Source organism: Lepus europaeus, chromosome 10 (genome assembly GCF_033115175.1).
Source record: "Lepus europaeus isolate LE1 chromosome 10, mLepTim1.pri, whole genome shotgun sequence".
Classification (NCBI taxonomy): Eukaryota; Metazoa; Chordata; class Mammalia; order Lagomorpha; family Leporidae; genus Lepus; species Lepus europaeus.
The window spans coordinates 99,508,884-99,578,724 of record NC_084836.1 but is presented as its reverse complement, the minus strand read 5'-3'; the positions used below and the strand labels follow the sequence as shown (position 1 = coordinate 99,578,724).

The window sequence follows — 69,841 nt, the reverse complement described above, 5'->3', positions numbered from 1 at the left end:
GCACCACGCCACCGCCCGTGTGTCAGTTACACCTGCTCCCAGCTTCCCCCAGAGCTGAACGTAGCCGCCATCACCCCTCCTCGCAGGCCTCCCTCCCCCCCATTCTGGAGTTCTCTCCCCATAAAGATGCATTTCTTCTCCTGCATGTGTCTTTCATCCGGAAGCAGCCATCACTGGCCAGGAGAGCTGACACTGGGAGGCTGGGAGCTGGGAAGCCGTGGGGTGCTGTGCAGGATGCTGGGGACGTCGGGAGAAGGGCGGGGCGCTGAGGAGGGAGGAGACTGCCTGTCTGCTCTGCTTGGGGCCCGCTCTGGAGCCTGCAGAGGGAACATGACCCCTGGCTGAGTGTCTGGGTGACCCTGTGGAATGTAGGGATGATCAGTAACTGGGCTCTGTTTGATAACCAGGAGACTAACCTATCTGGTATGATGGGATTCCACAGGAAGAGCCGACACCAGATGGACAGATGGAATTGAGTACGGGGATTTACTGGGCGAAGTCGGGTAGACCCTCGTGAGGGCAGAGCTGTAGGGAAGCGGGCTGAGCAGCGTTGTCCCTGGGTGCTCCTCTAGTCTGGGCTGAAGCTCCGTTTCTGGAGGCAGTGGTGGTCATGGTGCTAGGGCACGGTCCTCCACGGAGGCCAGACACCACCTGATGCCTTGGAGTCGAGGGATCTTTTTGGGCGGATCTTATTTGCCAGACTCAGACTTAGTTCACGACATTTGATCCACTATGAAATTTTCATTGTGTTATGTCCATTTTTTTCCCTAAGGCAAACAGCCCTTTTCCCTCTCCTCTTTGGATCCAAATATGTAATTCGTGTTTCCAGGTGAGTTATCTGAGTTCCAGGTTCTCAATTTCATCTCAGCTAAGAGTGATCTGGCTTTTGTGTTTATCATTCCACTGATACGGCTTTGGAATTTGCCATCCATGCCTTCCTCATTGATAAACAGAAGCTTTCTTTACATTTACCATTCAGTCTGCTTCAGGTTAGCATTTCACAGCTTTTTAAAAAATATTTATTTACTTATTTGAAATTCAGAGTTATACAGAGAAGGAGAGGCAGAGAGAGAGAGAGAGAGAGAGAGAGAGGTCTTCCATCTGCTAGTTCATTCCCCAATTGGCCACAATGGCCGAAGCTGTGCTGATCCGAAGCCAGGAGCCAGGAGCTTTCTTCTAGGTCTCCCATGCAGGTGCAGGGGCCCAAGGACTTGGGCCATCTTCTACTGCTTTCCCAGGCCATAGCAGAGAGCTGGATAGGAAGTGGAGCAGCCGGGTCTCAAACCAGTGCCCATATGGGATGCTGGTACTGCAGGTGGCGGCTTTACCTGCTAGACCACAGCACCAGCCCCATTTCACAGCTTTTATCAGTCCTTCCCTGAAGCCCTTCTGTGCCTCTGAATGTTCTTTCTTCAGTCTGGGAGTCTCGGCTTCCGCCATCTGCCATGACAGTTGTTTGCCAGTTTCACTCCCCCCCCTTCTCAATCCGCCTCCCTGTCTGCCTCCCTCCCTACACTTCATCTGCATTGCTCATTAACAGACAGATGATAATCCCAGTCCAAAGCAGCGGACGGACGGAAGGCCATGCACTAAAAGATCGATTTATGCAGTGGGTGTTCAGTGGGCTCAGAAAGCCCTGACGTTCAGATACGTTTGTCACACGGGGCAAGGACTCGGCAGAAGCCAGCTCTCAAGGAGGGACACGGACATTTGCTAGCATCAGTAGCACGATAAAGAAAAACGTTCGAAGACTTGAAGGAAAGTCTTGGTCCTGCGGCCAGCGCAGTAGTTGAGGCTATTGCTAGGTTTTCTACTTTAGCGCTATTTGGAGAGCAAACGATTGAGAGCACAGTTTCTCTTTTCGTTGGTTTCAAATGCATGGCTGCGCTCCCAGCTGAGCGGTGTCCTCCTGCTATCCTGCTGCCTGGCTGAGCCCAGCGGGGTCCCTCCTCCTCAGTCCACTGCCCACAGCCCTGGCCCACGGGTGAGGCTGATAAAGGCAGAGCACCGGCCCGCTGGGAGCATCGGCCGTAGCCCTCTGTGTGCTCTCAGGACTCGTCCATCACGAAGCCCTGTCTGATGGCCATTGCCGTCTTTCTGATCTCCTCTCACAAGACTTCAGGTAGCTCGGAGCTTCCCGAGGACTCTGGGGCCATGTATGGTGTTACAGTTTTGGTGATGTGGGTCCAGGCAGTTGGGAATTTTGCCCTAAGGCTCAGATGGTGTCTGGATCTCTTACTGGCCTTGTACTGTAAGATCAAACTAAGAACGTGGTGCTCCTGGGTGGAGTGGTGGAGAGGGTTGGCGTGGAGCCATTTAGAGTGCCCATCCTTGAGGTCAGAGCTTGGGCTGCGGGTTAGGTGTGAGGGAGTGAGCACAAGGCGAGGATTTTTCAGATGAATCAAGGAGTTCCTTTGGAGACTGACTGTGGATGGTGGTGCCGAAAGGGTAGGATCTTTGCCCTGGGGTAGCTACAGTAGACAGATAACCTGTGGTAGGCTGGAAGCGAGGCACTCAGAGCATGAGGCTGACCCAGTGTTTTGAGATAGATTTGGTTGAGGAATGGATTTCTGGTTAATTGGATCTGAACGTGAAATCCGTGGAATATTGGAATTGGAGTGGGAGGCTGGTTGTTGGGTTGAAGTTGGGCGTTGGTGTTGGGGAGCCTGACGAGTGTTGTGGTTGTCTTGAGACTGGAGCTTGCGTGGGCGTGGGATTGAGCGGTTCTGATAGGGATCAGGTTTTGACAGGCGTTTTGTTCAAGGAGGGTGAGTGTGGGCTGATACGGGCAGAGCTGAAGTTATTCTGAGGTAAAAACAGCTTAGGCTTGAATACGACACCTGAGTCCATCTAAGCGAAGGTCCTGGTGGGATGGCAGCCGACCAGCTCTGGGTGAAATGTGGAAGCTGTCCCTTTCCATTCTTCAAAAACTCCCAAGTGGGACTGCTTTTGACCATAAATAGCTCTGGGTGCAGAATGTAGTGCAAGTAAATGACGACAGGTGGGTACAGTGTTTCCAGATGCATCCCTTCAAGTCGCCATTTCTAATAAGAACACACAGACAGGCACAGGCACACACAGACACAGGCACGCACACACAGAGAGGCACAGGCACACACAGACACAGGCACACGCGCATACACAGGTACATGCACACGCAGACAGGCAAACGTGCACACACACAGGCACACACAGGCACATGCAGACACAGGCACACGCGCACACAGGCACACACACACAAACACAGGTACATGCACACACAGAGAGGCACACATGCACACACACAGGCACACATACACACAGGCACACACACAGACATACGCACACACAGACACAGGCACGCACACACACAGGCACATGTGCACACACACAGGCACACGCACACACAGGCACAGGCATGCACACACAGACACAGGCACGCGCACACAGACACAGGCACGCACACACATACACACACAGGCACACGCGCACACACAGGCACACGCACACACAGGCACACACACAGACACACGCACGCGCACACAGGCACACGCGCACACAGGCACGCACACACAGACACAGGCACACACAGACACAGGCACGCACACACAAGCACAGGCACACACAGACACAGGCATACACAGACACAGGCACGCACATACACAGACGCACACACACACACAGGCACACGCGCACACAGGCACGCGCACACACAGACACAGGCACCCACACACAGGCACACGCACGCACACACAGGCACACAGGCACTAGAATACAACAGAGAAATGCCGAGGAGCCTTCCCCATCGCCGCAGACAGGCAGCCGCTGCTCCTCCTTTCCGGCAAGTGAGCTCAGTTCCTCTCCGTCAGCTTTCTTCTTCACTCCCTTCTGCTTCGTCAGCCCTCCAGACTCCTCCCTCTTACTTTTCATTCCCCGAGTCCCCTCTTTCTTGGCAACTTTCACCTTTGTTCTTGAGTTACTTGTTTTCCTATTCAGTGTGGACTAGTGATATTCACTGCAAGTGAGTTTACAATAAAATGAAAAGAAAATTTAAAAATTTTTCCTTTTTTTCAAATTTTCTTCTTAATCTTTTAAATGGACAGATGGCATTGCACTTTGTATCAAGTATGTGCACTGGGCAATGGTTGGATCTCCCTAATTGACGAGTGCTGTATCTCCCGTGGTGGCTTCTTTGTGATGAGAGCACCCTTCACTGAGGTCACTGCACAGCAGACCTCTGGGGACTTGCTTCTCCTGTCTGGCTGTGGTTATGCACCTTTGACGAGCATCTCTCCATTAACGACCCCCTCCCAGCCTCGGGTGACCGATACTCTCTGCTTCTATGGCATCAACTTCTTTAGAGTCCATGGATGAGCCAGGTCAGGCAGTATCTGTCTTTCCGTGCCGGGATTGCGTCACCCAGCATGACTTCCTTCAGGGCCACTGGTGTTGTCACAAAGGACAAGATTGTATTGCTGCTGTGGAGAAGAGTCCGCTGTGTATACACGAGTTCATCACAGTTTCTTTATTCACTCATCTGTTGATGGACGCTTCGGTTGATTCCATATCTTGGCTAACGTGAATGGTGCTTCAATCCACATAGGAGTGCAAATATTTTTTGATGTACAGACTTTACTTCCTTTGCATGTATACCGACAGTGGAACTGCTGGATCATATGGTAGTTCTATTCACATTTTTTTGGTAAATCTTCATACTGTTTTCCATTACAACTATATTAATTTACATTTCCACCAAGCCACCCTACCCAGGCTGATGGAATCTCTGAACAAGAAGATTTCATGTGACAATTTTTAAAAATCTTCCCAGATTATTCCAGTATATTATTGCCTCTCTAAGTTCCCTCTGATACTCTCTTGATTGCTAATGCAAACTCTTATAACCTTATTTCTGGGCTAGAAAAACAAGTTTTACAGAGTTAAGACATAAAATCCTTGTGAAAGGCCATGTTGGGCTTTGAAAGCAGACCCCCTGTCTTGCGGTCAGCAGATGGCGAGAGCAGGCGTTGCAGTGCAGCCGGGTGAGCTGCTGCCACAGTGGGAATCGCGGCTGTTGTTTTCCATCTGATTATAGAATTCTGATTGATTTTCATTTTGTCAATGGCTTTGTGTATGAATTATATTAGAACAAGTTTGTAACACAATTCCCAACTTCTGGAGAAGATCTTGCATGTCAAGCAAGGTTTGAGGGTCCCTTTGCAATAACTGGCGAGGAGTTCTGGGGTCTCCGGTCTGATGAAGACACTGATTCAGCAGGTTCGGGAGAAACAGGGGCACCAGTGGAGTGAGGTGTGTGGGTGGAGCCTTGTTTTAAAAGTTATTGTTGGCCGACGCTGCGGCTCACTAGACTAATCCTCCGCCTAGCGGCGCCGGCACACCGGGTTCTAGTCCTGGTCGGGGCACCGGATTCTGTCCCGGTTGCCCCTCTTCCAGGCCAGCTCTCTGCTGTGGCCCGGGAGTGCAGTGGAGGATGGCCCAAGTGCTTGGGCCCTGCATCCCATGGGAGACCAGGAAAAGCACCTGGCTCCTGCCTTTGGAACAGCGCAGTGCGCCGGCCGCAGCAGCCATTGGAGGGTGAACCAATGACAAAAGGAAGACCTTTCTCTCTGTCTCTCTCACTGTCCACTCTGCCTGTCAAAAAGTAAAAAAATAAAAAAATAAAAAATAAATAAATAAAAAAGTTATTGTTTTGAGAATGAATAATCCGTTAGGTTGACTTTCTAACCCCCTAGCAGAGGAGCTGGGTTGTCTGGTTTGTAAGAAGAACCTTCGGCTGGCGCCACAGCTCAATAGGCTAATCCTCCGCCTGTGGCACCGGCACCCCGGGATCTAGTCTGTTCAGGGCACCGAATTCTGTCCCGGTTGCCCCTCTTCCAGTCCAGCTCTCTACTATGGTCTGGGAAGGCAGTGGAGGATGGCCCAGGTTCTTGGGCCCTGCACCCACATGGGAGACCAGGAGAAGCACCTGGCTCCTGGCTTCGGATCGGCGCAGTGCGCTGGCCGCAGCGCGCTTGCTGCAGCGGCCATTATGGGGTGAATCAACAGCAAAGGAAGACCTTTCTCTCTGTCTCTCTCTCTCTCTCACTGTCCACTCTGCCTGTCAAAAAAGAAAAAGAAAGAAAAAAGAAGAAGAAGAAGAAGAACCTTCCAGGGCCGGCGCCATGGCTCACTTGTTTAATCCTCTGCCTGCGGCATTAGCACCCCATATGGGCGCCAGGTTCTAGTCCTAGCTGCTCCTCTTCCAGGCCAGCTCTCTGCTATGGCCCGGGAAGGCAATGGAGGCTGGCCCAAGACCTTGGGCCCTGTACCCACATGGGAGACCAGGAGGAAGCACCTGGTTCCTGGCTTTAGATTGGCACAGCGCTGGCCATAGCAGTCATTTGGGGAGTGAACCAATGGAAGGAAGACCTTTCTCTCTGTCTCTCTCTCTCTCACTGTCTATAACTCTACCTGTCAAGAAGAAGGGGGAGGAGGAGGAGGAGGAGGAGAAGGAGAAGGAGAAGGACCTTCCAGACAGAAGGGGCAGCCTCTAAAAACAAGGGTGAGAAGTTGGATGACTTGTTGTTTGTGAGGGTGACGGAGGGAAGTGGAGGGAGCAGGACCTGTGCATGAGACAGCTGGGGTGGGGGGGAGCTGAGACCTCGTTTCTGCAAGGACTGTACAGCTCTTTCAAAATATTTATTTGGGAGGGAGGGGGAGAGAGTGAGTGGGCAAGAGTGCTCTCCCACTCATTGGTTCATTTCCCAAATTCCCAGTGGCCAATCACCCATGTGGGTGGCAGAGACCTGATGCCTCCCTGGGTGTGCCTTAGCAGGGAGCTGGAGCCAGGGGCCCTCCACGGGGGGACGCGGACGTCCGAACTGGCATCTTAACCATCAGGGCGACCCTTGCCCAGAGATTGTGTAGCCTTTGAAGGGCTTCAGATGAAAGATAAATCTGCAGCTCTGGATGTTGGAGACGTCCGTCTGCCAACTGCGTGGGAAGGCATGGAGGCAAGGACACCCCCAGGATGCACCTTCCAGAGTGCTTGCACCCGTGTGCTGGGGCTGCCATCACGGAGGACCCCAGGCTGCGTGATTTCAACAACAGAAATTTATTGTCTCACAGTTCTGGTGGCTGCAAATCCAAGAACCAGGTGTCGAGAGGGTTGGTTTCTTCTGAGACCTCTGTCCTTGGCTTCTGGTCGACTGCCCCCTCCCGGGCCATAACATACTCTTCTTTCTGTGTGTCATAATCATTAGCAAAATAGTTATGTCCTAATCTCTTACCAGGAAACCGATCACCGCATTAGGGACCTCCCAAATGACCTCAATTTATTTTAATTACTTCTTTAAAGACTCTATCTCCGAACGCAGTCACATTCCGACCTCGACTGGACTTTTGAACTTCAGCATATACATTGGGAGGGTGGCAAAATGTGCTCCACAGCCATGGGCAAGGAGAGATGATGGTTGAATGAGGAAAGCAGAGGTGGGGCTGGAGGGCAGGTGAGTGGAGGTGGACTTGGAAGGCCTCTGTGGCTGACGTGTGTGTGTGTGTGTGTGCGGGAGAGGGGCAACAAGAAGGTATCTTTGGTGGATTTTAGGGTTGTGATTGGAGTTCTTAGATTGAGGGTCACTTGCCTATTTCCCAGTCTCTCTCCTCATCCTCCCCGCCTTTGCTCTGTAAGATGGCAAGTAGGTTTTCTGGGATTTTCATCGTAAAGAATAGGGAAGGCCTTCAGAGTTGAAAAGCCCATGGAGATCTAATAATCCCATCCAGCACTCCCATTATAGAGATGGCTAGACTGAGGCCCAGAATGTTGGGGGGGTGACTCAAACTTAGCCTGTTAGTGCACCTGAATTTCCCGGCACCTTCTCACTTCCTGGGGGCTATGGGCCAGACTCTCTAAGACCACCAGGTCCAACTCTGGGTGTAACTTATCTTGCCAAAAATGCATACAAACTCTTGGTATAGGCACAGCTTCTACGGGCTCCCTGCAGCTGGTGATGTGGTCTGGGCTGAGTGCTGATTGGAACCACTGAGCCTAAGCAATCCAAGTCCCCATCTCTGATTTACTCTCCAGATAGCCCAAGGACATCCCCCAAGGTTCGAGGTGTGAACGTTGTTTTGTCGTGTTCCAGTGGGAAAAGGTGTGACGATGGCTGTACCTTGTGTCAGCAGAGGCTAGGGATGCTTGTCTTTCACTGGACTCTGGACTGAGACTATCTTCCAAGTGGGAACCAGGATAGCCTGTGTGTGTCGCGCAGTTATCAACTAGGACTGGGGTCAATGCACATTGCAACCACAAGGGGGTGCGCAAGGACACGGGCACCATAACTTCCACTTAGATTGGTTTTGGGTGGGAAGAGTCAAGTGCAGCTCTTCTTTACAGCGGCAATCTTTTTCCACTTAGCACTGTTTCTTAGCCCAGGCACTGTGAGTTCAAAGTTCCGCGACTCAACTCGCTGTCTAGGATATTTGGGGCAAGTCACTGACACTAGGCGTGACTCAGTTCCCCTTCCGGCAGAGACGTGGCCATTTCGTGGAGGTGTGGTGAGCACGTAGCGAGGTTATGCGTGGAAATGCTTAGGATGAGACCTTACATGTAATAAGTACACGCTGAGCTTTTTTTTTTTTTTTTTTTGACAGGCAGAGTTAGACAGTGAGATAGAGACAGAGAAAAAGGTCTTCTTAGTTCACCCCTAAATAGCCACTATGGCCGGCGCGCTGCGCTGATATGAAGCCAGGAGCCAGGTGCTTCCTCCTGGTCTCCCATGGGGTGCAGGGCCCAAGCACTTGGGCCATCCTCCACTGCCTTCCCGGGCCACAGCAGAGAGCTGGCCTGGAAGAGGAACAACCAAGACAGAATCCGGCGCCCTAACTGGGACTAGAACCCGGGGTGCCAGCGCTACCGGCAGAGGATTAGCCTAGTGAGCCATGGTGCCGGCCTATGCTGAGCTTTTGAAGTCATTTCCCTCTCCCTCTGGTTGACACAGGAGAGGTTGCCTCCCTATCAGAGGGCATGCCAATCTTCGGTTGGTCAGGTGTGATTAGGGACTCGAGGTGAGAGACAGATTAGAAGAGGGAGACCAACAGACAGAGCCTTGAGCTAAACCTTGAGCTGAAGAATTAAAAGAACACCCTCTGGACCACACTGCATACACAGACTCTCCAGGATGAGACAGGAGATGAGAATCTGTGGCCGATGTACCACTGACATTAACCCAGAAAAGTATTACATTCGGGTTCCCAGCAGCATCCACTTGGGAATCCAAGATCCAGACCTGCACAATGTCTTCCCATGAGAACCAATATTGTCAGTGACCTGCTGGGACAACCTAGGGAGCTGCTGGGCTGCGGCAGGCCAGAGGGGTCTGCTGACCGCTGGGGATGGACTTTAATTCAATGGACCCCGTGAAGACCCCACCGGGAATCTCCAAACCGTGCAGGTGCCCCCGATAAATGTGTCACTGACTTACTACAGTGACTATCAAACACTGAAGTCAAACGTCTTAGCTAGGCACACAGGCTCACTTGTCGTGCCTTTGTTCTTGGAGAAGTGTGACAGCTGCGAGTTTTTGTTCAGGCAGCAGTTCCGTTTTCCCATACAGAGCCCTTTCTTCTTCTCATTTTCTCTGCATGATATCCTGCATCTGCCAAGTCCGTAAGAGCACCTTCTGAGCCATCCATCTAGCAAAACAGACACATGACAGAGAGGTGACATGGGAGCGCATCAGTGCTCGCACCCCAGGGATGCTGGCAATCACAGCAATCCCGGTGAGCGAGAGCATTGACCTTGACACCTAATAGCATTCCCGGAACCCTGTCCATCTGTGCACCTCGAGTGCCTGCTGCCAGTCTCAACGTGACCGCTTACCCCCTCCCCCCACTCAGCGTGGACTGACGTTGATTGCTGTGCTCCTGAGGTTCCTTTTCCATCATGTTCCCTGCCTCACCGTTCTACCTCCTCGCTAAATCTAGTGCCTGCCGGGGTGTGGGCCTCAGCCTTGGATGACGTGTGTTTTCCTTCTGTGTTTGTCATCCATTCACAGGCATCGGTCCAGGACCTGTGGGGTGCCAGGCACCGTTCTGGGTGCTTGTCCCGGAGGGGGTCTGGAGCGGGACTCTGCAGGCTGTTGTTCGGGGGGACGCAGCCCTCTGTGTCTGTGGTCAGCAACTCAGCCCCACCCCCTGCTGACCCACCTCCCTTAGCGCACAGCGTTCAGGCGAGCGTTTCCTTCCACACGTCTTCTCCCCAAACTGCCCTCCAGGGAGCCAGTTTCACATCCTGTTTCTCACCAGTGTGTCACACTGCAAACATCAGAGTCCTACTAACTCTTACTTTTCCTTCCTTTTTTTTTTTTTTTTAAGATTTATTTATCTGAGAGGCAGAGCTACAGATGGAGAGAGACAGAGAGACAGAGAGAGGGAGATCTTTCATCTGCTGGTTCGCTTCCCAAATGGCCACAAAGGTCCGAGCTGCACTGATCTGAAGCCAGGAGCCAGGAGTTTCTTCCTGGTCTCCCACATAGTTGCTAAGGACCCAAGCACTTGGGCCATCTTCCACTGCTTTCCCAGGCCATCAGCAGGGAGCTGGATTGGAAGTGGAACAGCCAGGACAGGAACCGGCTCCCATATGGGATGCCGTGGCCACAGGTGGAGGCTTAGCCCACTACGCCACAGCGACGGCCCCTTAATTTTCCTTTCTAATATTCTATAAGTAATACACTGATTCTGTCTCCAAAATGCCTCTTACATCTGCAACTCACTGGAGTTGAAACCAGGCTAAAACTAACCCAAGGTTTTCCCAGCAGAGGCTCCTTTGACTCTTAGAACAATTGCGCTATTGGCAAAGATGTTCGTCTTGCAATGCTGCAGCAAGATAGGGGCGTGAACGGGGACGATCCAGGGGGAGCTCACGGTATGAGCCACCGCCTGGCTGGGAAGCCAGTCGAATGGTTAGCGAGCTGTGACCACAGTCCCTCTGTAATCCAGAATCTTCTGCCCCAACCCCGGCTCCGCACTTTGAAGCTGTTGTTGCAAATCCGTAGGTATCTGTAGCCACCACACAGCCCAGGGCAGGAGCACGAGCTTCCTTGCATTCCCCCAGCGAGGCCAGCTCCCGCCAGAGGTGGCAGCAGCCGGAAGTGGGGTGGGTGTGCGCCTCTGCTGGCATTTGAGGATGCCAGGGGCGCGGGGGCTGCTTGTGTGTGTGGGAGAGCCCGCACGCACCACACCCTGGCCTCCGCGGGCCCGTCTCCAGCTGCCTGGGAAGACGTCCCCTTGTGGTGAGGCATCTTCGTTTTCAGGCTGTTCACCAGCTCTGAGCCATCGCTGTGCCCCACTCCCACGCGCGTCGAGTTTCCCCATGACTCCACGAGTGAATGAGACTCCATCCCCACTCCCTCTGCCGCCTCTCCACAGCTCTGTTACCTGGGGAAGTCTGGGCCACGGCCACGAGGACGGCTAAGACCAGGAGCAAGAGTTTAAGGTGTCCCGAGCGGTGTGGAGCGCGGTCCGGCAGCATCCTGTGTGTACTGGGGAGGCTGGGCCCGCACCCAGCGTTTTATTGATCCGGGAAGAGATGAGTCACGGGCAATAAATCAGAGACAGGCAGAGGGGTGCGGCACCCAGAAGAGAACGCCAGCCGGGAGGCGAGCCCTGCACGTGCGTCACCCGGTGCTCAGGAGCCTGCGCTAGGTTCCTCTGGGAAGGGGCCACACAAGGCTCCGGTGTGGTGGAAGAACCGAGCCTTTCTCGAAGCAGCCTTTCCTGCCCCTCTCCCCGGGGAGTGTGGTTCCTGGCCTGTGTCCTCCCAACCTCTCCGCTGCTTTCTTTCCTGCCTAATGTGTAGCATGCTGTGTGGGAGCTAAGTGCTCTTCCAGCTCATTCTTCCTGCCAGGCAATGGTCAATAAGCAGCACAGGCCCTGGAGGCAGGGCGCAGGCTGGCGCTGCCCTGTGTGCGGTGAGCACCTGCCGAGAAACTGAATGAATGAACACATCCATGCCATCGCTGTGTTCTGATAGGTTGTACCATCAGCATTTCTTCTTATAAACGTCCTATTGATTTATTTTCACTTTATTTGAAAGGCAGAGAGACTCAGACAGACAGACAGACAGACAGACATCTTCCATCCTCCGCTCACTCCCCCAAATGCCTGCAACAGCCAAGGTGGGCCAAGCTACAACCTGGCACCCAGAATTCAAGGCAGGTCTGCCCCCCGGGTGGGCAGGAGGGCCCCGAGGACTCGCATCACCCCTGCTGCCTCTCAGTGTGCATCTCAGCGGGCAGAGTCTGGCTCGGATCAGGCAGCCTGAGCTGAATGCTGGCCGCCCTTGTGGGGACTTTACTGCTGTGCCAAGTGCCCACCTGCCCCCAGAAGTGGCCTTCCTCCTCTGAGAAAATGCAGGGCCATGCAGTGGCGAGAACCGCCTAGGGTTACAGTGAGAGAGACAGAAGCAGACAGCAGCGGGAGCCCGCACAGCCCGGCTTGCAGTCGGCTTCTTCACCCCAGTTTCCTACTCCGAATCCTTAACATCAGCCCTTCTGGGTCTTTCTGAAACTGCAGCCTCCGACAGCACAGCAGAGACTTCCCCACGTGTTCTCCAGCCAGGAGGGCCGGGGAGAGGGCCTGGCCTGCGCTCCATCAGTGCACGGGCTGAGGGGCCCTGGGTTTCCTTCTGGGGGCTGTGGCCCTATCTCCTGCTCCCCGTTAGCCCTGTGCTCTTCTGTTCTCTACTTTTCCTGCAGGCGGGCAGCAGGGAGACACGGAGGGGCTCAGGAAATGTGTGTTGCGCTCCAGATTGGAGCAGAACCTTCTTGGGAAAGCTGTAGGCTTGGATGCCATCCTCTGACCTCCATGCCCGTCAGCCACCAGCCCCAGCACCAGACATTCGCGATGCCCCGGGATCCTCTCGAGACCACCGAGAGCCACGCAGGATCAGGCTCGGGCGGCGTTTACGGAGAGCGGTCTGGATGCGGCCCTGGTTCACCTGTCCCCAGAGCACATGCTCTCTCTGCAGCCTGAGTGATGAGGCAAGGAGAGACGTCTTGAAGCTGGAAAGCAGCAACGAGGTGAAGAGGGTCAAGGCTGCTACCTCCAGGAACCTGACAGGTATGTCCTGTACAGGGCCAGAGAGCAGAACGAATAGCCCTGTGTGGCAGCTGCAGGGGGCAGGTGTCCCAGCTCATTGGAAAGACCTCTGAGCATTGGAACCTTCTGGAAAAAATGGGTGGACTTGCTGGGGAAGGTGGGGGCTCCTGTGGTCCTCATGCTGCACACTGGATGTGCACGGCCACGCCCCTTACGGAGCCTGCAGGAGGGCTACTGCATCGTCGGCTGAATGTGGGCCTGTGTGTGAGGCACGGTTCTAGGGCCCACGCCTATGAGAAGAAAGCCGAGAGCTGCCATTCTAATCAGGGAGACAGCAAATATATAACGTGAGGTGGCAACAGGTGCCATGAAGAAAACTAGAGCAGGGGGTGAGGGGGTAGAGAATAATGCGGTGCAGGGGGGTGTGTGCGTGAGTGTGCACTTGTCCACACGTGTGTCTTGAGCTGGGAGGTCAGGGAGAGGCCGACCCTGGGGAAGAGACATTAAGTTGAACTGAATGTACCGAAGCACTGAGCACCCAGGTGCCCAGGGTCCCGGATCTTTCATGCTGAAAGAACAGCAAGAGCAAAGCCCGAGGTGTTGACACGGCTGGCGTAGAGGGAGTGTGACGTCATGCCCACCGTGCGGGGCCTCGCTAGGGACTTGGCGAGCCTTTGGAAACGTGGTGAAGAAGTGGGATTTTCGTTTCAAGTGATCTTTCAGACTGGAAACTTCAGAGTCTGTCTCTGGGAGGAACAGCTCTTTCTCCCTCTGAAAAGTGAAGTGTTTGGGCTCCCCGTGTCCCTGGAATCACACGGCTCGTGTCACTGCTCGCATGTGCGCTTACTTAGATGACACAGCAGAGTCTGTGTTTCCTAAAAGCATCACTTGAGATTTGCAATGAAGTGGACTTGAATAAACAAACAATTGGTCTCTATCAAAATATTAAGTATATAATCTGGTATATGTCTTGGCAAAAAAAAACTTAAGGTAATACATACATGGCTAAAATTTGTGCTAGAAAACTGACAAGGGGGCTGGCATGGAGGCTCACTTGGCTAATCCTCCACCTGTGACGCCGGCACCCCTGGTTCTAGTCCCGGTCGGGGTGCCGGATTCTGTCCCGGTTGCTCCTCTTCCAGTCCAGCTCTCTGCTGTGGCCGGGAGGGCAGTGGAGGATGGCCCAAGTGTTTGGGCCCTGCACCCGCATGGGAGACCAGGAGAAGCACCTGGCTCCTGGCTTCGGATTGGCGCAGCACGCCAGCAGTAGTGGCCATTTGGGGGGTGAACCAGCGGAAGGAAGACCTTTCTCTCTTTCTCACTGTCTAACTCTGCCTGTCAAAAAAAGAAAACTGACAAGGGCAGTCTGTGGGAGAGGTCAGCTGGCTTTCTTGTCACAGAGGCAGGAGCCAGCCGTCTGTCCACCACTTCTTGCACCAGGGAACTAACACATAAGTCCTCTGTGTTTTGCTTTACTCTTGTTAACTCTTTAGCTTGAAACAATTACAGATTAACAGGAAGTTACAACGGTAGGTAGAAATCCTGTGTGCTCTTTGCCCAGTGTCCCTGTGTGCGACTTTTGCATAACTGTATTACATTAGCCGGGGCCACAGTGTGTTTGTGTAATTCCACGCCACTCGATCCCAGGTGTGGGTCAGCACTGGCAATCAACGTGCAGGACGATCTGATCACGGCACAGAGCTCCCTTATGCGATCCCTTTATACCCAGCACCCTCTTTCCCCTCCGTCCCTAACCTCCGGACACCGCTCATTGGCTCCGCATCTCTGAAGTTCTGTCATTTTGAGGCTACTATGGAAATAGAATCTTACAGGATGCACTGTGTTAACCTGCTTTCCGTCACCATAACGAAATACCTGAAGCTGGGGGCTGCTGGGGAGATGGGGTATTCAGTCAGGGGTCTGCAGGCTGAGAGTGCAAACCTCATGGCCCTGGCTCAGATCTCACCGTGCCGGGGTCCCGCGGTGAGACAGGAAGCCAGGGCATGGGCACAGGCCAGGCCCGCTCCTCCACGACAACCCTCTCTCAACTAACCACGGTTCCACAGTGGCCTCCCGAGGCTCCACCTCTTAAAGGTACCACAGCAACTCCCAGCGCCACCACCCTGGGGACCAAGTACCCAACAGGTGGACGCTTAGGGGACACACTCAAATGGCACCCAAACCGTGGTGGTGAGATTGTCGCCTCCATCCAGAGTTTGTTCCTCTAACCGCTGAGAACCGTTCCTTGCTATAGATGCACCACAGTTTGTTCAACCACCCACCCCCTGCTGGAACATTCTGGCTGTTCATCCTGGTTGCTACAGACAAACCTGCCCTGGACAGACGTGTGCTGGTTTTCTGTGAACGTAGATGCTCATTTCTTTGCATCAATGCGTGGAAGTCTGATTGCTGTGTCGCCCATTGAGGGTCACTTCTGGTTTTTTTTTTTTTTTTTTTTTTTACAATTTTTTTTCTTTTTTTTTTTTGTTTTTTTTATTTTTTTTTTATTTATTTTTTTTTTTGACAGGCAGAGTGGACAGTGAGAGAGAGAGAGACAGAGAGAAAGGTCTTCCTTTTGCCGTTGGTTCACCCTCCAATGGCCGCCGCGGTAGCGCGCTGCGGCCGGCGCACCGCGCTGATCCGATGGCAGGAGCCAGGTGCTTCTCCTGGTCTCCCATGGGGTGCAGGGCCCAAGGACTTGGGCCATCCTCCACTGCACTCCCTGGCCACAGCAGAGAGCTGGCCTGGAAGAGGGGCAACCGGGACAGGATCGGTGCCCCGACCGGGACTAGAACCCGGTGTGCCGGCGCCGCAAGGCGGAGGATTAGCCTGTTGAGCCGCGGCGCCGGCCGAGGGTCACTTCTAAGGAGCTGCCCAGCTGCTGAGCGTCTGTGCCATGAGGGACTCAGGTTGTCACTGCTCTTAATTTGAGCTGTGCTCATGGATAACGTCTTCATTTGAACTTCCCTGACTGCTGCTGATGCTGAACAGCTTTTACCTGCCTTTGCTTTTAAGAACATCTATCTGGGTTTTATATATATATAAAATTTTGTTTACATTCCGTGAGAGTTTTGTACATTTTGTGATTAACATATAACAGTTGTATGTATTGATGTGGTCTAACGTGACATTTCAAGACACGTATATAGTGTGTACTTACCAAATAGTGGAAATTGACATTTGTATCTCCTTATCGCTTCTTTATATTTTTACTCTTCAAGTGTCTTTCCGTGTTGTTTTTTTTTTTAAGATTTGTTTATTTATTTGAAAGGCAGAGTTAAAGAGAGAGAGAGAGGAGAAAGAGAGAGAGAGAGAGAGAGAGAAAGAGAGAGAGTCCTCCATCTGCTGGTTCACTACCCAAATAGCCGCAATGGCCAGAGCTGGGCTGATCTGAAGCCAGAAGCCAGGAGCTTCTTCCTGGTCTCCCGTGTGGGTGCAGGGGCCCAAGGACTTGGGCCATCTTCCACTGCTTTTCCAGGTGCATTAGCAGAGAGCTGGATCAGAAGTAGAGCAGCCGAGGCTTGAACCAGCGCCCAATATGGGAGGCCTGTACCATTTGCCACATCCAGGCGGCAGCTTTGCTGGCTACATCACAGCGCCGACCCCAGTCTTTCAGTTCCTTATAAAATATGCAGGAGGTTGCCGGCGCCGTGGCTCAACAGGCTAATCCTCCGCCTAGCGGCGCAGGCACACCGGGTTCTAGTCCCAATTGGGGCGCCAGATTCTAGCCTGGTTGCCCCTCTTCCAGGCCAGCTCTCTGCTGTGGCCCAGGAGGGCAGTGGAGAATGGCCCAAGTGCTTGGGCCCTGCACCCACATGGGAGACCAGGATAAGCACCTGGCTCCTGGCTTCGGATCAGCGCGGTGCACTGGCCGCAGCGCAGCAGCCATTGGAGGGTGAACCAACGGCAAAAAGGAAGACCTTTCTCTCTGTCTCTCTCTCTCTCTCTCACTATCCACTCTGCCTGTCAAAAATTTAAAAAAAAAAATATGCAGGAGGTTGTTGTGAACCATGGTCTCCCCACTATCTTCCCTTCTGTCTAACTCTGTTTCGGCAGCCGTTATCCAAACTCCCTCCACCGCCCCACCTCTCCAACTTGTCAACTTCGAGTCACCACCTCTCCACGCTCAGATAACGCTACTTCTTTGTAAAGCTTCCACACACAAGTGAGAACATGTGCTCTTTGTCCTCCTGTGCCTGGCTTACTTAACATAAAGTCCTCGTGTTCCATCCACTTGGCTGCAAAGGACAGGATTTCATTTTTCTTTATGATCGAATGATATTTCATCGTGTGCACGGACGTGTTTTCTTTATCCACTCAGCCGTCCTCGGGCACCAGGTTGATTCCATAGCTTGGCTTTTGCAGTGAGCGCCGCAGTCCACCTGGTGGTGCAGGCCTCTCTTTGGAAAGGCCAATTCCATTTCCTGCAGCCGTACACCCAGAAGTGCGACGGCTGAACAAAGAGGCGGATGATTTCTAGTACTGTTTTCCATAAAGGCTCCAGTAATGTGCGTTCACATCGACAGCGTTTAAAAGCTCCCCTTCCTCTACATTCTTGCCAGCGTTTGTTCATCTTCGTCTTTTCAATAATGGACGTTGGACCCGGGATGAGATGGCTCCTCATTGCCGTTTGCTTTCCATTGCCATGATGGCTAGTGAGAGCTAGTTAACTATGTCTAATTAGGTGTGGAATTATTCAAGTTATACATTTCATTTTCATTCTGTTTGGGTTTCTTTCAAGGAATTGGACCACTTCCTCTAGTTAATAAACACTGTTGGTATAGAGTTTGTTGCATTCAGTGATTTGAATGTCCAGGGGATCGGCAGTGACAGTTTGGCTTTGAGTCCTGAGAGTGGGCATTTGAGTCTCCTTTCTTTTATTATTACCTAGCATTCCTAGCGGTTTATCAATTGTGTTTGTGTTTTCAACAAATATGTCCTTGGTGTAGTTGGAATTTCTCTGTGGTTTTCCCATTTTCAGTATCATGACCTCTGCTCTAACTTTCAACACTGCATTTCTTCTGCCTGCTTCAGGTTTAGTGTGCTTTTATTTCTCTAATTTCCTAGTGTGGGGATTTATAGGGGTTATTTTTTAAATCTTCTAGTTCAGAGTATTTATTTTATTTTAAAGATTTATTTTATTTATTTGAAAGACAGAGTTACAGAAAGAGGCAGAGACACAGAGAGATCTTCCATCCGCTGGTTCACTCCCCAGATGGCTGCAACAGCTGGAGCTGCGCCTATCCAAAGCCAGGAGCCAGGAGCTTCTTCCAGGTCTCCCACGTGGGTGCAGGGGCCCAAGCACTTGGGCCATCTTCTACTGCTTTCCCAGACCATAGCAGAGAGCTGGATCGGAAGAGGAGCAGCCGGGACTAGAACCAGTGCCCATATGGGATGCTGGCACTGCAGGCCAGGGCATTAACCCGCTGCGCCACAGCGCCGGCCCCTAGTTCAGAGTATTTAAACAATTTTCCCTGGTATGTTTTCTTAGATATATGAGTTATTTAGTAGTGTGTTATTTAATTTCAACAAACAGAAATTTCCATGACCTTTTAAAATCAATTTCCAGTTTTATTCTATTGTGTTCTAAAATCAAACTTTCTGGTTTTTTTTTTAATTTATTTTATTTATTATTTGAAAGCAGAGAGCTGGATTGGAAGAGGAGCAGCCAGGACTAGATCCGGCGCCCATATGGGATGCCGGTGCTTCCGGCCAGGGCTTTAACCTGCTGCGCCACAGCGCTGGCCCCAGAAAAATCAAACTTTGTGTGATTCTACTTTCACATTTGTAAAGTTGTATGGCCCATATTGTGGTTTATCTGGCGACTGTTCCATGAACAACTGAGGGGGATGTGTGCGCCGCTGTTTTTGAATAGGAGTATCATAACAACATAATTGTAACAGTGTCAGTCAGATCATCTGGACTGGTTACGCTGTTCCGGTCACCCATGCCCATTCGGAATCTGAGTGTCCTGTTTGATTCACTGCTGACAGAGGGCTGCTGAATCTCCTGCTAACACAATGCATTTATCCTTTTCTCCTTTCGTTGCTCTCACTTGTTCTTTATGAAGTCTGCCTCACTGATGTTCTGTGCGTGCCTGTTTCGGATGCATGGCTTCTTGGAGAATTAGCCCTCTCGGGATTACACAGTGTGACTTTTTATCCCTGAGAGTCTTCCTTATTCTAAAATGTTCTTTGTGTTAAATTAACTCTTGCTTTTCGTTGATTGGTGGTGGTGTGGTAAATCTTTCTCTATTCCTTTACTTTTACCCTGTCAGTTTCCTTATATTTAAGGTACATATCTTGGGCTGGCGCCATGGCTCGCTTGGTTAATCCTCTGCCTGCAGCGCTGGCATCCCATGTGGGTACTGGTTCTAGTCCCGGTTGCCCCTCTTCCAGGCCAGCTCTCTGCTATGGCCCGGGAGTGCAGTGGCGGATGGCCCAAGTGCTTGGGCCCTGTACCCACATGGGAGACCAGGAGAAGCACCTGGCTCCTGGCTTCGGATCAGTTCGGTGTGCCGGCCGCAGCGGCCATTGGGGGGTGAACCAACAGAAAAAGGAAGACCTTTCTCTCTGTCTCTCTCTCTCTCTCACTGTCCACTCTGCCTGTCAAAAAAAGAAAAGAAAAGAAAAAAAAGAAAATTTGGTTGAAGTCTCTCACTGCTGTTGTATTGCTGTCCATGTCTGCCTTCATGTCTATCAATGTTTACTTTATGGATTTAGGTGCTTTGACGTTTGACATATAAATATCTTACAATTCTTACATCTTCCTGATTGCCATCTTATCCTTCTATTTTTTAATATTTATTTTATTTATTTGAAAATCAGAGTTACACAGAGAGAGAAGGAGAGGCAGAGAGAGAGAGAGAGAGGTCTTCCATCCGATGGTTCACTCCCCAATTGGCCACAATGGCAGGGGCTACGCTGATCCGGTGCCAGAAGCCGGGAGCTTCCTCTGGGTCTCCCACGTGAGTGCAGGGGCCCAAGGCCTTGGGCCATCTTCTACTGCTTTCCCAGGCCATAGCAGAGAGCTGGATTGGGAGTGGAGCAGCCAGGACTCGAACTGGCACTCATATGGGATGCCAGCGCTGCAGGCGGCTGCTTTACCCACTATGCCGCCATCTCATCCTTCTAATAATGACTTTCTTTGTCTCTTGTGGCAATTCTGGATGGAAGACTATTTTGTCTAATATAAGTGTAGCCAATACATCTCTCTTTTTATCATTTGCTTAGAATATCTTTCAATATCTCTTCACTTTCAGCCTGTGTATGTCATTGATTCTAAATTAGTCTCTTACAGACTGCGTATAGTTGGATATTGGCTTCTTTAAAAAGCCATTCAGTTACTCGTGTCTTTTGGTGGTAGAGTTCATTCACTTACATCTATCAAAGTTATTGATAGACAAGGATATGCCGTTAGCGTTTTGTGAATTCTGTTTCTCGGATTGTCCCTCTTTTCCTTTCTGCCCTGTGACTTGTTGAGTCTGTGTAGTGATACACTTTGATTCCTTTCTCTGGTGTGTGTGTGAGCACATGCGTATTGCTATGGTTATTTTCTTTGTCGTTATTTACGCAAAACACCCCCTAAGTCTTTTTAAGCTGGTAATTTCAATGTCATCTGAAAACTACACTTCTACTCACCCTACCATACTTTATGTTGTTGATGTCACACTTTACATCTTTTTATATGTGCGTCCATTAGCGACTTTCTGTATTTGTAGTTATTTTAATTCTTTTTTTAAAGATTATTTATTTGAAAGGCAGGGTTACAGAGAGGAAGAAACAGAGGGAGAGATCTTCCATCTGCTGTCTCCCTAAGGGACTGATTTTTATTCTAAAGAAACTGCATAGTTGCTTGGGTCTGTTCTGTGGTGCAGTGGGTAAAGCCACTGCCATAGTGGGTAAAGCTGCCATCTGCAGTGCCGGCTTCCCATATGGGCACTGGTTCAAGTCCTGGCTGCTTTACTTCTGATCAAACTCTCTTCTATGGCTGGGAAAGCAGTAGAAGATGGCCCAAGGCCTTGGGCCCCTGCACCCACGTGGGAGACCTGGAAGAAGCTCCTGGATCCTGGCTTTGGATTGGCGCAGCTCCGGCTGCTGTGGCCATCTGGGAAGTGAACCAGCAGATGGAAGACCTCTCTCTCTGCCTCTGCCTCTCTGTAATTCTTTCAAATAAATAAAGAAATCTCTAAAAAGAAAAAAAAAAAAAAAAGGAACTGCGTAGCACAGATGCTCAATTGCAGTTCCATCAGGCACTGGCCTGCAAGACTGGGGAAATCCAGGTGAGTGAGACGTCTCACTGGTGAGGTGGGGAGAAGGGGTAGGACCCCCAACATCATTAGGACCCTTGGGGGACCGACTTCTTTAAAAATATTTTGTTTTGAGAGAAATAGAGTGAGCGCATTTCCTCTCTCTCCTGGAGAGCTTCAGCCATGACTCCTGGAAAGTCTGCACGGGGCGTACTGAGCCTCCGGCTACTCCGGACCTCCTGACTCTGCCGGTGCCTTCAGGGCTCTTTGTTAAATGAGGCAGAAAAATGCCCCCTTGGGGAGTACGCTGAAATCTGAGAATTTACTCTACTCCCCCTTCCCCATTTCTCCTAGGAAGCAGCAACAATCTCTTCCAGCCCTGAGCCTGGGAGTAGGACCAATGGCTCAATGTGAAATTGCTCGTTTCACCTGTTCCCGTGTGGGTGATCTGTTTTGTGCTCATCTTATACTGCAAGTTCACTTTCTGATGTTATTTAAGGTATACGAAGCCCATGTATTTCCTATCAACAGATTCAACAGCACGGTGATTCTTCCCACCCTCCCACCCTTCCTCCTTCTCCCTCGCCTAGGCCCACTGTTCATTTTTACAAAGATCTACTTTCAGTTTACTTTATACTCATAAGATTAACCCTACACAAAGTAAGGAGTTCAACAAATAGTATGATGGGAAAAAACACTGTTCCTCACACTCTAGGCAAGGGCTGTGAACAATCATGGAATCTCAAAATGTCAGTTTCACTCCGCTACATTACACTTTAGGCACTCTATTAGTGACACTGCAAATTCTTAATTGGATCATTGACTTCTTATAAATAGACTTGTATGTCTTTGATATGTTCAGCGTTTTATCATTGTTCAATCTGTTTCTGCGGAGGAATGCCTTACTCTACGACCTTGATGTCCCTACAGGGACATCACATTCAGTTGTTAAACTCTGTGTCAATTATTTGCTAAATCAAAGGCAAGCAAATGAAATTAACCAAGTAAATAACTGGGAACCAGGCAATGAATGGGGCAAAATATCCGAGCGTTGTGTCCTGGGGTGGCAGAGTTGTTGACAAAGCCCTGTCTGTCCCAGGGGCTCTATATTGATATCACCTGTCAAATTTCTTCAGCTGGCTGAAACCCGCCGCAACAGCCGGGGGCACCTGTGGACAGAGGCTCTCCTGTGTGCTGCACATCTGACGCACGGGGCACGAACACGAACACGCAGTTCCTTTCTCGACTCCGTGTGATACCACACAAAGCTGAGGCTAGATGATCGATTAGATGTAGGATTAGATCACTTTGTTCCAAGCAAGCAGCCGTGAACTAGGCCCTGCAGCGAGGGCCGCCTTTCTTAGAGGACTCGGTGTGTTATTTGAGATCTGCTGAGGCATGAAGATGGTCTTGGCGTTTCCATTTTGGTCATCTTCTTACCTTCTCTTCTCACGGTGATAGTTTGGGTGCGGCAACATTCCCACCTGGGCAATTTCTCCAAACTTTGAAAACTCATAGTGGTGAAATGTGATACAGTTGAGGTCAAAGATTTTAAGTATATTATTGGGGGGGGCGGGGGGAGGTCATTTGGTAATACCCTTAAAAAGGAGAGAAAAGATTCGAAAGGCGTGTATCCATCATCCTTTGGCATCCCACTTCCTTCTGCATGAAACAGGGTCTCATGGAGGCAATGTGACCATCTGATAACCACTGGGCAAGAGAACGTGCTCGGAATCTGTTAGAAGGGGAGAAGTCGCCTGGAACCTGGTGTTGTTATGAAGCTATTATAGCCTCCCTTGATCTTATGGCGTAGGAGAGAATAAAGCTTAACTTGCAAAAGACAAGGATTTGCGTACTTCTCATCATAGACTATTTGCTTCCTAATTAACAGGTATCAATGGTCACGTGATTTAGGGATGTGGCCTTGTTCAAGTTATAAAGATGCAGTTTTCTTCCTTATTTTTAGTTTTCTTCGCCTCCACAGCTGAAGATGAGGGAAAGTTACCATATAATATTGGTTGGGGAAAACATAGTTTTTGTAAAAATTATTTATTATTTGATTTGAAAAATGGGGAGACAGGGTGACTGCAGTAGCTTGCAAGCATCCCCTCCCTGTGTCCGATGTCTCCTTGTTACCTTCATTGTTTTCTTTGCTGTGCACCAACTTCTGAGTTTGATTTGCTCCCATTTCTCTAGTTCTGCATTTGTTGCCCGTGCTTTTGTGTTGTTAGCCAAAAAATTCTTGCTTACAGCAGTTTCTTAAGTGTCCTCCCTGTGTTTTCTTCTAGAAGTTTCATAGTTTCAGATGTAGGTCTTTGATCTATGTTGAGATTTTTTAATGGTGGGATCCAATTTCTTTTTTCTACATAAGTATACATTTTTGCCAGCACCATTTATTGAAAAGAACATCCTTTCTCCCGTGTAAGTTCTTGGCACCTTTATCAAAATCAGTTGGCTATTTGTACATGGATTAATTTCTGGGTTCTCTATTCTGTTTCATGGATCTGTGTGCCAATGTTTATGCCAGTACCATGCTGTTTTAATTATTATAACTTTATGGTATATTTGGAGTCAGGTATTGTGATACCTCCTTTACTTATTTTTTTTTGTTTTTGCTCAGGATCACTTTGGCTGTTCTGGGTCTTCTGTGGTTCCTGATAAATTTGTGGCGCTGGCACCCCCGGTTCTAGTCCTGGTCGGGGCACCGAATTCTGTCCCAGTTGCCCCTCTTCCAGGCCAGCTCTCTGCTGTGGCCAGGGAGTGCAGTGGAGGATGGCCCAAGTGCTTGGGCCCTGCACCCGCATGGGAGACCAGGAGAAGCACCTGGCTCCTGGCTTCGGATCAGCACAGTGCTCCCGCCGCAGCGCAGCAGCCATTGAGGGGTGAACCAACGGCAAAGGAAGACCTTTCTCTCTGTCTCTCTCTCTCACTGTCCACTCTGCCTATCAAAAAAGAAATATGGACATTGTTAACCACATTGAATTTTCCAATCCATGAACTTGGAATATGTTTCCTTTTTTCATTTCCTTTATGATTTTTTTCATCAGCATCCTTTAAGTATCATCATAGAAATCTTTCACTTCTCTGGCTAAATTTACTCCTAAACATTTAAAATTTTTTAAGTTGTTGTGAATAGGATTGCATTTCAGTACAGCGGGGAGGCCACTGTTTGTGACGCCAGCACCCTGTATCAGAGTGCCAGTCCTGGCCCCAGCAGCTCTGCCTCCAATTCAGCCCCCTGCTAGTGTGCCAGGGAAAGCAGAGGAAGATGACCCAAGTGCCCGGGCCCCTGCCCCTCATGAGGGAGACCTGGATGGAGTTCCTGGCTCCTGGCTTTGGCCTGGCCCAGATCTGGCTTTTGCTGCCATTTGGGGAAGCGAACCCCTGGACCAGTGGACGTATGATCTCTTTTTCCTTCTCTATCTGTTGCTCTGCCTTTCAAATAAATAAATAAGTCTCTTTTAAAAATTAAATTATATAATATATGCTGCCTGCAATATATGTGCCTCGCCACAGCCCACAAGTGCGACCGGGGAAAGACGGCAACACAAGGTGTCTCCAGAATTTCCATTTGACAAATACCAAGATGAAGTTGCTGACTAGCTAAGACATGATACCAAAGCCGACGGCGTCCCTGCCGTGGACCTTTGTGGAACTGTCCAGCGCTTCATCTCCTCCAACAGTTTGCGGATAATCAAGTTCCTGTTTCAATTATAAGCCTTCTTTTTTTTTTTTTTTTTTTTTGCCAGGCAGAGTTAGTGAGAGAGAGGGAGACAGAGAGAAAGGTCTTCCCTCCATTGGTTCACCCCCCCAATGGCCGCCATAGCAGGCGCGCTGCACCAATCCAAAGCCAGGAGCCAGGTGCTTCCTCCTGGTCTCCCATGCAGGTGCAGGGCCCAAGCACTTGGGCCATCCTCCACTGCACTCCTGGGCCACAGCAGAGAGCTGGACTGGAAGAGGAACAACCGGGACAGAATCCAGCATCCCATCCGGGACTAGAACCCGGGGTGCAGGTGCCGCAGGTGGAGGATTAGCCTGGTGAGCCACAGCGCCGGCCCCTTATAAAGCCTTCTATTTCTTCCGTCCCTTTCTCCAACTTTACCAACTATATCTCCAACAGATAGAGACAGCAGCGAGTCCCTGCACTTCCACACAACAACGCAGCAGCACTACACACGTGCAAGGATGCAAGTGCCTGCCCTCTCCTCCCAAGGTATTCCACCCTGTGTTTCAAAAACATCTTTTTGGCTTGCTTTGGTGTCCAGTGGTGTGAAACACGTCTTGGAGACACACAGCTCAGCAGCCTGCGCCGGGGGATGAAGTCCTGCTCATCTCCGCAGGGTGGTTCCGCAGAGATCGGGTTCACGTTGGACGGCTCTCTCCCGCTCCCTCCCTTTCCCTACTAAAACACTTTCTCACTCCACATTTTGTTTCTTCCTTCTGTCTCTAAAGGGGAGGGAGAATTGGTGGGAAAGTGGAACAGGAGAAGGAAGAGCGTCAGTCAAGTCTGTTTTCCCATTTTCTTCCCGCATTCCAAATCCTCTGTGTCATAATCGGTGGGGTCCCCTGAACTCAGCATGAAACTCCGTCTTCTCCCAGGGCTTCATGTGGGGGCGATGACCCCAGAACAGATGCTCCGGGGGATGTCGTGAGCTTCGGCTCTGCCTCCGTGGTATCTTCACGTGTCATCCTGCTTCCGTGGGGCGAGGGCCAGGCACCACCCACGGCCGGAAGAGAAGCCGTGGGCTCCACCCAGGCTTCATAAGAATGTTTTCCTTTCGGGCATCCTTTCCCTGAGACCCTGTGGTCCTCTAGGATTGCAGCCGGCTCATCTCACAAGGTCTCAGTTTCCTTTAGTAATTTCCAGAACCAGCGATTACTGTGCTACGCACACTCAGTGATGCAGTGAGTGGTCTGGAGAGCTGAGAGGCATGGCATTCTCACCCTCTCTGGTTCACCACCCATGCCAGGGCAGTCAAGGCGCCCACTTAGAGCCCTGCCTCACACAGCGGCCTGGACTCCTCAGCACGTAGAGCGTCCTCTCCCAGAAGCGATGGGTCGTCTAACGCTGACTCTCCTGCTCTGTGCATTGCTCACGCAGGTGACTGAAGGTAACAGAACCCCTGAAGTAGGTGACAGCTCGAGGAGGAGCTGCTGTCGCTGGGCTCCCCAGCCAGCCTGAGGGGAAGAGAGTCTGTAAGGAGAGCATCTGGGGCCACTTAAGGGCAGATCCAGGCCCCTCCTCTCTGAGAAGCTCCCTGGAGGGGGCTTAGCAAACGGGGGTGTCCTCTGAGACATTTCTCCATAAGGCAAGAATTTCCGGAGTGCTCTGAGCTGCCCTGTCGGTCTCTATCACAGCCCAGTGCTGGCTTGGCCTCACCTCACTGTTGTTTTCACTATTCCATCGCTGTGTCCCGTTGGTTAAACTCTTCCTAGCATCGTGAATGCTATGTCCTGGCTGTACCTTTCTAGAAACGGCCCCATTTTCGCGTCCTTGGAAACGGTGAGCGAGGCTGTCGGCACTGCAGATTCTGCGGAGACGTCAAGCCGAGGGCACAACACAGAAGGCTGAGGCGGAGGGGGGGAGAAGCGGAATGAGGGCGGGGGGAGGACCGGGGATGGGTGGGGGGCTTCTGAGTCTAGATCGGTGTGAAGAGCTTCTTCCTTCTCTTCCATTATACCGCTTTGGGAAACTATTCACCTTTTATTGAAAAACAATACTTGTAACTGATTTGGGTATCAAGCAATGGATAGGTTTGCATGGGTTTAGGGAAGAGAAACGTGCTCTGCTACCCAACAATACCAATTCTTCAATATTTCTTTTTATCAAAAAAAAGATGTATTCATTTTAAAGTCAGTTACACAGAAAGAGGGGGAGACAAAGAGAGAGAGCGAGCTTCTATCCTCTGGTTCACACCCCCCACCCCCAGATGGCCTCAATGGCTAGTGTTGGACAGGCCGAAACCAGGAGCCAGCAGCTTCCTTTGGTCTCCCATGTGGGTAGCAGGGGCCCAAGGACTTGGGCCATCTTCTGCTGCTTTCCCAGGCCACACCAGAGAGCTGGATCAGAAGTGGAGCAGCCAGGACTTGAGCTGGCGCCCATGTGGGATGTCGGCTACGCCACAGCACCGGCCCCTCTTCAGTCTTCCCCTGCAGGATCAGTGTCATCAAATTCTTGCATATTCTAGCAGATGAGAACATACCTATTTTTACATGTACATTTAGATCTTTAAAAATTCAGTTGCAAATTAGCCATATAGATCATGAAGCAATGCACTAGCAATATGTCTCAGAGCCTTCTTATCAACACATAAACCTAGTTCGCCTTTTCAAATTGATACATGAGGATTTGAGCGACAGTTGTCAATCTCCTCTCTTTATTTCATTGTTTCACTGCTGCTTGGAAATGGGTGTTTAGTTATCATAAACAGTTCAGTGAGGGAATTTTGTCCACAAATGTGTGTCTTTCAAGTTATGACCGGACATAATGCACACACACACACAGAGAGAGAGAGAGAGAGAGATTGTCAAAATGCCTGCACAAAAGGCTACACAACTCTGCTCGCAGCATCAGTTGTGCGAGAGTCAGCTTCATGCACTCACACTTTTTTTCCTGTTATATTCTTCCAAACTTTGCAGTCTGAGACAGGAAAATGCTGTTTTCTTGCTTGAAGGAATTCCTGGCTCTTTAACTGTGAGTTTGAATGTCTATTTTACTAGATGTCTGAACTACTTCTTACTGATTTCTATGTACCAAAATAAATTGATAAATTCTGAGATACTGTATTTTACTTAGAAAGATTTTTTTCACTTCCACTAAGTAGATATAATTACTTCTATATTCTTATATCTTAACTCACATGTTGATGTAGTAAGTGAATCAAAGAATATCTACATCCATTTCTGATTATGACTAATTGTTGGAAATTTACAAAGTTTAAAAAATTTTGTTTATTTTATTCATTTGAAAAGCAGAGGGAGGTGAGAGAGAGAAAGAGAGAGGGAGAGAGAGAGAGAGAGTGCCCTCATCTGCTGGTTCATTCTTCAAATACCGCTGAACACGGGCTGGGCCAGGCCAAAGCCAGGAGCTGGGAACTCAGGCTGAGTCTCCCACAGGGGTGGCAGGGACCCAGCCACTTGAGCCATCACCACTGCCTCCCAGGGTCTGAGTCAGCAGGGAGCTGGGATCAGAGGCGGAGTGAGACACACGCCCAAGCACTCCAATATGGCATGTGGGCGTCCCCAGTGGTGCTAATCAATGCCCCTAATGCCCTCTCCCTGTGTTTTTATTTTATTTACTTTATATGTAATCATTTTTTAACATTTTGCCAAATTTGTTTTATTGGAAAGTTTGGGATTATTTATAAACAAGTTAAAAAAATGTTTTTCTGTTGCTTTCCCTCAGTTTCCTTTTTAATTATTTGAATAAAAATGTGTAGCCTGTTTATAAATTTTCTACTACACCATTAGTATTTTCTCACTTGCTAAATATTTTTCAAAAACTGTATTTTTAAAAATTGCATATCAAATTGTTTTTGCATAAGTAGGTCTTTGTTTTGCATACAAAGATGGTCAATATGAGTTTTCTCTTTCTTTAAAGGTTTATTTTATTTATTTGAAAGGCAGAGCTATAGAGAGGATTTTGGGATTTTCCGATATGGAGGAGGGGTGACCTACACTGGGGTCTCTGCTCAGAGCTCTGTAGCGGCCCCGTCAGCACGCACAGCAACAGCCATCAGACTGCAGCGGCCTGTCTGCTCCTCCATGATCCTGGCTCCTGACCTCATCCATGTGCGACTGTCCCGGTGCTCCTTCCCCCACTACAGTCACACTGCCCTGCATGTCTTCCTCAAACAGGCCAGACTAACCCGGACAGCTCTCGCCTCTGCACGGGAGACACTCGCCCCGATACCACCGAGGCTGATTCCTCACCACCTTCAAGGTGTTTGTCACCTTGTCACACAGACCTGTGTTAACTCCTGTTTAATAAGCTATAATCTGCCCCCATGACTCTCCAATTACCCTTAGATCTATTGTCCCTTCTTTATGCAAACCATGTCTTACCTTCTTGAACACAAAACAATATACTTACTTTTTATTGTTTGCTCCCTGTGTTAGAAAGTAAATTCTGTGTGATTCTTTTTTTTTAACTTATTTGTTTGAAAGTCAGAGTTACACAGAAAGAGAAGGAGAGAGAGAGAAAGAGAGAGAAAGGTCTTCCATCTAATGGTTCACTCCCCAATTGGCCGCAACAGCTGGAGCTGCACTGATATGAAGCCAGGAGCCAAGGGCTTCCTCCAGGTCTCCCACATGGGTGCAGGGGCCCAAGGACTTGGACCATCTTCCACTGCTTTCCCAGGCCATAAGCAGAGAGCTGGATTGGAAGTGGAACAGCTAGGACTCGAACCAGCGCCCTTATGGGAGAAGGTACTGCAGGCGATGGCTTTACAAACTATGCCACAGCACTGGCCCCTCTATGTGATTCTTGCCTGTTTGGTTCACCGACATACCTCAAGGGCCTAGAAAGGTGTCGTCACCATTGGAAGCATGCAACATGGAGTGAAGTGTGTGGCTATAGTCTAAATTTTAAGCCTGCAGGGACCAAGTTTTAAAAAGTGGGATCAATGCAATTTTGAAGAACTGACAGAGCTTGAGAGGGAAGGGAAGGCTGGAGATGACTTAGATTTTCAGTGTGGATTCGCTGGCAGGAAAGACTAAGAAACAGCTTTTGTAGATGCGAGAAATGAAGAAGAAAGGTTAGCGTTTGTCTAGACTTGAAACTTGCAGAAAATTCCTCAAAATGCAAAGTAAAACAGAGGCAATAAGATAGCAAAGGTAGAGTTGGTACGGGGCCGGCGTCATGCAGCAGGGTGAGCTGCTGCTAGGAGGCCCCCTACCTGTGGGGGCGCCGGCTCCAACTCCAGCTCCAGCTCTCTGCTCGTGCTCCTGGGAAGGCAGCGGAGGACGACTCAAGTCCTCTGCCTTCCACATGGGAGACCCAAACGGAGTTCCTGGTCCTGGCTTCATCCTGGCCCAGCCCTGGCTGTTGTGGCCATTTTGGGAGTGAACCAGCAGGTAGAAGATCTCTCTGTGTGTCTCCCTCTCTGTGTGTCACTCTGCTTTACAAATAAGTAAATAAATCTTTTAGAAAGGAACATGTAACCAGAGAAGAAGGACTAGAAGTAGCATTTCCCAGGGGATGAAATGTCCTAGGACCCAATTAGCGGGATCTTAATACACGACAGTGTGTGCAATGTTTTATGTACATGATCACGCTCAGCCCAAACAGCCTTTGCGTTTTGAGGGTTACTTGCTCCTCTGCACATACACCAGGTTTCCTCAACCAGCAGACTTGCTCCCGCGGCTGCCTCTGCCTAGAACACACGGACCTCGGTACTTCTCGGCCAGCGGGAAGGAGAACAATGATCGTGGAATCGGCTTGATGGGAGCAGGCTCGCTCGTTCCCACCACTGAGCGGGATGATCGCCTTGCCGGAAACACCGCCATGCTTGTCTTGGGAGCTAAGCTTCCCTAGACAGCCTTTCCTGATCCTTATTCCTGCTCACCCCGTCTGTTAGTGACCTAACCTGGTGGACCCAAGGACTTGGACCATCTTCTACTGCTTTCCCAGCCTGTAGCAGAGAGCTAGATCGGAAGTGGAGCAGCCAGGACTCAAACCTGTGCCCATATGGGATGCTGGCACTGCAGGGTGGCAGTTTTACTCACTACGCCACAGCGCCGGCCCCGACACTATTTTCAATACATACTTTTGCTTTCTTGGTTGTCTCTCTCAATAGCTTGTAGTCCCTGTCATTCAGGTATTAGTCTAGATAGCAATGGCAATAATTGTAAATTTTTGAGTGAATGAATGATGCTAGGGTTAAAAATCTGACCTACTCTTTATCCCTTGCAGGTAGCTGGGGAATCAAAAGATGCTGGAAGAACGATGTAGGACATTGCCGAAGACGATGTTTGGACGACGAAAGGTACATACGTCTCTGTAAGAACAAGCTGTCGTGTTGCATTTCCTTAACACTTTCCTATGACATCACTCGAAGGCCACCTCCGCCCGTGATCAACATAGAGGATTTCACAGATTCCTTTGACGAGGATCAATTTTCTGCTTCGCCGGTATCAAGGCTGAGTGATGAGGTGACGTTTTTTGGAAGTCCAGAGACCAGGGCTCCCACTTCTCAGACAGTTACTACCCAGCACACAACGCCGGGTGTAATGGGAAATAGTGCTGGGAGTGGAAGTAGTCTTCAGGGAGCTAACGCTACCAGTGCGATTCCGCTGGGAAGGTTCCACTGGAGACTGGATAACCACCGGGATGGATAGCGCCGCCGCCGAGACAAGAGCCACGGCAGTAACCAGACTTCTAGAAATACCAAAGGAGAAACATATATAAGATATGTAAATACTCCTTACTGGGCTAGAGTCTGTTCTGGTGGATTAAAATGTAGAGCCGACTTTGGTCTCAAGTGAACATGTGTGTGTCTATTTTTCTGTGTCAAAAAAAGAAATTGAGGACCACTGTTTGGAGCTGCCTGTGATGACGGAGACAAGGATTTTGACTCTGGTAATCCCTGACCTGCTGTTCTCACGCAGAGAAAGGCACAGAGAGCAAGCTCCAGACAGTGCGGCCTCCTCACATACTCCACACGCTGTGTTATTTTAAAGATTTATTTATTTATGTGAAAGAGTTACACAGAGAGAGAAGGAGAGGCTGAGAGACAGAGAAAGAGAGAGAGAGGTCTTCCATCTGCTGGTTCACTCCCCAATTGGCTGCAACGACTGGGGCTGCACCGATCTGAAGCCAGGAGCCAGGAGCTTCCTCCAGGTCTCCCATGTGGGTGCAGGGGCCCAAGGACTTGGGCCATCTTCACTGCTTTCCCAGGCCATAAGCAGAGAGCTGGATTGGAAGTGGAGCAGCCAGGACTAGAACCGGTGCCCATATGGGATGCCAGTGCTGCAGGTAGAGGATTAACCTATTGCACCACGGCGCCAGCCCTTTTCCTTCTGAATTAATTGCGTATTAATAGCCTGTCACCCCCTCTACGCTGTGCATGTGGACCCTGACTCGGTCTTGCTTGTTGCTGCATCTCAGGTCGTTAGACCAGTATCTTCCACATGGTACGTGTACAGTAAAATACTGGAGCCAGGTTTTCACACGGTTATCCCAACAGATAGGAGAAGGTGACACAGCGTAAAGTAGTAGCCTGCAAATGTGCTGCTACTGGCTACAAAAACACTTTCCAAGTCACTCACACTGGTAGTTTAAAGAAATCATCTTGCAGACCTTCAACTTCCAAAGTTCTTACGACGCTTTGAGTGTTCCTTAACATTTTTTTAAGAATTATTTTGGTATAGCCGGCGCCGTGGCTTAACAGGCTAATCCTCCACCTTGCGGCGCCGGCACACCGGGTTCTAGTCCCGGTTGGGGCGCCGGACTCTATCCCGGTTGCCCCTCTTCCAGGCCAGCTCTCTGCTATGGCCCGGGAAGGCAGTGGAGGATGGCCCAAGTGCTTGGGCCCTGCACCCGCAAAGGAGACCAGGAGAAGCACCTGGCTCCTGGCTTCGGATCAGCGAGATACGCCGTCCGTAGCGGCCATTGGAGGGTGAACCAACGGCAAAAAGGAAGACCTTCCTCTCTGTCTCTCTCTCTCACTATCCACTCTGCCTGTCAAAAAAAAAAAAAAAAAAAGAATTATTTTGGTATAGTTATATCATATGCTAATGCAATGCATGTATACACTGTGGAATGATCAAACCATGGCGATGAGCACTCCCATGTCCTCAAACGTTTGTTGTTTATGTATTAGGAAACTTCAGGCTTTTCCAGTTATTTTGAAATACTTTTCTACCATCAATTTTACAACTTTTCTTCTCCCACTCTGGAAAGCCTCTAACTCATCCTTTGTCTGATCGACACGCATTGCCCTGAGCGTATCCAGAGGCCAAATCAGTAGATTGAAATACGGGGGCTGATGCTGAGAAAGTGATGGTCATAAAAATTCTTCGGAAATCAAAGAGCTCTAACATTTGTGTTTGTGAAAGCAGTGATGGGAGTGTGAATCAAACTGAAGGTGGGCAGATCCATAAAAACAAACTTCCATTCCCCTGCACGTGGGATTCAGGGCACAGAACTCGGGAGGCCTTACAAGACCTGGGCGATTGAACTATTGCTGTCTGTATATCCAGCTTCTATTGATCTATGTCGTAGGTGCCCAGTCTTCCAGCTTGTCCCCTACTTACTTATGTGAATAAGATTCCAGCACTTATATTTTTGAAAGTTAAAACTGGGAAGAAAGTGGGTGCTGATCTTCATTCTGTAAGAGATGCGATTCTTCCACATGTACATAAACTAATAGGAAGCACTATCGACTTACTGAAAGAATTCTAAACGTCGGGAAGGAGCTAGCCCATCTGCGTAACCGTATGCTAAAACAGCGCAACCTTTTTAAGAAGCCTCATTGGAACAGAGGCCAGAGGAAAGCACGAGACAACAAGCAGCTGGTAGCTTGTGTGAAAACACGGGAACTCAAATGCTTTCTCACCGCACTGGCGGACGCCCTGGTCATATACAGAGCACGGCAGTTTTTCGGGGGTCCCCACGTGTTCCAGAAAGTGTAGGTTGCTATCACTGTCAGAACGTAAAGCAGCCGTGCTGGCCTCTCCCACCTGTCAGCGAAGCTCCTGTGTCCTCCTCATCTTTAGCCTGCTCCCTTCCTGGACGGTGGCGCCCACATGCACTTCCCCTCGTGGAGCTCGGTGATGCCAGCCCTCGGCACGCACCTGCAGGCTGCCAGCATAGTCGGCTCTGAGTGTTCCATGACGCAGGGTCGATAGCTTCGCCCTGCGGAACGTGCCGACTCTCTGAGATCTCCTGCGATATAAATGCGCTCTGGGAATCCTTATTTCTCTGGTCCTTATTACATTGCACCCTGGCAGGATGATAGTTTGAGGGCAGCAATATGCTCATATGAACTTCTCCAAACCTCCCAGACACACGGATGTGAAACGTGACACAATATTAAGAATGATATGGGGCCGGCGCTGTGGCGTAGCAGGTAAAGCTGCCGCCTGCAGTGCCAGCATCCCATATGGGCACTAGTTCAAGCCCCGCTGCTCCTCTTCCTATACAGCTCTCTGCTATGGCCTGGGAAAGCAGTAGAAGATGGCTCAAGTCCTTGGGCCCCTGCACCCATGTGGAGGACCTAGAAGAAGCTCCTGGCTCCTGGGTTCAGACTGACTCAACTCCAGCCATTGCAGCCATTTGAGGAGTGAACCAGTAGATGGAAGACCTCTCTCTCTCTCTTACTTTCTCTCTCTCTCTCTCTGCCTCTCCTTCTCTCTCTGTGTAACTCTGCCTTTCAAATAAATAAATAAATCTTAAAAAATGATATTTCAGCTATGTTTTGGGTGGGGGCTCTGGTAGGGATCCTTAGAAGGAGAGATGAGGAGACCCAAAAGTTCGAGTGGTGGGCACCCACTCATCTTGACTGTCTGCTTCCTCTCCCTGGGACATGGTTATAGTGCTGCAGGCAGTGCTGCATCTGTAGCAGCCCGGCAACAGGAGTGTGAAGAGCATGCGAGCCCAGGCCTGGGCTGAGGCCTGAGATGCCAGCGTCCCCCATGGGCGCCGGTTCTTGTCCCGGCTCCTCCACTTCCAATCCAGCTCCCTGCTAAGGTGTCTGGGAAAAGCAGAAGACGGCCCAAGTGTTTGGCCCCCTGCCATCATGTTGGAGACCCAGATGAGGCTCCTGGCTCCTGGCTTCAGCCTGGTTTGGCCCTGGCCAACACAGCCACTTGTGGAGTGGACCAGCAGTTGGAAAAGCTCTCTCTGTATCTCTCCCTCTCTCTCTGTAACTCTTTCATATAAATAAATCTTTATTTAAAAAAAAAACAGTGTGTGAACAAAAGAGAAGGTGATACCATTATAGAATGCTGGGTTTCATGTTAAACAAGAAAAATGAAACCTGCATTTGTAAACTTTTTCATGTCTCATACGTGTTACAGCCTAATGGGATTCCTAACTGCTACATTGATAGAAGGTGAGTTAGGATTCTTAGGCTTAAAAGGTGCAGTTTTGTCTCCCTTGTCCTCATTTGCCTCCAGTTCATTTCAGAGGCTCTGAAGAGAAACAATAAGACACCCTAACTGGAAATTTGCAAAAGTTACTGAGCGAGTTGTCTGCTGGGGATTGTTTGTGTTTTTCTCACTGCTCTATTTCTGGCTGCTTGATCACAACAGGCAGAGAGAAGGTGCACAATACACATCCGTGGAAGAATGGAAATGTGAGTGTGCCCTTTGTCACACACACACACATGCACACACAAACATGCACACGCATACACACACGCACACACACGTGTGCACACAGGCACACAGGCACACACACATGCACACACATGCACACACGTGCCCAGCCCATCAGCAGGTTTTACATTTGGTGGAGGAAGTCACTGATATTCCCTCTGCTTGTTCATCTGCTTCTTCCTTCTTTACTGAGCAAGTCTTGTTGTGTTGTAATGCAATCCATCAAGGGGACCTCATGTACAAAGTGGTATCTGAAAAAAACAAGTGGATACATCTTCACCCCGTGTATGATCAGCCCTGTGAAACAGAACATCGAAGGCATGGCCCAATTTCAGTTTGAATTTTCCCTCCAAGAGAGCATCCAACATCTTAAATCAAATTTACTTCTAGATGGATTAAAAGTTAAAGATAAAATATAAGCCATTTTAAAAATCAGGAGAATTAACAAGAGAGAAAACTTTGGTAAGGTGCTCGGCTTCTAGGCTCTGCTGAAGAAGAATCCCCAATCTAACATTAACGTACCTGAAGCACAAGGAAAGGTGACGTCAGCCAACATTGCAGCACAGTCCAGCAACATCTCAAGTACAAAGCAGATTGGCTCACTGCTCTGGAAATCTGACAGAAGGAAAGATGGGTCCCTTTTGGAGATAATTGTTACTTATTGAAAACTCCACTAATGTTTGTATGTTTGACAAATTATAAGACTTTTTAAAAAAAGAAAAATCCCATTTTCCTGAGAGGAAGTGATCAATAGAAGCAGAAGTGGGGATCATTTAGCTGATGAAATTATTACCAGAGACTTAAGACAATTCTGATTTAAAATACCTTAGGACTGCTGGTTTGAGTCCTGCCTGTTCCACGTGCAATTCAGCTCCCTACTAACGCACCTGGGAAAAGCAGTGGAAGATGTCCTAAGTCCTTGGACCTCTGTACACACGTGGGAGACCTGGATGAAGCTCCTGGCTCCTGGCTTTGGCCTGGGCCAGCCCTGACCATTGTGGCCGTTTGGAGAGTGAACCAGTGGCTGGAAGATTTCTGTCTCTGTTTCTCCTTCTTTCTCTCTGTAACTCTGCCTTTCAAATAAATAAATACATATTTTAAAAAAATACCCTAGAGATTATAGTAGGGAAAAGAGCAGTGTTGAGACAAGGAAATTTACTCCATGAACCAAGAGAAAGTAATGCAAATGAAAAGCTTAGTATCAAAATGAAGACTTAGTTCAGGCTGGCGCCGTGGCTTAACAGGCTAATCCTCCGCCTTGAGGCGCCGGCACACCGGGTTCTAGTCCCGGTTGGGGCACCGGATTCTATCCCGGTTGCCCCTCTTCCAGGCCAGCTCTCTGTTGTGGCCCGGGAAGGCAGTGGAGGATGGCCCAAGTGCTTGGGCCCTGCACCCGCATGGGAGACCAGCAGAAGCACCTGGCTCCTGGCTTCGGATCAGTGAGATGCGCTGGCCGAAGCGGCCATTGGAGAGTGAACCAATGGCAAAAAGGAAGACCTTTCTCTCTGTCTCTCTCTCTCTCTCATTATCTACTCTGCCTGTAAAAAAATAAAATAAAGCTTCACTTCTAAAAAAAAAAAAACAGCTTAAAAAAAAAAAAAAAGACTTAGTTCAAAAGGCTTAACGATAGACTGGGGAAAACAAAGAAAACAGTAACTTAACTTGAAGCTCTCTTGAACATTCAAGTAGAAATTTCCCAAATGAAACAGAGAGAGAGTGAAGAAAAAATAAACACAACACCAGAGATTTGTGAAAAATCACAATTCAACATCAATTTAGTTAGATCTCAAGAACTGAAGGACAGAATGAAGCAGAATAAATGTTGAAGAGTTAATGATGTAGGACCTGGCAAAAGTGATCCGAAACTTCAGCAAACTCTAACCAGTAGATGTCAAACTGCTGGAAACCAAAGGCCAAGAGCAGATCTTAAAATCACCCAGAGGAAAAGGCCGCTCTCTAGGAAAGAATGGTGACATAAACGATGCTGAGCCACTCAAGGTGGGAATAGAGGGTGACGTCAACAAGATGCAGAGCAGGCAGTCCAGTCCTTGCTCCCGAAATGTAATATTACTTGGTCCAAAATGCCTGTATGAGAATTCCGGAACCCATGTAAGAAGCTGCAGGACCCCGAGCAAGCACAAAGCCATGGGAAGTCACATTGAAATAATAAGAAGAGAAATATCACCTGTCTCCATCCACTCTCCCCAAACGGGCACGACTCAGCACCATGAGACAGTGCCATGGAGCACGGGGGACTGGGAGGTAGCTCTTGTCTCCTCGCTCTTGAACCACTGATAGCACCGGTTAGGGTGTCTGGGTGCTATTGGGATCGGAGAGTGGGGATCAGCTTTCTGTGGCCCGCACAGCTCAGCATAACTGGGAGGAACACATGGTCTGAGAGTGTCCCTGGAGAGGGAGGAGAGGAGGGGACACACACGCGGTATCTGGGCGTCTCAGAAGCTGCTGGAAGCACCGGTGTCTCTTTCACTAAACTCAGGGAGCTGACAGGAGGCCAGCACACTTTCCATGTCGAGCGTGTGCGAAACAGGAGAGAGTACAAACTCCTAAAAGCCCGATCAGTGGATTGCCTTGCCTTGGTCATTACACATTGGGTGCACGTATCCAATCCCTCACGCCACCCCATACATGGGTACAATCATTATGTGTCAATTAAAAGCAAGAACAAGGGGCTGGCCTTGTGGCACAGTGGGCTGAGCCACCATTTACAGCTCCAGCATCCCATATTGAAAGGCCAATTAGAGTCCTGGCTGCTCCACTTCCAATCCAGTTCCCTACTAATGCACCTGGGAAAGCAGCAAAAGACGGCCCAAGTGTTTGGGCCCCTGCACCCATGTGGGTGACCCAGATGGAGTTCCAGGCTCCTGGCTTCAGCCTGGCCAGCCTTGGCTCTTGCAACCATCTGGGGAGTGAACCAGCAGATAGTAGAATACTCTCCCTGCTCCCTGCTCTACCCCCCATCACTCTGCCTTTCAAATTAATTAATCTTTTCAAAACAAAAACCAAGGGCTAGCACTGTGGTACAGACTAAGCCTCTGCCTGTGGCACCGGCATCCCATATGGGCACAAACTCATGTCCCAGCTGCTTCTCTTCCAATCCAGCTCCTGGCTCCTGGCTTTGGATCGGCGCAGCTCCGGCCATCACAGCCAACTGGGGAGTGAACCAGCAGATGGAAGACCTCTGTCTCCATCTCTCTATCTGTAACTCTGCCTCTCAAATGAATAAGTAAATCTTTAAATATCAAATTAAAAAAGAAAGCCAAAAACCCAAAACAAAAATACTTGACAGTGCTCTTTAAAAATGAAAACTTCCCTTCTAGTTTCCAATTGAACATGCAACAAATTTGGAAGTTATCATTGCTTTTAAAATTTTATTTATTTATTTTGAAGGTAGAGTAGAGAGAGAGAGATCTTCTATCTGCTCTCGGCAGCTCTTCTTTTTATTTATTTATTTATTTTTTTTTGACAGGCAGAGTGGACAGTGAGAGAGAGAGACAGAGAGAAAGGTCTTCCTTTTGTCGTTGGTTCACCCTCCAATGGCCGCTGCGGCCGGCACACTGCGCTGATCCGAAGGCAGGAGCCAGGTGCTTCTCCTGGTCTCCCATGGGGTGCAGGGCCCAAGCACTTGGGCCATCCTCCACTGCACTCCTGAGCCATAGCAGAGAGCTGGCCTGGAAGAGGGGCAACCGGGACAGAATCCGGCGCCCTGACCGGGACTAGAACCCGGGGTGCAGGCGCCGCAAGGCGGAGGATTAGCCTAGTGAGCCGCGGTGCCGGCCCTCAGCTCTTCTTACATCCATCAGAGAACTTAGGTCCACCTGGAAACTGGACAAGGAAGAGAATGCAGAGAAACACAGTTCACCAGGAGCGGCTATGCCTCCAGAGCTGTGGACTGGGGGAAACAGGCAAAGATTAATTCCCTAGTTGCTGGCCGGTGCCATGGCTTAACAGGCTAATCCTCCGCCTTGCGGCGCCGGCACACCGGGTTCTAGTCCCGGTCGGGGCGCCGGATTCTGTCCCAGTTGCCCCTCTTCCAGGCCAGCTCTCTGCTGTGGCCAGGGAGTGCAGTGGAGGATGGCCCAAGTGCTTGGGCCCTGCACCCCATGGGAGACCAGGAGAAGCACCTGGCTCCTGCCTTTGGATCAGCGCGGTGCGCTGGCCACAGCGCGCCGGCTGCGGCGGCCATTGGAGGGTGAACCAACGGCAAAAGGAAGACCTTTCTCTCTGTCTCTCTCTCACTGTCCACTCTGCCTGGCAAAAAAAAAAAAAAAAAAAAAAAAAAGTTTAAAAAAAAGAATGCACCATCTGCAGAGAGAAAATGAAGCGAGGGCCTGGCTTTAGAAAGTCTCTGCCGCTTTCATGATTTTGCCTCTAGGAGCTCCACCATGGACCCAAGGATCAGAGAAAAATCTCAGTCTCTAGATAGGTGGGGGCTGAGGGGAGGAATGCAAGTGGTCTTCAAAAACTCGTGAGAAATGCGTATGACGAAGTGCGTGAGTGTCCAAAGTCCTTGGACCAAGTGCACCTCTACTGACCTGTGATGGCAGGTCTAAATGGGATCCAGTCTGAGGCTCTAAGAAGGATGAGGCCTCAGCAGAGCAACGTGAATCCTCTTTTGATTTTTTATTTATTTATCTGAAAGACAGAGTTACAGACAGGGAGGGAGAGTCAGAGAGAGAGGCTTTTGTTTCTCTGGTTTGCTCCTCAAATGGCTGCAACAGCCAGAGCTGGGCTGATCTGAAGCCAGGAGTCAGGAGCTTCTTCCGGTTCTCTCACGCAGGTGCAGGGACCTAAACACTTAGACCATCTTCTACTGCCTTCCCAGGCCATAGCAGAGAGCTGGATTGGAAGTGGGGCGACTGGGACTCGAACCGGAGCCCACATGGGATGTTGGCACTGCAGGCGGCGGCTTTACCTGCTATGACCCAGCACCAGCCCCCATTCCCGTTCATTTTTGAGGAAGAAATTAAACTTGTTCCTGCCCTAATTGGAAAGCACTGACAATTAACAACAGAAAAAACAACCAACACGATAGACAATTCACCTGCCTTAGTTTCAACAAGTTTCACCAAAAAATTCAAGTAGAACAAACTTTTGGCTTGACAGATACCTAAAGTCTTACAGCTACAGCCAGATCCCCGGGGACAAGAGCAGCACTTTCAATGGAAGTGTTAAACAAGTGGGATCAAGACCCTGAAGCATGGGGCCTGCGCTGTAGAGCAGCGGGTTGGCAACCTGGCCTGAAGCGCCGGCATCTCATGTGGGTGCCAGTTCTAGTCCCGGTTGCTCCTCTTCCGGTCCAGCTCTCTGCTATGGCCTGGGAAAGCAGCTGAGGCCCAAGTCCTTGGGCCCCTGCACCTGTGTGGGAGACCTGGAAGAAGTTCCTGGCTTCAGATCAGCACAGCTCCAGCCATTGCAGCCTTCTGGGGAGTGAACCAGTGGACAGAAGTCCTCTCTCTCTCTGTCTCTACCTCTCTCTGTAACTCTGTATTTCAAATAAATAAAATAAATATTTTTTAAAAAAGACCCTGAAGCATTTCTCAGAATGGTTGCAACAGGAGGTGAAATGTGTTTACTGGCTGCAGGGGGTGGAACAGTCTAGTCAGAGCCAAAGGGGACCAGCCAGGAGCAAAGGTCATGGCAATATATTTTTTTCGATGTTGACCTTCCGGGACCTGCCACCTTACAGTCCAGATTTGACCCCTTCTGGCTTTTGTTTGTTTGTTTCCTAATCTCAAAACAAAACAAAACAAAAAAACTTTGAAGAGCACACATTTTTCTTCTGCTGACAATGGAAACAGAGACTGTATTGACATGGTTAGGTCCCAGGACCCTTTACAGGTGGACTGAAGGGCTGGCCTCATTGTTTATAAAAGAGTCTTAAATTTGATGGAGGTTATGTGGATAAATAAAGCTTACGGGTTTTTTTTTTGTAATTTTTATTTTTAATTCCATTTTCCCAAAACTTTGAAGCTCTATCATATTTATAGAAACTGTCAGCCATAAAGGGTTACAACATCTGCACTTTACATGGAACCTTTACTTGGTGACAATAACAAAAAATTTTCCAAAGAAAAAACAGGACACAAATGATCACTAAGCAAAATATACCCTTCCTTACCTTGTGACTTAGCCACTCTCCACGCCCAGGTAGCAAACGACAGCATTCCCACACAAAGATTTGCACACAAATGCTCGGTAGCAATTTTATTTGTAATAGATAATGACTAGAAAGAATTGAAATATTCAATAAGCGGTGAACAGATTGTTATATAAGCATAAAGGAAATTCTTAGCAATAACAAAAGGAACTATTAGTAGATACAACATGTAAGAATCTCAGAATGATTGCCTTGGATGAAAGAATTCAGACAGGAAAATGTGCAAATAGTCAAGGGCACAGAAGAGACGTTTGCATTCCTGTGTTTATTGCAACACTAGTCACAGTGGCCAAGGAATCCAGGCAGCCTGTGTGGCGACCACTGAAAATGTTGGGCCGTACACACCCGACTACGACGTCTTGTCCTCTGCACCAACATGGGTAGGACCGGAGGTCATCAGGTCGAATGAACTAAAGCAAGTAGAAAGACAGTATCACAGGATCTCCTTATACGCAGAGTCTAATAACAAGGTGGATCGTGGAAATGAGTAGAAGAACTGTGGCTCCTAGAGGCTGGGATGGCAGAGGGAAGAAGGGATGGGGTTTAATTGGATGGCAGGAGGGGTTTCAGGGGTTCTGTTGCATAATCGGGTAACATTGCTAATGCTAATAGACTGTGTATTTCTCTATTTTAAAAATTAGAAGGGAGGATTTTGAATGCTTTCATCATAAAGAAATATTAAATGTTTGAGGAAATATATATATTCCTTGATTAGACATTATACAATGAATACATGTATGGGACTATCACATGGTACGCCATAAATATATAAAATCATTTTGAAAATAAATACTGCAGGGGCTGGCCCTGTGGCATAGAGGGTAAAGCTGCCACATGCAGTGCCTGCATCCCATATGGGCACCAGTTCAAGTCCTGGCTGCTCCACTTCTGATCTAGCTTTTTATGGCCTGGGAAAGCAGTGGAAGATGGCCCAAGTGCTTGGGCCCCTGCACCTGCATCGGAGACCTGGAAGAAGCTCCTGGCTTCATCGGTACAGCTCTGGCCATTTCAACCATCTGGGGAGTGAACCAGTGGATAGACGATCTCTCTCTCTCTCTCTCTCTCTCTCTCTCTCTCCCTCTCTCTCTGCCTCTGCCTCTCTAATAAATAGATAAATCTGAAAAAAGAAAGAAAGAGAGAGAGAGAGAAGAGAGAGAGAGAGAGAGAGAAAGAGAAGCATAATACTGCAGCTCAATGTATACCAATTATATCTCAATCATTTTTTTTCAAGTTCCGGCTGCTCCACTTCTTTTTTTTTTTTTTTTTCAAAAAGATTAATTTATTTTTTACACAGAGAGGCAGAGGGAGAGAGAGAGAGAGAGGGAGAGAGAGAGGTCTTCCATCCACTGGTTTACTCCCCAGATGACCGCAATGGCTGGAGCTGCGCTGATCTGAAGCCAGGAGCCAGGAGCTTCTTCTGGGTCTCCATGTGGGTTCAGGGGCCCAAGGACTTGGGCCATCTTCCACTGCTTTCCCAGGCCACAGCAGAGAGCTGCATCAGAAGTGGAATAGCCGGGTCTTGAACTGGTGCCCATATGGAATGCCAGCACTGCAGGTGGCAGCTTTACCCACTATGCCACAGCGCCGGCTCCATCTCAATCATTTTCTTAAAGAAAGAAAAAACTGGGGCTGACGCTGTGGCTCACTTGGTTAATCCTCTGCCTGCAGCGCCGGCATCCCATATGGGCACCAGTTCGAGACCTGGCTACTCCACTTCTGATGCAACTCTCTGCTGTGGCCCAGGAGGGCAGTGGAGGATGGCTCAAGTGCTTGCACCCCATGGGAGACCAGGAGGAAGCACCCGGCTCTTGAGTTCAGATGGGCACAGCTCCGGCTGTGGCGGTCATTTGGGGTGTGAACCAACGGAAGGAAGACCTTTCTCTCTGTCTCTTCCTCTCACTGTCTATAACTCTACCTGCCAAAAAAAAAAAAAAAAAAAAGATAAAGAAAGAAAAAACTACTTCTCAAGAACAAAGCATTTAGAACCCCACAGCTTCTAGGGATGATTCAGTCACTCAAAAAAATGTATCATAAATAAAATCGTCTTTGCCAACCTCAAAGTCAGTGCCATTCAAAGAAAACAATTGTTGTTAGAATAACATGAGCCCTGCACTTTTTTTTTTTTTTTTTTTGACAGGCAGAGTGGACAGTGAGAGAGACAGAGAGAAAGGTCTTCCTTTTGTCGTTGGTTCACCCTCCAATGGCCGCTGCGGCCGGCACACTGCGCTGATCTGAAGGCAGGAGCCAGGTGCTTCTCCTGGTCTCCCATGCGGGTGCAGGGCCCAAGCACTTGGGCCATCCTCCACTGCACTCCCTGGCCACAGCAGAGAGCTGGCCTGGAAGAGGAACAACCGGGACAGAATCCTGTGCCCCGACCGGGACTAGAACCCGGGGTGCGGGCGCCGCAAGGCGGAGGATTAGCCTAGTGAGCCGCGGCGCCAGCCAGCCCTGCACTCTTACAGTTAATGCCTGTACGTTCATACACTCACATATATAACTTCACATAAATTAGGATGATTTCTAGGATTGCTACAAAATATTGCTTTCTCACTCAAAAAATGGTTAGGAAAACAGCAGCTGCATCTTTTAAACAGAAGCACGATGCTAAATCATGGCTGATGTGTGCTGATGCACCGTGACTCAGTGTGGATTTAAAGACATCTTGGGGCCCATAGTTTTGAACACCAACTTCCTTCTTTTTTGTCAAAAAGACTTTCTAAATGCCCAGGTTATCAACAAAGTATTAACTTGTTCAGTTCACAGTTGTTTGGAGGTGTCTCTGAAAAGGATATCAAGGGGCCGATGCTGTGGCGCAGCAGGTTAATGCCCTGGCCTGAAATGCCAGCATCCCATATGGGCTCTCGATTCGAGACCCGGCTGCTCCACTTCCGATCCAGCTCTCTGCTGTGGCCTGGGAAAGCAGTGGAAGATGGCCCAAGTGCTTGGGCCCCTGCACCCATATGGGAGACCCGGAAGAAGCTCCTGGCTCCTGCTTCGGACTGGCGCAGCTCCAGCCATTGCGGCCAACTGGGAAGTGAACCAGCAGATGGAAGACCTCTCTCTCTCTCTCTCTGTCTCTCTCTCTCTCTCTCTGCCGCTCCTCTCTCTGTGTGCTTCTGACTTTCAAATAAATAAATAAATAAATCTTTTTAAAAAGAAAAGTATATCAACAGGAATGTATGTTACACATGCAAAACAGAAGGATATATATGAAGTGTTCAGAAAAACGTTGATTTTAGAAGGACACACAGGTAAGAGGACAGGAAGATGCAAGCTCTGTAGGACTAACTTAGGGGGACCCAGCCTTAGGGGCTCAGCACAAATTCTTCCTGTGATTCCTCTTCCTCTCCGAGTGGCCACGCGATTCGACAAGGCACCTGTCCTCTGAGTCTCCCTCCTCCCCCTGGCATGCTAACACGGGGCTCCCCGACAGCGGCGTCTCCACGAGAGCTGCTGGCCAATAGACTGCAGTTATGGTTGGCACAGGATCCCATATCCTCCGGGTCGGCTGGCTGGGCTCACCCCTACCTAAGAAGTACAAAAAAGATCGTTTGCTCAGAGTGATACTGAATAGAGAGTTCCAGACTCCATAGAACCCACTGTCGAGCACCTCTCGGGAGCCATGAAGTCTCTGTGGGTCACCCTTGCGGTCTTTCTGCTGCTGGCCCCGTTGGTCTCAGGTAAACAGACTCCCTGTTCCCAGACTCTGGAAGCAGGGTCAGAGAGCTCCCTGAGAGGGCGGCGGGGCCTCTCCGCTTCTTCATGACAGCTCCGCTCCGAGAGGCCAGGTTACCCCTGCAGAGGTGCCCGGCACTGCCCCGGGGCTGGGGAGAGGGTTTCGGGCGAATGCTGTAGAGCAGCCTCCAGGGGCCGGCCCCAGCCACCTGCTACCCCTCACTGTCCTGGCCCAGGACCGTGTGGCCTCCTTCGCTGCAGGTGCCGGCGGGGTGGCCCCCGAGCCAACAAGCCTGTCGGATGGCTTCCTCCCCTTTGCTCCGTTTCACAGAAAAACTCTGGTTTTTCTGTTCTTCGGTGTGGTTGACAAGCCAGGGGACACTTCCCACAGGACTATACAATGAGAAGGGAAGAAACCTGTCCTGGGTGGACACGGGGGCCTACTGACCGCCCGGCAGGCTTCAGCTCTCCTGGAGTAAGCATTGCTTATTTAGTTTTTCTAATTTTTAATTTTTGGTGATAAAAAGAGGACCGATTCCCTGAATTTCATAGCTACAATTCTAAGCAGATAATCCTATCTCCCTCCCTCCCTCAATCCCCCTCCTTCCTTCCTTTGTTTTTCAATTTTTGCAAAAACATAATTTCAATCCACTCTACAATCATAGCTTCATACACCATTAACCATGATATTCAACAACTAAAAAGTAGAAAGACCACAGCTCCACAGGAATCGAAACAAGAGCTAAAAACAGCCGTCAAATCACAGGATGTCCGTCTCATGCCTCTACTTTTTTTGTTTTTACTTACTTTTTATTTTTATTCTTGATTGACCAATAACAAGTGTATGTATATGTGGAGTATAACCTACTGTTCTGATACATGCATACACTGTTAGCATAACATTTATTTATGGTGGAAACATTGAAAATCCTCTCTTTTGGCTATGCTGAAATACACATATACTATTGTGAACGGTCATCACTCCACTGCAAGAGAAAACCGGAACTTGTTTCTCCTTACTGTAACTCTATAGCTTGTTTTTGCAAAGCCTAAACAGGAACCCTGGAGGTGTGACAGGAATAAAGAAACTAACTAGCCACAATTTCATTAGTGTTCATACTTTTTATACTGCATCCAACTGATATATGAGTTCATAACCTGCTTTTTTGAATTTTAAGATTGTATCAGGAAAAATTTTACAAATCTTTAAATAGTCTTTGAAAACTTAATTTGCATAATTGCTATTCTATTGTATTATTGTACCAACATGAACTTGAAGAGTCCCTTGTTGTGTCATTTGGATTACTTTTGCTGTTGCTTGTCTATTGTAAATATCATGGAACAATCTTGTTATTGTAGCACTGTGAGATTCCCTGGTTCTATGGGTAAATTGTAGAAGTTCCCTTGTTCAGTCCAAGGACATTTCTTTCAAGTTACCTGGTACATATAGCCAATCGTCACTCTTACAATATTTGTATTTTTAACCTTTCTATTTCATATTTCTTGAAAATATTTCCAAGTATTCTGATTGCTTCAAAACTTTTTATTTTGGTTACAAATTTTTCATCTGCACGTCAAATTTATTGGTATTTCCTTTCTTTTTTTTTCTTTTTTCTTTTTTTGACAGGCAGCGTGGACAGTAGAGAGAGACAGAGAGAAAGGTCTTCCTTTGCCGTTGGTTCACCCTCCAATGGCTGCCGCGGTAGGAGCGCTGCGGCCGGTGCACCGCACTGATCCGATGGCAGGAGCCAGGTGCTTCTCCTGGTCTCTCATGGGGTGCAGGGCCCAAGAACTTGAGCCATCCTCCACTGCACTCCCTGGCCACAGCAGAGAGCTGGGCTGGAAGAGGGGCAACCGGGACAGGATCGGTGCCCCGACAGGGACTAGAACCCGGTGTGCCGGCGCCACAAGGCAGAGAATTAGCCTAGTGAGCCGCGGCGCCGGCCTTATTGGTATTTCCTTTCTACTCTTCCTTTAACCTAGAGAGTTCATCTATCTCCATGCTGAGAACAGTGATTCACCTACGCCTACTGTTTTTCATGATTCTGTTTTTTACTATGGACTCAATGCCATCTTGTATTTAAGGAGAAAAATGAGAAACTGTTTTTAGTAGAATTTCCCAAAAGGTAGAGCCTGCAACTTGCCTCTAAAAAGAGGAGTTATATTCTTTTTAATTTGCAGGACTCTTCAAACTGAGGGTGAATAAATTAAATTAGTAATTCCATGAAGGTTACCCCAAAAGATGCTTCAGACCTATTGCATCCTTGAAATTGTGTAAGTTTAGATTCCATGCGTTCTACCTCTGTCTCTGCAGTATTGATGACTTACGTCATAAACTCGCATGGCCTTGTTTCCTTCACTAAAGCGCCCCAGAAAACCTCCAACGTGCCTTTCTATATATCTATTTAAGAGAAAGAGAGAGAGAGAGAGAGAGAGAGAAAGAAAGTCTCCCACCCACGGGTTCATTCCTTAAACGCCTGCAACAGCTACACCTGGGCCAGGCTGAAGCCAGGAGCCAGGAATCGATCCAGCTCTCCTGGTGGGTGGCAGGGACCAAGTACTTGAGCCATCACCACTGCCCTCCAGGGTGTGCATAGGCAGGAAACCAGAGTGAGGGGCAGAGCCAGGAGTTGAACCGAGGCACTTCAATACAGGATGTGGGCACTGGGCCAAACTAATGACAAACGCAAGCAATTCAAGGTCGTTCTGTGAGACCACAGCCTACCTCAAGACATGGAGGCGTGAGAACCGCAAAACTCACAAAAGGCGTCTCGGAGGGAGACAACCAAACATCAGGTCAAAGGCAGAAGGAAGGTAGGAGCAGGACCCAGAGTCTCCAGCCACACGCGCCAGCTGCAGAGAGCTGTAAAGAAACGTTTGAATGTTGTCTCCTAGAGATGTTCGGGCAGTGAGAGGTGGGGGCGGAGATCCTGGAGGGAATGACTAGAGAGGAAGTTCAAGTCCAAGAACCATGAAGAAGAACCTCTGCCCATAAAAATAGTAAGACGACACAGAGCAAGAAAAGCCAGGAAAGCAGCAGCAGGTGAAACCCTAACACACACAACACACACGGGTGTGCGCCTCTGAAATACCGGGGTTCCTCTCCTGCCCCACCCCCACCCCCGCCTTGCTCTCTCTTCCAGAGCTGAATTCTTCTCGTCCTTTGTGTCTAGATTTGAATGGCGCTTCCTCGGGGGTAATTTCTTCAATGACCCCCCCACACACACACATAATTCTGACTTGGAGAATGAGAGTTTGCAAATGCTCATGTATTCTTCAGGGAGATTACAGAGCCGCTGAGAGAGAACAGTACTGGCCATAGCCGGCACTGAACACGGCTGCCCGCTCCCTCTCCATTTGCACTGGCCACACTCTGTAGCCACTTTGTTGACTGAGTTACTGGTTTGTTTATTTGTTTTTCTCCTGCTTTCCAATGTGAGGTTCCCAGACCCTGGATTCCTTGTCCTGGTTTTATTCCTGGCATCGTATAGAGCTCTTGACACAGACTGCATTCAGTATTCAGTGTGTTGCTAGAACAGAAGAAAGGAATTTAGCACGTAGAGCAAGACGAAGAGTTCCAACCTCTCTTGAGGGCTTCATGTGTTGGACTGTAGGACGAGATACTTTATGTTTGTGTATAAGACATTCACATACCTGGCACATCCTGAAGAATGTCTCTCTAATTAATGTCATCCCTAATAGAATGGCTCTTGCTACTTTGTTTCCCAAAAAATTGCTTTAAAGATTTATTTATTTTGTACTTGAGAGTCTGAGTTACACAGAGAGAGGAGAGGCAGAGAGAGAGAGAGAGAGGTCCTCCATCCATTGGTTCACTCTGCAATTGGCCACAATGGCTGGAACTGCGCCCATCCGAAGCCAGGAGCCAGGAGCTTCTTCCATGTTTCCCACGTGGGTGCAGGGGCCCAAGGACTTGGGCCATCTTCTACTGCTTTCCCAGGCCACAGCAGAGAGCTGGATAGAAAGTGGAGCAGCCGGGACTAGAACCAGCACCCATATGGGATGCCAGTGCTTCAGGCCAGGGCGTTAACCCGCTATACCACAGTGCAGGCCCCCCCAAATTTTTTTGAATACTTACATGTCAGTGTCAAATAGATACCAATATATAGACACATGGACCATTTATACTTATATTTCCATAACTTAATATATTTTTATTTTTATTAAGACTTACTTTTTGTTGGAAAGGCAGAGTTACAGAGAGGGAGGAGAGACAGAGAGAGAGAGATCTTCCATCTACTGATTCACTCCCGGAATCCACAGTGGCGAGTGTTGGGCCAGGTGGAATCCAGCGGCTTCTTCTGGGTCTCATGTGGGTGGCAGGGGCAAGCACTTTGGCAGTCTTCCTCTGCTTTTCCCAGGCCATTAGCAGGGAGCTGTTCAGAAGTGAGACAGCCAGGGTACAAACCGGTGCCCAGGTAGGATGCTAATGTCGCAGGCGGCAGCTTAACCCACTATGCCACAACGCTGGCCCCGTAACCTGATACATTTTAACAAGACAGTATATAAGACAAATCTAGAATTATGTTCTAAATACGATTTTTAAAGACATACTGAAAATATCACCCATTTTCAACCAAAGTCAATGTGCGCTTCAGTAGTGGTGAGCGTGAGAGCAATGATTTGAGCATTTGCTACTTTTAAAGTATAGTTTTTGGTCCTGTTTAGATGTTTGTATGGGTACAGTTGCATTTTAGAAAACTGGCTGGGGAGCTTGTGTTCATGTATGATCACATATTTGTCTCATGTAAAATAATGGGAGCTAGGCACCTGGAGAGTGTGTGCAGAATTCTGATTTCAACCATGAGGGACTCATTCACATATACAAAAGTGTAGGTGTGTGTGTGTTTGTGAAACTTCATTCAATCTTCCAGCAGTTTTCCTGATTAGCAACAATGTAACAAAGCAACTAGTAAGAGACTTAATAATCAATGTTCCCAAAAAAAAAAAAAAGATTATTTTTCTCTTTTTGTGCTAAGTAGCTCGCCTTGAATACTTAGTGCCTCGGTTTTGCAGGTAACTGGTACGCGCCAAGGTGTGCCAACAAAAAAGGACGGTGCCGGACCAAGTGCAGGACCAGAGAGATGGCGGCGAGCCCCACGGTGGGGTCCTGCGGAAAGAAAAAAACGTGCTGCATTAAGAGAAACGGCAGTGTGCCTACGTTCTGCAGCGAGACCACAAAAGCTACCAACACTCCGAATACGGTCACGGTCTCGCAGGCCGCCGGCGGCACCCCGGGGGCGGGGGCGGAGGCCGGTCCCTCTTCTGCTGCTACCACCACGGCGGCCTCCTCGGCTGCTGCTGCTGGTGTTGCTGTGGCCTCGACGACGACCACTGCTGCTACTGCTACGACGACCGCGGCCACTGGTCTTCCTCTTGCGGTTGCTTCTTCTACAGCGACGTCCGCGGCTGCTGCTGCCTCCTCCGCTGGTGCTGGTGCTTAGACGACTTCTGCTACTTCTGATCTCTGACCGTCTCGGCGTCCGCCTTCTGACCCCGGTGCATTAAAGCGAAGACGCTGACACTGGTGTCCGTTTCTGTAGCCTCTTTCCCGTTCTCCCTCTGCTCCACATCGCTTGCCAGGGCATCAAAGTAGTTCCAGGCTAGGAATGCAAATAAGGCATAAGCCGGGGCCCCCGTAGCGCATGGTCCAAACCACCCAATTCAGCACCGATCGATAGAAGCAGCGCCATGGAAACCAGCCACAGCCCCACACTCTGCCTGCAGCAATGCCCGCCAAGCCTCGATGCCCTCAGACACAAGGACTGCTCAAACACAGTGCTGAGTCTGCCTTGCTCCCAAGTGGCCAGGGGGCGCCAGTGTTGCCGGTGCGGGCACCACACGTTGAGAACGGGCCTGCACCACCGACGGCCTCCTGTGCCTGTGCTTTTGCTACAGACTGAAGGCTGCATTTTCCATGCAGCTCTGAAGTGGTTAGTGATGCAAAAGCGCCCCACAGGATGCCTCGGCAGCCGTCGTTTTATTAGGCGCCCAGGAAGAGCTTAGCATGAGGTGTTCTGACCTTACTGCACAGAAGGAACTGGGGTTTCTAAGCATTAGAAAGCTGGGGCTGGTTAAATGGAATGCTGGGACATAGGCCTACAGCCCGTCGCGGTGTTGTCCGGTTTTCCCCTCCGCGGACATCCTCAGTGCTAGCTTCTAAGGTAGGTAGGATGAGAGCAATGCCGAAGGCCCTGCGGTGTGCCCCAGCACTGGGACAAGCACGCGCCTGCAGTGGCAGCATGTTTTCCCGTACCAGCAAGAGAGCATGACTGGGTGCACCCATCTCTCATCCAGGCCTCAGGCCGCCTTCCCTGAGGTTGGAAAAGAATAAAAGATGCAGTTTTCTTCACTTCTGGACACCTGTCTGTCAGTCTTAGCCACATATGTCTTTGTCATGTCACCTGTCTTAGCCATGTCTGTCTTTTTGCCGTGTCACCTGTCTGAACCATGTCTGTCTTTGCCATGTCACCTGTCTTAACCACATCTTTGTCATGTCACCTGTCTTAGCCACGTCTGTCTTTGTCAGTCTGTCTTCCCACTTATGAAATTCTGGGGTTGAACTGAATATCCTTCTCGCCATCTTCTCACACTGATACCCTCTGTGTCTAAGAACAAAAGATTACCATAGGCTTTGCAGAGTCAGCTTCACCTTTGACTTCATGAGAAGCCAGAGATTTAGGGCAGATACATCAATCCAGGAAGAAACAAGGGTGGAAGTGTGGTCTCCATGGCAGCCAAGTCCGTATGCGGTGAGAAGGAGTCTCTCTCCTTCTCCCCTTGGTCCCAAGCCCGTTGCTGGGAGATCCGTGTGCACCCGCACCGCTGATGCGTGCCCTCAGCGCCCCTGCTGTCGCCACGCAGGTTCTGAAGACGCGTGCAGGACCCCTGCAGCCGCCTCCTCGGCAGTCCTCCGGCCTTCCTTCCCACACACGTTCACTCCCGGCGATAGGTGCAGTCACTCCCCTAGAGGTCGAGAGGAGCACACTGTATGGTCCACAACAGGTCCATTCCCCTACATTCTGGCATCGTGGCAGGCAGTAAGTCTCTCCCGTCGGCTTCATCCTGCTCCGCAGGAGGAACTGGGGACAGCTCCCGTGTGCCCTCCTGCCATGGTCCCCAGGGGCCCTGCGCGTGCGCCGCACACCATGACTGTGCTTGGGTTGGAGGCGCCCGCCTGCCTCTGACCTGCAGTTTTGGGGTAGACTCTTGTGTCCCTTCGTGTCCCTCCCTGGAAAAATCTGTGCGGAAGACGTTGCTGACCACACTTCTTCGACTCCCGGATTATGGCTTACTCAGTCACGGGCCGCACTCTGGGTACCTACGATGCCTTCCAGGCTGGCCATTTTATTCAAAAGCAGGAACCACTTGCCTTTTTCTTTCTCTTCCCCTAACACCCCCAGCTGGATAAATAAAAGGGATTCTTGAGGAGACGAGATCTGGGGGTGTTACTGACCTCTGGCCTTCCTTTATCTTAGATCTGTCTCCCTCGAAAGACCCATCCATGATCTTTGTCATACATGGCAGAGAATATTTTAGGGGTGGATTTTCCCAGCTGGTTGGACGTCAGTGCAGACGTGATGTCCAAGCCATGACTGTCCTTGTGGACAGAACTCCGGAACTCACACAACAAAGTGGCCAGATGGAAGCGACGCGCTTCAGCAGAGGATGCTAGGAGGTTCAAAAACAAACAAAAGAAACAAAGCCCCAAAGCCCATGAGCTGTAGAGTTTGAGGTAGCTGAGGGCAATTCAGTAGGATCTCACCAGAGCCACTCTAACGCTAGACAAACGATTTCCATCTTTGAGCCTATGTGCATGAACTTGAAGAATAAAGAAACATTTACGCTCACGCAAGGCACGAAAGCAGTTTATTAAAGCATGGAGCACGTCGTCACAGGGGTTTAGCTCCAGCAGGTTGCTAATTCCAGGAGCAGCAGGTCGGCTTCTCCGGGGCCCTGCCTGCTGGACCACGGCTTCCCCGCAGGGGCCGGGGACGACAGGTGGTGGAAGAGTGGAAGAGTGTAACAGGAGAGAGAGCCGCGAGTTCTCTTTACACGGCCAGGTGGGCTTGTAATGGCTTCTGGTAGGACTCACTGTGCCTTTTCCTCAGTGACCATGGTGATCTCGGCCTTGAAAACGTCTCAGAGATATGATCACTCTGCATGGATGAGGAAGATCATTTCAGGGCTACAGCCTGGAGCGATGTCCACCTGCCTCCCACCTTTCATACCACGCTTTACTCTAGACGGCAAATACTCCTTCCTTGCTTTGTGAGGCCAGGGGAGAGGAACCCTCGCTCTAGAACCAACAGCATGCCAAGCACACTAGGGAAACTTTCATTCAACAAAAACGTTGTATAATGATCACAGTAACATGATGAAAGCTGCAGAACCTGCATGTCGAGGCTTGGATCTAAGTTTGCCCCTTACTACCTTTGCTCATTTTGTGGCCTCCAGCTCAGTTTCTTGGTAAGCCAGGAATCACATAATGACAAAAGAGCCAGTTGATCAAAAAGGTGGCAATTCTTGGGGCTGGCGCTGTGGTGGAGTGGGTAAAACCACTGCCTGCAGCGCCAGCATCCCATATGGGCGCCAGTTCGAGGCCCGGTTGCTCCACTTCCGATCCAGCTCTCTGCTATGGCCTGGGAAAGCAGTGGAAGATGGTCCAAGTGCTTGGGCTCCTGCGCCCATGTGGGAGACCTACTTCAGATAGTTGCAGCTCCAGCCATTGCAGGCAACTGGGGAGTGAATCAGCGGATGGAAGATCTCTCTCTCTCTCTCTCTCTCTCCCCCCTGCCTTTCCTTCTCTCTGTGTGTAACTCTGACTTTCAAATAAATAAATAAATCTTTTTAAAAAAGAGGAAGAAATGCAAATGGCCAACAAATATATGGAAAAATGTTCAACATCACTAACCATCAGGGAAATACAAATAAAAACCACAATGTGTTGGCCGGCGCCGTGGCTCAACAGGCTAATCCTCCGCCTTGCGGCGCCGGCACACCGGGTTCTAGTCCCGGTCAGGGCACCGATCCTGTCCCGGTTGCCCCTCTTCCAGGCCAGCTCTCTGCTGTGGTCAGGGAGTGCAGTGGAGGATGGCCCAAGTGTTTGGGCTCTGCACCCCATGGGAGACCAGGATAAGCACCTGGCTCCTGCCATCGGAACAGCGCGGTGCGCCGGCCGCAGCGCGCTACCGCGGCGGCCATTAGAGGGTGAACCAACGGCAAAGGAAGACCTTTCTCTCTGTCTCTCTCTCTCTCTCACTGTCCACTCTGCCTGTCAAAAAAAAAAAAAAAAAAAAAAAAAAAACCACAATGTGATAACCCCTTTTGAAATCAAGAAAAAAGAGGGGCCAGCGCTGTGGCACAGCAGGTTAAAGCCCCAGACTGTAGTGCCAGCATACTATATGGGCACCAGTTCAAGTCCTGGTTGCTCCACTTCTGATCTAGCTCTCTGCTATGGCCTGGGAAAGCAGTAGAAGATGGCCAAAGTGCTTGGGCCCCTGCACCCATGTGGGAGACCTAGAAGAAGCTCCTGGCTCTTGGCTTTAGATCAACTCAACTCTGGCCATTGCAGTCATTTGGGGAGTGAACCAGCAGATGGAAGACCTCTCTCTCTCTCTCTCTCTCTCTTTCTCTCTCTCTGGCTTTACTTCTTCCTGTAACTCTCTCTTTCAAATAAATAAAATAAATCTTTAAAATAAAAAAATAGAAAGTCACAAATGCTGATGAGAATATTGAGAAAGGGGAAAGCATATATAAATTAGTATGGCCACTGTGAACTATAGTATGGAGACTACTTTTAAAAGTAGACACTGGACTGCCGTGTAACCCAGCAATCCCACTTCTGAGCCTGTACCCAAGACTAGCTGTGCCAAGGGGACTCCCGCTCTGCCATGTTCATTGCAGCACTGTTCACAATAACCAAGATATGGAATCAACTGAGGCGCGTGCTTAGGTTTCTCGTGACGAATTCAGACCAAGCTTCAGAAACAGAACAGCACAAGGACCTTACATGCTTCTGCTGATTGCTCTGATGTTTCTTATTGTCCTTAGGTGATGTTCTGCAAACGGGTCACCTACGGGGGGAATTCATGTTCCACAGGAAGATTATAAATGATACAACCACTCTCTTGTCTAGGGTTTCAAGCACATAAAAGTTTGGGGGGAAACCTGGTAGTGCAGGGTGAAAGGAAGTCCGCTTTGGGAGCTCCAGGCCAATTTCTCTTAATTTCACATTTGTCTCCGGAACTGATTTCTCTCATGTCAATTTTTTCCAGTGTAAAATGCGTGTGTAAAACCATCATGTGGGGACAAGCATTTGGCCTAGAGGCTGAGACACAACCTGGGATGCCCGGGTTTGAGTCCCAGCTCTGCTCCCAGTTCCAACTTCCTGGTAGCGTGCACCTGGGAGGGAGCAGGTGCCGGCCTGAGTGCTTGGGTTCCTGCCACTCACCTGGGAGACCTGTGACTGAGTTCCTGACGGCTGGCTTTGGAGCTGGTCTAGCCCCGGCTGCCACAAGCATTTAGAGAGAGAAACAGAAATTGGAAGCTCTCTGTCCCTTCACCTCTAAAATAAAAAATAAATAAATAAATAAAATAATAAAATAAAATAGCTGTGCGGCCTGAATGATGGAGATGGTACTTATCCACGGCAGCTGGCTTATTTTTTAAATGCATGTTGATGATTAACAGGCTGAAATTTTTTTTTTGGAAAAATGCAAGCTAGCATCCAAGAATAATCTAAGTAAACATTACCCCCTAGTGGAGACATTGTACTTAGTGAAAATCCAAACCCTTAGAATTACTCAAGATGGTCATTGTAAGACTCACACATCAGCGGTGGGCATTCGGCATAGCTTGGGACACACACTCCCCCCGCCCCCATCAAGGTGGCTGAGTTCAACGTCTGGGTCTGGTTTCTGATTCCGGCGTCTCACTAGTCCAGCACACCTGGGAGGCAGGATAGCCCAGGGAGCTGGGTTTCCACCACCCCTAGGGGAAACCAGGATTGACCCCAGCCCCGGCTGCTGTTGGTGTCCCTGTCTCTCAAAGACTCACATCTCTCACACACACACATTTAAATAATCCAATAAATAAATAATAAAGATAAAGGAAACTTAACTATGTCAAAGGAAAATTAAAAGGTCAAAATAATATTCTCAACTTAAAGGTACATCTGATGAGAAACGATACCCTCCTGCATGTTTTTTTAACTGTGGTAAGAAGCATATAACATAAAATTTGCTGTGTTAAACATTTTTAAGCAGGTGATACGTGACAAGGAATGCGTTCACAATGTTGAACAGCTGTCCCCACTATTTATTCCAATCCCCCTTTGTCATCCCAAGCCGGAACCCTACACATTACGCAGTAATTCCCACTCGCCACCCCCCCGGCTGCTGGTAACGTCCAATCTGCTTGTCTTTCTGAATTAGTATGTTCAGATATTTCACGTCAGCAGAATCAGACAATATTTGTGCTTTGCGTGCGGCTTATTCCAATCCATTTTGTAGCATGCGGCTTCATTCTTTCTGTCACCGAGTAATATTCCCTTGTATGTGTATGCCACGCTTTGTTTATCGCTCTTCTGCGGATGGATATTTGTGCCACTTCCTCATCGGGGCTCCTGCGGCTTTCATGAGCCACTTACTGAAGGCTGATTGGCCCATAAACTGCTGTACAGATTTGATGTGAGTTTGGCGAGAAGTGGGAGTGGACTCCTGGGACACCGTCACTGCCACCAAGGCCATACACAAATCCATCACTTTCCCATGTCTGCTCTTCTCCTTAGGAATTGTAGATAGATAATGCAGTATTGTTAATGTTATGTGTAGACACCACGTGAAAACATCCCAAATACGACCATCTATTTTTTAATTAATTAATTTTTTTGAAAGTCAGAGTTACACAGAGAGAGAAGGAGAGGCAGAGAGAGAGGTCTTCCATCCAATGGTTCACTGCCCAATTGGCCACAATGGCCGGAGCTGTGCTGATCCAAAGCCAGGAGCCAGGAACTTCCTCCAGGTCTCCCATGCGGGTGCAGGGGCCCAAGCACTTGGGGCATCTTCCACTGCTTTCCCAGGCCATAGCAGATAGCTAGATCAGAAGTGGAGCGGCCGGGTCTCGAACTGCCGTCCACATGGGATGCCGACGCATCAGGCCAGGGTGTTAACTCGCTACACCACAGTGCCAGCCCCTCTATGCCTTTCAAATAAATAAATCTTTTTTTTAAAGATTTATTTATTTATTTGAAAGTCAGAGTTACGCAGAGAGAGGAGAGGCAGAGAGAGAGAGAGAGAGAGAGGTCTTCCATCCGATGGTTTGCTTCCAAATTGGCTTCAATGGCCGGAGCTGTGCTGATCTGAAGCCAGGAGCTAGGAGTTTCTTAAGGATCTCCCACGTGGATGCAGGGGCCCAAGGACTTGGGCCATCTTCTACTGCTTTCCTAGGTCACAGCAGAGAGCTGGTTGGGAAGTGAAGCAGCTAGGTCCCGGACCAGGGCCCATATGGGATGCCGGCACTTCAGGCCAGGGCGTTAACTTGCTGTGCCATAGTGCTGGCCCTTCAAATAAATAAATCTTAAAAATAAAATAAAAGAATGTCTTCCAGTCCCATCCATTTTACTGCAAATGGCAGGCTCAAAGCCAAATCCCGTGGGGAACACAGTGTTTCTGAGTCTGAGCCCAGGAGCACAATTAGCAAGTCTGCCAACTGAGCCTGCCCTCGCGATCACCCTCCTACACCTTGGGTTCTGTCGGGGTTGCATAACCTCCCGCTGGAACCCTAAGGCTCCCACAAAGAGACTTCTGCCCGTGGATGGGTGCCGAATTCTTTTGTGTTTTTTTCAACTTTTTAAATGTATTGATTTGTTTGTATCTGATAGTCAGAGAGGCAGGGACTGAGACTGAAACAGGTAGGTAGACAGACAGACAGACGCCGACAGAGATCTCCCACCTGCTGGCTCACTCCCCAGAGGCTCACAGCAGCTAGGCCAGGTCAAGGCCAATAGTCCAGTACTGCGTTGGGCCCCCCCACCTCCGGTGTCAGGGACCCCAGCACTTGAGCCATCGCCTGCTGCCTCCCAGGATGCACGTTAGCAATAATCTAGAACTGGACACAGAGCCAGACCCCAAAACCAGGCGTTCCAGTGGGCTGCCTTTTAGCCGCCATGCCACACGCCTGCCCCAGGATCGGCGCAGCTCCGGCAGTCATGGCCAATTGAGGAGTGAACCAAAGGATAGAAGACCCCTCTCTCTCTCTGCCTCTCCTTCTCTCTCTGCGTAACTCTTTCAAATAAATAAATAAATCTTTAAAAAAATGCACCATACACAATCCCCAGATATTTCTGCCTAATATAATACAATTTTCCTGAGTACAGCTGAAAACACATTTCCTCTTTCCTAGAAACGCTCGGGAGAGGTTAATGCTTCTCCTTTGATACCCATTAACTTAATTACTGTGATGTAATGTTAAATACAATTAATAGATCTTTTGCTAAATGATAAAGGAAAAAGAGAGAGGAAAACAAAAATATCTGATGAATATATCTAAGCATAATCATAAATAAGAAAGAAAATACGTAAACGTTTTTTAGCCCGTCCTCTTTTATTGGGCGTTAGTTCTCAGTTATGATACAAAAGAATTCACCAGCAATGGCACTCCCCGCAGAGGGGAGCTGGCCCGGAAGGCCACGGCCAGGAAGGCAGTGTCCACACGTCCACACGTCCACATGGGCTCTCTTCTGGGGTGCTGTGGGTCCGCTCCCGTCTGAGTTCTCTGTAAAGGCAGCGGTTGGAAAGTGTGTAAGCCGCCAGCACCATGTTCAGGCCAGTGACGGTCCGTCTTCATGCTGATGGACTTGTTGTAAGCCCAGCAGGCTCTTTGAAAGGCTCCACAATGCCTTTCGGGGTGAAGTCCCACCTCGGTATCTGTATCCGGCGGGGCGGCACCTCCCGGCTGATATCCGTAAGTTTCTTCTCCTTCAGTGGGGCAACTGACGCCATCGCGGAGTCCTGGAGCCCCTCACTCACCACGTTCATAATCCTGATCTCTGCAGCTGGTCAGGTGGTCACAGCTGGTTTTTTTTTTTTTAAGATTTTATTTATTTGAGAGGTAGAGTTACAAAGAGAGGGAGAGATGTGAGAAAGGTCTTCCATCCACTGGTTCACTCTGCAAATAGCCACAATGCCAGTGCTGAACTGATCTGAAGCCAGGAACCTGGAGGTTCTTCCTGGTCTCCCATGTGGGTGCAGGGGCCCAAGGACTTGGGCCATCCTCCACTGCTTTCCCAGGCCACAGCAGCTGGGACTCGAACCAGTGCACATATGGGACGCCAGCACCACAGAGGCTTAGCCCACGAGGCCACAGCGCCGGCCCCGCACGACTGGGTTTGTAAGCCTCTTCTTATACTACCCATTCCATGTTCACTTCGCCCTCAGCAGGCCCCTCGTCTTGCAATTTTCTGCCTCTGGTTTGGTGACCCCGATATTCATTCCTGAAGAGTGGAGGCCGTGAAGAGCCCTGCTCATTGGTGATCTGTCACTGACCAACCACAGAACATGGTTAGATCAAGGGACACCATAAGGCAACTTCTGCATTCCAGAACCCTTCTTCCTTATCCTCATGGGGTAGCAGCAACCCAGTTCCCTTCGACAGCCAGGGGAATGGAATCTGTTGGGTCAGAGTCCACCGTGGCCAGTGACAGTCTCAATTTCCAATTCAGTGGAATCCTTGGTCTGTGACTTCATGAACGCACTCCTGCTTTTGAAACGAAGACCTCTGGGCCGGCGCCGTGGCTCAACAGGCTAATCCTCCGCCTTGCGGCGCCGGCACACCGGGTTCTAGTCCCGGTCGGGGCACCGATCCTGTCCCGGTTGCCCCTCTTCCAGGCCAGCTCTCTGCTGTGGCCAGGGAGTGCAGTGGAGGATGGCCCAAGTGTTTGGGCTCTGCACCCCATGGGAGACCAGGAGAAGCACCTGGCTCCTGCCATCGGATCAGCGCGGTGCGCCGGCCGCAGCGCGCTACCGCGGCGGCCATTGGAGGGTGAACCAACGGCAAAGGAAGACCTTTCTCTCTGTCTCTCTCTCTCTCTCACTGTCCACTCTGCCTGTCAAAAAAAAAAATAAATAAATAAAAATAGTAAAAAAAAAAAAATTAAAAAAAAAAAAAAGAAAAAAAAAAAGAAACTAAGACCTCTGGACCAACAGAGCCTACGTTCAGAACAGGAAGCAACATATTTGCTAGTGGAGCACCAGAGCTAATAACGAGTAGAATCCTTCCCTCTCTGCCTTGTGAGTCCTGGACCTACAAATATTGGCTATTAGAAAAGAGTACCACAGGGCCGGCACTGTGGTGCAGCGGGTTAAAACCCTGGCTTGACGCGCCAGCATTCTATACGGACACCGGTTCTAATATCTGCTGCTCCTCTTCCTATTCAGCTCTCGGCTGTGGCCTGGGAAAGCAGTAGAAGATGGCCCAAGTGCTTGGGCCCCTGCAGCCACATGAGAGACCCAGAAGAAGCTCTTGGCTCCTGGCTTCGGATCGGCGCAGCTCTGGCCGATGCAGCCATCTGGGGAGTGAACCAGCGGATGGAAGACCTCTCTCTCTGTCTCTACCTCTCTCTGTAACTCTGTCTTTCAAATAAATAAAATACATCTTTTAAAAAAAATAGTACCGTAGAGGTGGGCATTTGGCACAGCAGCTAAGATGCCATCTGGGACCCCCACATCCCAGATTGGAGTGCTTGAGTTTAAGTCTTGGTTCTTCCACTTCTTCTTCTTTTTTTTTAAAGATTTATTTTATCAGGCCGGCGCCGTGGCTCACTAGGCTAATCCTCCGCCTTGCGGTGCCGGTACACCGGGTTCTAGTCCCGGTTGGGGCACCGGATTCTGTCCCAGTTGCCCCTCTTCCAGGCCAGCTCTCTGCTGTGGCCCGGGAGTGCAATGGAGGATGGCCCAAGTGCTTGGGCCCTGCACCCCATGGGAGACCAGGAGAAGCACCTGGCTCCTGCCATCGGATCAGCGCGGTGCACCGGCCGCAGCGCGCTACCGCGGCGGCCATTGGAGGGTGAACCAGCGGCAAAAGGAAGACCTTTCTCTCTGTCTCTCTCTCACTGTCCACTCTGCCTGTCAAAAAAAAAAAAAAGATTTATTTTCTTTACTCCCTATGATTAAGTAAAGGAAAAATCATACTTTTCTGTTCAACTGTTGCCATATTTATTCCCTTAAAACCTTTAACTGGGCCGGCGCCGTGGCTTAACAGGCTAATCCTCCGCCTTGCCGCACTGGCACACCGGTTTCTAGTCCCGGTTGGGGTGCTGGATTCTATCCCGGTTGCCCCTCTTCCAGGCCAGCTCTCTGCTGTGGCCTGGGAGTGCGTGGAGGATGGCCCAAGTGCTTGGGCCCTGCACCCCACGGGAGACCAGGAGAAGCACCTGGCTCCTGGCTTCGGATCAGCGAGATGCGCCAGCCGTAGCAGCCATTGGAGGGTGAACCAGCGGCAAAGGAAGACCTTTCTCTCTGTCTCTCTCTCTCTCTCTCTCACTGTCCACTCTGCCTGTCAAAAAAAAAAGTAAAAAATAAAAAATAAAAAACCTTTAACCCTCTCTGCCTTTCTGGTTGACATAAGTGCATATAATCTATGTTAACATTAACTTGATACTGAATATATATTAACTGATACCTATAAGTCAAATGTTTGGAAGATACAAGAATGAGGTGTGTTTTAGCACTTTGTCATTACTGTCATCAAGTAGCTTATATATAGAAAAGAGATTATCACTGTAATATATTGTAGATTTGTCCATGATTGTAAAAGACAAACATGCACAAGTAGGAAGCAATTCTTGCCCAAGTTCTCTCTCTCTCTCCCTGTCCTATAAACATAAATAATGAAATCTAAAGAGCACAGAGTTCATATCAAGCCATGCTTCATTGTTGATGAATTTTAAGTGTTCCCAAATTTGAGCACTTGATCTGGGATCAGACCCACCTGCATTGCATCTTCTTCCCAAACATGAAATAAATGTACTTTGGTTACATTTCTGGGAATTCTTGTTGGATTTGGGGGTTTATGTTTTCATCTACGTTGCCTCTTTCATCCTGAGAGGTGAGTACATGGCTACAAGTGGCACAGATCCTTCCCACTGGCAGTCTACAGCCTACAGAACAGCAGCAGTTGGGATGGGCTGGTACACGCTGTGTCTCTGAGTTCCATGTGGGGGTAAAATGCGTGACCTCAAATTTCCTGTGTCTGCCCACATGAGGCAAAACCCTTGGTTCAGAAGTTTAGGAGCGTATTTCACAAATGCCATCTGTTGTGGTTGAGTGCATAAAAATCCAGTGTCTGAAGAAGGTGGCACAGTGTGCAGTTCACTGGACCGAGAGCCTGGGCTGCCACTGCTCTGGCCATGAGGCTCTTCCTGATCGTTGCAGTTCTGCTGTTCCAGAACCCCACAGGTAACCCAGAGTTCCCAAGGTCTCACTCATATCCACAATGGGATGCAGGACTTCCAAGAGTCAGAGAATTTTTTTTTTAAGATTTATTGATTTATTTGAAAGACAGAGTTACAGAGAGGTAGAGGCAAAAAGAGAGAGAGAAAAATCTTCCCTCTGCTGGTTCACTCCCTAAATGGCCACAATGACCAGAGCTGGGCCGATCTGAAGCCAGGAGGCAGGAGCTTCTTCTGGATCTCCCAAACGGATGCAGGGACCCAAGGACTCGGGCTATTTTCTACTGCTTTCCCAGGCCATAGCAGAGAGCTGGATTGGAAGTGGAGCAGCCAGGACTCAAATCGGTGCCCATATAGGATGCCAGCACTGTAGGCGGCAGCTTTACCTGCTATGCCACAGTGCTGGCTCCTCCAGAGAATTTTATAATCTGAAATAGGGGGTGACAGAGCCTTTAGGGATGACTGAAGTATATTCAGAATCGTCAGAAGTTCCCTCCTCCTGGGCCCTTCTGCCATGGCAGGGTCTTTTAAAAATCAGTACTCGAGAAGTCAGGCGCTGTGGCACAGCAAGTTAAACTGCTGCTTGGGACAGCTGCATCCCATATCGGAGCGTACATTCAAGTCCTGGTTATCCCGCTTCCAATCCAGCTTCCTGCTGATGAGCCTGGGAAAGCAGCAGCTGATAACCCTGCCACCCACATGGGAGTCCCACTTGGAGTGCCAGGCTCCTGGCTTCAGCCTGGCCCTAGCCCCAACTTTTGCAGGCATTTGAGGAGTGAATCAGTGGATAGAAGATCTCTCTCTTTCTCTCTCCCTCCCCTTCTCCCTTTCAAATAAGCAAATACATAAAACTTAAAAAAAAAAAAAAAAGTACTCAAAGCACCAAAAAGAGGTTACGACTTTCTCTAGGAAGCCCTCACCCTAGAAAGGAATGAGCCGCACACCTGGGGATATCCTTATTTCTCTGGCTACACATTTGACTTTGACTTCAGTCACATTTTCTTCCATTATATGTGTATTTTAGCCTATTATTCTGTAATGCATGAATGGTGGAAGAAGCATAAACTTTGGACTTGGGTGTTTTCAGCATGGGACACATGATGGAAACTCTCTAGGTCTCTAAGTTTCTTCATCTGTGGAAGTAACGCCTGGCTCTCAGAAGGTTCATTAAATGTTAGAACATAGGAGAAGCGGCTAGCGTGGTGCCGGCACATACCAACAACTTAAAAACTAGAGCTTCCTTGCCTTTTTGAAACCACATCTCTGATATTTATCCCTTAGGACAGGAATGTAGTGGTCCATTGATAGAACCCAGAATTTGTAAGTCCCAAAGGAGTTCTAGAGCCTGGGGGCGGAGGGATCGTCTTTGTTCTCCATCTTTATCTCCTGGGGTCTAGTGCATGGGGAACACAAACTCAGAAGCCAACCTTTGAGCATCTCAATTCTTAGGCAGCTGAAAGGACTCCGGATCACTGAGGGAGAAGCATATATTCCGGTGAGGGAAAGTCTGGAACTGATTCTTGGAGAAATCTTGCCTTAGGAGAATGGGAAGTCACAGAGGGATGAAACACCTCAGGAACTGGAAGGACTCCAGGAAGCAGAGAGAGCTATGCCCTGGCAGAAGTGCCCAGTGCCGAGGATAAGGGGGGGAAGATTACTGAGGGGAAACATACATGACTAGATAGCAAGAAAGTCGTTCCTTTTTGATGATTTATTTTTCCTTATTTGAAAGAGAGGAGAGGGAGCGAGATAGCTTCCACCTGCTGGTGCACTCCCCAAATGCCTGCAACAGCTAGCACTGGTCTAGACTGAAGCTGAAAACCCAGAACTCGATCTGGGTCTCCCACGTGGGTGACAGGAATCCAAGTACTTGAGACTGCACCCGACGCCCCCCAGGGAGCACATGACGCTGCCCTGGGAAGTGGGACTGGAACTCAAACCAGGAACTCGGAGATGGGGTGTGGGCGTCCCCAGCAACGTGTTAACCATCGTGCCAAACGCCCACCCCGAGAAGGTCATTCTTGATTAGGGTAAAATAGGTAGGAACCCAAGGATGGGGTTTGACTCAGCTTTAAAAGCACAGTGAGCTTTTGTTGTTGTCGGGGCATCAGAGGTGAGACAGTTGTAAGGAAATTGTGCCCCGGCAGTATTTGGGAAGGAGTCAGAGTTGCTGGGCTACCAGGTGGAGTGAAGGGATCCTAGAGTGAGGGATTCACTCCTTCATGCTCCCAAACAAGATCCCATGTTCTTGCCTAAGATCCTAGAAGACTTACGATGTGAGTAACCCCGTTAAACGCTGGAGAATCCTCTTTGCGATAATACAAACATGCGCCCTGTGGGTACCTCCCGGCTTCAATCCCTCCAAACCCCCTCCGCTGCCTGCCTGCCTGCCTCCCCCACGGCAGAGCCAGCATCCCTCTCAAGTGCCGATTTCCCATTTTGTCTCCTCCTGGGCACAGTAACCGAGCAACTGAAGAGATGCTGGGACGACTACGTGCAGGGCCACTGCCGCAAGATCTGCAAGGTGACCGAGATCCGCGAGATACTCTGTGCCAACGGGAGATACTGCTGCCTCAGCATCAAGGACGTGCGAGCACGCAAGGTGATCACAAGGCCCCCGCGGCCGAAGCCAAGAACGCAGGCGTACACTTTTCCTCAGGACCAATTCCCAACGCTGGAAAACTATGCAATTTCCAATGCACATTCTACATAAGTCAAGTTCAACTTTCCGTTCATTTTTTTCTCAACCTATTCCAATAAACTAAGGTGACGAGACCCACATCTTCTCCTTTCTGGTTTCTTGATCCTCAGAATGACCCTCAAACAGATTCCAATAAAGCTCCTTGCTAGTTTTCTGACTTCTCTGTTTGTTAATCAGAGATTGAGCGCTCGGTGTGTGGCAGGTAAAGGTGAGAGGATATAACCATAGCACTGCAAAGAAAAAAAACTGCATCATTGGAGAGTGGAATAAGAAACTCAGGAAATTGGGGCCAGTGCTGTGGCGCAGCGGGTTAAAGCCCTGGCCTGAAGTGCCAGTATCCCATATGGGCACTGGTTCTAGTCCCAGCTGCTCCTCTTCCCATCCAGCTCTTTGCTATGGCCTGGGAAGGCAGTGGAGGATGGCCCAAGTCCGGAAGAAGTACCTGGCTCCTGGCTTCGGATCAGTACAGCTCCAGCTGTTGTGGCCATCTGGGGAGTGAACCAGCGGATGGAGGACCTCTCTCTTTCTCTAACTCTCTCTGTAACTCTGTCTTTCAAATAAATAAAATAAATCTTAAAAAAAAAAAAAAGAAAAGAAACTCAAGGAAGATGGATGGAATTCAGGAGAGGGCAAAGTGGAGTAAGTACTCAGGGTAAATTCATGAGTGAGTTTACAATAAAAGTGGTGTCTTGGAAAATATGTCCGAGTTCAATGGATGACACTTAGCAGGGGAGGCAACGCCAGCGAACAGAAGGGCATCAACAAACGCAGGAGACTCTCCACCCACACAAAGTGGGATCCCAGGGAGGTGATGTCCTGGCCTCCTGGGAATGAGCAGGCAGCTGGGAGGACAGGGATGAGGACAGGGATGCTCACCCGATCGAGTAGAGCAGACACAAATGCGAAGCCAAAGCTTCTTTGTTATGATTTCTAAGCACTTGTGATGAACTATATCAACATTCTGTCATGTATTGCAAATAAAAAAACCACATTTTCCTCTTTTATTTTATGGTAGTGTCTTATAGTTTGTATAGACTTTATGTATGGAAATATGACGATGTTCAATTATGGCAAAAATAAAGCAAAAAAATAGAAACAGGGGCTGGTGTTGTGGTGCAGCAGGTTAAGCCACCACCTGCAATGCCAGCATCCCACATGGGCACCCTGTAAGGCCTGGCTGCCCCACTTCCAACCCCGCTCCCTGCTCATGTGTCCAGGAAAGCAGCAGCAGACAGCCCGAGTCTGTGGGCCACTGCACCCATGTGGGACACCAGGATGGAGTTCCAGGTTCCTGGCCTCAGCTGGGCCCAGCCCTGGCCGTTGTGACCATTTTGGGAGTGAATCAGCACATGGAAGGTCTCTCTCTCTATAACTCTGACTTTCAAATAAATAGATGCATCTGAAAGAGAGAGAGAGAGAAGGAAGGAAAAAATTCAGTTTTTTAAAAAGGAGGGGAAGTACTTGAAATACTATGACAGTTTTCTTGCGCAGAAAATGGAGGGTCTAACTTCCACTTCTGCCAAAGTGTTCGTTTAATCTGACTTACAAAGTGAACCAGTGGATGAAAGGTGTGTGTGTGTGTTCCTGCCTTTCAAATACAATACTTAAGTAAATTTAAGATTTTTTTTTATAACGAGCAAATACATCAATAAATAAATCCAAGGCTACACATGGGACTTTATTATGTGGGGAATGGAGTTCCCGGAGGGAAGTAGACACAGGTGCGGCCGGCTCAGGGCTGCGCCGCCGTGGTGAGGAGCGTGGTGGTGGGGAGCGCGATGTAGTCCTGGACTTCCGCGGACTTGTCGGCGGTCCGTGCAGGCGGCTTCCGGGCCTCCAGGTACTTCCTGTTTTCTCCTTCATTAACACAACACAGTTTCCCACTTAGACATCCCATCTCAGAAATCTCGCCTAGCTTGCACCTCTTCCTGCAGAGGCCTGACACGTTATTAAAGCATTTTTTGGGCCACGCCCGATCTGTGCACGAGAAACAACAGTGAACCCAGGTCAGTTTCTGAGCGAGAATGGGAAGGTGTGACATGTCAGTGACGCCTGCGCGCCCCGGGTGAAGTCTATGCTGATAGAGAGCCTCCGGCTTGAAAATCATCCCCCACGGCGGACGTTCAGAACCCCAGTCCAAGGCCCAGTTGGCTGCGAGGACATTGGAACGTAAGTCACAAGCGTGCCTGGATCTCCTCGGTCCCTGGAGAGGCGACGCTCCCCTCTCTGCTCTGTCAGCGACCCCTGCGCCCAGCCTGGGTCCCAGGTCCCCGGGAAGCCCCCCAGCACGGTCCCGGACTTAGACCGCCGAGGGCACGTTGGAGCCCACAGGGTGACCCAACCTTTCACCCTCACTGGCGTGGCGGCTGCCGCCTCCCTTTGCCTGTCCCACGGGGCTGAGCTACACACCCCGTGAAGAGGTCCCTTCCCGTCACCCCCACTCCTCCACGAGCCGCACCCCCGCGGCTCCTGATCTTCACTAACTCCCTGCTGCTGTGCCTGGGAAAGCCGTGGAAGATGGCACAAGCCTTGGGCCCCTGCACCGACATGGGAGACCTGGAAGAAGCTCCTGGCTCCTGGCTTCGGATTGGCTCAGCTCTGGCCTTTGTGGCCATTTGAGGAGTGAACCAGTGGATGGAAGACCTCTCTGTCTCTCCCTCTGTAACTCTGCCTCTCAAATAAATAAATAAACCTTTAAAAAAAAAAATCCCATTCACAAGAGCCACAAAGCAATCAGATATTAAAAAGAAAGTGCATTTGAATGGAAAGGGGGATGGGCAGGCTCTTGGGTGAAAACTGTCCATCATGAAGCCAATTCCAGACGTTGCTGTATTTGGAGGGAACGCGGTCGCCTCACCCTGACCTCCCCCGCCGGCCCCGGGTTTCTCCTCTAAGGCACAGACAGCTCAGGGCCCCAGGTGAACGGGTGGTTTAGATGAGGTGGGCTGGGTCGCAGCATCCTGTCTGCACGCTCTGAGCTCTCTCTCACATTTCCTGTGGTCCTATGGCACATTGGCCAGTTTACCTTGGGGCACCTCAGACAGCAGAACCATGAAAACGAGAAACAGCTTCATGTTTACAGACTCCCCGAGGAAGAGGCAGCAGGGGGTCTGTCCACTGAGCCGGAGCGCACGGCGTCTTTTAAGATGATCCGGAATCCTGAGTGCTATCAGCATTTAAGCTCTCACTTTAACCCACATGGACAGACAGGAAATCCAAGTCTACTCCCACCTCCACTCCCAAGTACGGGGTTCATGGTCACACAGTGTTCCATCCCATCAGACCCACTCCCCCAGCGCGTGACCCCATGGACAGCAGAGTCTATGATTTCTTCACCTGGGCTGCCAGTCTGTGGGGACCAGGATTTGTGGTCATACGCTCTGCTTTGCATAGAACAATCCAGATTTATTTCCTTTGTTCTAATGTCCACTCACACTCACAAAAGTAACCCAGTTTGAAGCATGAGTCAAGGTAGACGCATACATTTTTTAATGCATGAAACCTCCAGCCATTCTAGGAGTAAGGCTACTTTTGAGTTTGCCTGGATAAATTGATACTATTGGAAAGCTTCCCAGAAAGTCTTACCCATGATTCTACAGTTGATGCCTTTCAAAAGATAAAGTCTCCAAGCACAGCGTCCAGCCGATGGTAAACACCCTGTTCTCTCTGAGGGCATTTAAAGAACCACTTATCATTCTGCCAAACTGGCGGTTGATGCCCACTGTCCGGCTAGCTGGTTCTACAGCCTGCTTCTTTTCACACTCAAGACCCTCTTCACGGGGCTGGCACCATGGCATAAGCAGGTAAAGCCGCCAGCTGCAGTGCCGGCACCAATATGGGTGCCGGTTCGTGACCCAGCTGCTCCACTTCTGATCCAGCTCTCTGCTATGGCCTGAGAAAGCAGTGGAAGATGGCCCAAGTCCTTGGGTCCCTGCACCCACGTGGGAGACCCGGAAGAAGCTCCTGGCTCCTGGCTTCAGATAGGCCCAGCTCTGAATTAACCCAGCTCCAGCTGTTGCAGCCATTTGGGGAGTGAACCAGGAGATGGAAGACCTCTCTCTCTGCCTCTCCTTCTCTCTGCCTGTAACTCTGCCTCTCAAGTACATAAACAAATCTTAAAAAAAAATAATAATAAAATAAAAGGAGGAAGCATTTCCAAGTGCGGCTGGTGCGTCAAGA

The 69,841-nt window shown here is 49.5% G+C and overlaps 4 protein-coding genes across 4 annotated transcripts in view; 2 read left to right on the top strand and 2 right to left on the bottom strand.

Annotated features, from left to right (window-relative positions):
• DEFB115 (defensin beta 115) overlaps positions 1–11,506 on the bottom strand; it is an 11,892-nt gene extending 386 nt beyond the window's left edge. The window contains exons 1-3 of the mRNA XM_062202536.1: positions 11,413–11,506; positions 9,514–9,669; positions 7,103–7,218 (exon numbers count right to left, since the gene is read on the bottom strand). Coding sequence (XP_062058520.1) covers positions 7,103–7,218; positions 9,514–9,669; positions 11,413–11,506 — 366 coding nt within the window. The remainder of the gene's footprint in view (positions 1–7,102; positions 7,219–9,513; positions 9,670–11,412) is intronic.
• A 14,869-nt stretch (positions 11,507–26,375) lies between these two features.
• On the top strand, positions 26,376–50,976 carry DEFB125 (defensin beta 125). The gene is made up of 3 exons (XM_062202535.1): positions 26,376–26,433; positions 31,236–31,490; positions 50,732–50,976. Exons 1-3 carry the CDS (start codon positions 26,376–26,378, stop codon positions 50,974–50,976), a joined length of 558 nt encoding a protein of 185 aa, XP_062058519.1.
• An 11,943-nt stretch (positions 50,977–62,919) lies between these two features.
• On the top strand, positions 62,920–65,674 carry DEFB127 (defensin beta 127). Its single transcript, XM_062202534.1, has 2 exons — positions 62,920–62,968; positions 65,421–65,674. Exons 1-2 carry the CDS (start codon positions 62,920–62,922, stop codon positions 65,672–65,674), a joined length of 303 nt encoding a protein of 100 aa, XP_062058518.1.
• Positions 65,675–67,394: 1,720 nt separating this feature from the next.
• DEFB128 (defensin beta 128) lies at positions 67,395–68,736 on the bottom strand. Its single transcript, XM_062202533.1, has 2 exons — positions 68,688–68,736; positions 67,395–67,639 (listed from the first exon to the last, which is right to left on the bottom strand). Exons 1-2 carry the CDS (start codon positions 68,734–68,736, stop codon positions 67,395–67,397), a joined length of 294 nt encoding a protein of 97 aa, XP_062058517.1.
• Between the last annotated feature and the right edge of the window lie 1,105 nt (positions 68,737–69,841).

Bases quoted from the DNA above. Each gene is read 5' to 3' on its own strand.
- DEFB127 (XM_062202534.1), top strand. From the start codon at position 62,920: ATGAGGCTCTTCCTGATCGTTGCAGTTCTGCTGTTCCAGAACCCCACA. The intron at 62,969-65,420 runs GTAACCCAGAGT...TCCTGGGCACAG, and splicing joins GCTGTTCCAGAACCCCACAG to TAACCGAGCAACTGAAGAGA.
- DEFB125 (XM_062202535.1), top strand. From the start codon at position 26,376: ATGGGTCGTCTAACGCTGACTCTCCTGCTCTGTGCATTGCTCACGCAG. The intron at 26,434-31,235 runs GTAACAGAACCC...TATCCCTTGCAG, and splicing joins GCTCACGCAGGTGACTGAAG to GTAGCTGGGGAATCAAAAGA. The intron at 31,491-50,731 runs GTCCAGAGACCA...ACGGTCTCGCAG, and splicing joins TGAGGTGACGTTTTTTGGAA to GCCGCCGGCGGCACCCCGGG.
- DEFB128 (XM_062202533.1), bottom strand. From the start codon at position 68,736: ATGAAGCTGTTTCTCGTTTTCATGGTTCTGCTGTCTGAGGTGCCCCAA. The intron at 67,640-68,687 runs GTAAACTGGCCA...TCTCGTGCACAG, and splicing joins GCTGTCTGAGGTGCCCCAAG to ATCGGGCGTGGCCCAAAAAA.